The sequence below is a fragment of the Poecile atricapillus genome, chromosome 13 (genome assembly GCF_030490865.1).
Source record: "Poecile atricapillus isolate bPoeAtr1 chromosome 13, bPoeAtr1.hap1, whole genome shotgun sequence".
Taxonomy (NCBI): domain Eukaryota; kingdom Metazoa; phylum Chordata; class Aves; order Passeriformes; family Paridae; genus Poecile; species Poecile atricapillus.
The window spans coordinates 1,185,853-1,246,800 of record NC_081261.1 but is presented as its reverse complement, the minus strand read 5'-3'; the positions used below and the strand labels follow the sequence as shown (position 1 = coordinate 1,246,800).

General features: G+C 48.7%; 5 protein-coding genes across 7 annotated transcripts; 3 read left to right on the top strand and 2 right to left on the bottom strand.

Moving 5' to 3' along the window:
• Nucleotides 1-1,167: 1,167 nt before the first annotated feature.
• HSPA4 (heat shock protein family A (Hsp70) member 4) lies at nt 1,168-17,147 on the top strand. The gene is made up of 19 exons (XM_058849205.1): nt 1,168-1,354; nt 5,432-5,489; nt 7,114-7,254; nt 7,458-7,580; nt 8,024-8,123; nt 8,512-8,645; nt 9,928-10,172; nt 10,556-10,632; nt 10,906-11,057; nt 11,176-11,282; nt 11,632-11,765; nt 12,158-12,339; nt 12,685-12,771; nt 13,271-13,423; nt 13,893-14,018; nt 14,706-14,813; nt 15,098-15,217; nt 15,602-15,763; nt 15,968-17,147. The coding sequence occupies exons 1-19, from the start codon at nt 1,248-1,250 to the stop codon at nt 16,163-16,165; spliced, it is 2,514 nt and encodes an 837-aa protein (XP_058705188.1). The 5' UTR covers nt 1,168-1,247; the 3' UTR covers nt 16,166-17,147.
• Nucleotides 17,148-17,593: 446 nt separating this feature from the next.
• Nucleotides 17,594-23,797, top strand: RNF14 (ring finger protein 14). 3 transcript variants are annotated; one of them, XM_058849212.1, is made up of 8 exons: nt 17,594-18,132; nt 18,635-18,814; nt 19,320-19,471; nt 19,775-20,302; nt 20,971-21,199; nt 21,774-21,946; nt 22,444-22,574; nt 23,152-23,797. In XM_058849212.1, the coding sequence occupies exons 2-8, from the start codon at nt 18,661-18,663 to the stop codon at nt 23,210-23,212; spliced, it is 1,428 nt and encodes a 475-aa protein (XP_058705195.1). In that variant the 5' UTR covers nt 17,594-18,132; nt 18,635-18,660; the 3' UTR covers nt 23,213-23,797. The 3 variants fall into 3 exon arrangements, with proteins under 3 accessions (XP_058705195.1, XP_058705197.1, XP_058705196.1); XM_058849214.1 differs by having other exon boundaries at nt 17,978-18,132; nt 18,671-18,814; XM_058849213.1 differs by lacking the exon at nt 17,594-18,132 and having other exon boundaries at nt 18,675-18,814; nt 19,324-19,471.
• A 1,105-nt stretch (nt 23,798-24,902) lies between these two features.
• On the bottom strand, nt 24,903-29,564 carry GNPDA1 (glucosamine-6-phosphate deaminase 1). Its single transcript, XM_058849219.1, has 6 exons — nt 29,307-29,564; nt 29,129-29,230; nt 27,868-28,050; nt 27,117-27,301; nt 26,375-26,549; nt 24,903-26,104 (listed from the first exon to the last, which is right to left on the bottom strand). The coding sequence occupies exons 1-6, from the start codon at nt 29,428-29,430 to the stop codon at nt 26,007-26,009; spliced, it is 867 nt and encodes a 288-aa protein (XP_058705202.1). The 5' UTR covers nt 29,431-29,564; the 3' UTR covers nt 24,903-26,006.
• A 6,725-nt stretch (nt 29,565-36,289) lies between these two features.
• On the top strand, nt 36,290-51,932 carry NDFIP1 (Nedd4 family interacting protein 1). The gene is made up of 8 exons (XM_058849216.1): nt 36,290-36,448; nt 45,367-45,454; nt 46,177-46,307; nt 47,148-47,235; nt 47,403-47,527; nt 49,124-49,190; nt 49,744-49,849; nt 51,785-51,932. The coding sequence occupies exons 1-7, from the start codon at nt 36,404-36,406 to the stop codon at nt 49,845-49,847; spliced, it is 648 nt and encodes a 215-aa protein (XP_058705199.1). The 5' UTR covers nt 36,290-36,403; the 3' UTR covers nt 49,848-49,849; nt 51,785-51,932.
• Nucleotides 51,933-51,989: 57 nt separating this feature from the next.
• On the bottom strand, nt 51,990-53,655 carry LOC131584291 (uncharacterized). The gene is made up of 5 exons (XM_058849217.1): nt 52,976-53,655; nt 52,856-52,884; nt 52,644-52,750; nt 52,529-52,561; nt 51,990-52,463 (listed from the first exon to the last, which is right to left on the bottom strand). The coding sequence occupies exons 1-5, from the start codon at nt 53,242-53,244 to the stop codon at nt 51,990-51,992; spliced, it is 912 nt and encodes a 303-aa protein (XP_058705200.1). The 5' UTR covers nt 53,245-53,655.
• Between the last annotated feature and the right edge of the window lie 7,293 nt (nt 53,656-60,948).

Genomic DNA, 60,948 nt, shown 5'->3' with positions numbered 1-60,948 from the left:
GAGCAGCCGTGTAAACACAGCGCCGGGCCCTTGGTAACGCACTGTTTGTGACACACTGCACTGCCACAAGGGGTTTTCCTGCGTGTTTCGTCACGGAATTAAAATATTCCTAAACATTCAGTTTTATGAAACTCACGGATGTAAGTATCGGGATGAGGTTGGTGTTAGGATGAATCCACCAATCCCGTGTGCTTTCATCCCAAAATGTTTCCCTTGGCAGAACTTGTCGCACTGCCTCCTCACCATGGAATGTCCCAGGAACTTCTAGGGAATTTTTTTTAAAAAAATTTTGTTTAGTTCTTATGGGATTCCTGAGCCTTAAAAGGACTTTACTCCCACACACCCACAAAGCACTTGGTGGCCAAACACTTCCCTGGAAAACACAATATATCTGTACTCATCCAAACTGCAGCAAGAGGGCCCCAATGAGATATAATAATATTAAAATATTCTGTGATGATTACAGACCAAGTGTACTGTAAATCCTACTGGACATAAAGCAATCATATGCTGAATTTTATTCAGAGCACAGTTTGCATCAAATTATCTTTTAACATAATCTCAAATTATGACACCTTGGATTTTCAACCTGGGATCATCAAAACCAGCCCTGGACTTTCTGCTGTAATTCAGAAACAACCAGAATATCGAATTCCAGTATGTTTTGGGTTGAAAGGACCTTAAATATCATCTCACTCCACCCCTGCCATGTTCAGGGACACCTTCCACCATCCCAGCTGGCTCCAACCCTGTCCAACCTGGCCTTGGACATTTCCAGGGATGTCAGAATCGCAAAAGAAGAATTCTAAGGATGCGTTTAAGTCCTTTTTCTGCAAAAGCTGTGTTTCCAGAAACTGTGTCTTAATTATAAAATCTCGTGGTGTGAGGGCTGTTTCCATCCACCACATCTGTCACCCTCGCTACATCACGGGCAAGGAAAAAGTTTCACTAAACGGCTTTTCTGTGCCACCGACCGCCTCGGACTGAGGGCCCCAACTCACGACCTTTGCAGGGCTGCCAGGCTGTGACTTTATCGCCGTTTTTCTGCCATTCCTCGAAGCTTACGCAAGGAAATAACTTTGGCAAAAGGAAAAGGCGGGGAGCGCCCTCAGACCCCCCGCCCTCAGCCCCGCCGCGCGCCCCGCGCTCTCGCGAGATCTCGGCCGCCCTCAGCGCCGGCGCGGCCGCGGCCCGACGGGATCTTTCGAGAATTGCCGGTACCGCGCTCCCCCCTCAGCGCCGCCGCCATGTCCGTGGTGGGCATCGACCTGGGCTTCCAGAGCTGCTACGTGGCTGTGGCTCGCGCCGGCGGCATCGAGACTGTCGCCAACGAGTACAGCGATCGCAGCACGCCGTGAGTGAGCCCGGGAGCCGCGCTGAGGCGGGCGCAAGGCGCCCGCGGCGCCCGGCGTGGCGGGGCCGGGGAGGGAGGGAAGCGGCGGGGCCGAGAGGAGTGGAGGGATAAAGTGCTTAGAGAGAAGCGGTAAAGCGCGGCAGACACGGTGGGGGTTTCGGGACACATGCTCAGCTGCTTTTTGTAGAATTCCAGAATGATAAGATGTTAAGGGCTTGGAAGGGACCTTAAAGCTCATCCGGTTTTACCCTTCTGCCATGGGCAGAGACACCTTCTACTATCCCCGGTTGTTCCAAACCCCGTCCAGCCTGGCCTCGAACACTTCCAGGGATGGGGCAGCCACAGTTTCTGTGGGCAATCTGTGCCACTGCTTCCTCACCCTCACTGGGAAGAATTTCTACCCTGTCTCTAACTTAAATTTCCCTTCTTTCAGTCTGAAGTCGTTGCCCCTTGTGCTGTCAGTCCAGTTCTGATGCAGAGTCCCTCTCCGGCATCCGTGTAGCCCCTTCAGACGCTCGGAGGTGTCCGCACCACTTTTTCATTTCCAGGCTGAGCAGCCCCAGCTCTCGCAGCCTTTCGGTGCAGTACGGCCGGTTTGTCCCCCCCGAGGCGGGGCTGTGCTCTTGGGATTGCAAGGACGGGGGCTGTGAGTGTAGAGAAAAGCATCCCTGGCTGCTGGAAGTGCCAGACCTTAATTCCCTGTGTTCTGGTAGCACGGCTGTCATTCCCCTGCGGTTCCAGCACAGCAGGAGCGGGGAGGGCTGAGCTGGTCCCGGCCTTGGTGGCTTGTCCTTGCCTTAGAGTTTGGAAAGCTGCTCAGCAGTCTTCAGTGCCAGGACAAAGGGAATGGCTTCAGAACTGACAGAGAGGAGGTTTAGATTGGATATGGGCAAGAAATTCTTTCCTGTGAGGGTGGGGAGGCCTTGGCACAGGGTGCCCAGAGAAGCTGTGGCTGGCCCTGGATCCCTGGAAGTGTCCCAGGCCAGGTCTCATGAGGCTTGGAGCAGCCTGGGGCAGTGGAAGGTGTCCTTGCCCGTGGCAGGGGTCCCCTGGATGAGCTTTAAGGTTCCTCCCAACCCAAAACATTCCATGATTCCATGATACAGTGGGATCAGTATATTTTAGCCCTGCTCATGTAATTACCCCTCCTACCACATTCTCAACAGGAGTGTGCATTGCCTCCATTTATTAAGGAACTTCCTGAGAAGGAGAGAGAGAACTGGGATAAAACTATGAATGAGTTGTGAAATCAAAGTGGAAAAAGAATTTGCATCAAGAATTAGGCATCAGACCTGGACAGGAACTGTGGGGAAAGCTGTCCTAAAAGTGTTTCTGGGGTTTCCCCTCTGTTGCAGTATGGCTTTAATTAAGCAGATCCTGAAGTAGCTGTCTCAGTGAGACAATTGCATCAACTCCGATGTTTGGGGTATTTTAGATCCCTCGCATCACTTCAGAAAGCCCAGAGTGACCTTGCTTCTCAGTAGACAACACATCACTGTTTGCTTGCTCCTGTCTCTAAGCAATGAATAAATGGAGAAGGAAATTTTGAATTCAGCACATGTGCTGGAGTATCTGGAGATCTCTTAAGTGTTCTCAATAACGTGGAAGTTTAAAGGTTAGATGTACTGGGAAAATACTGAATATGGAGAGTATCAGAGCTGTGCTCTATTAGCTGTAGGTATTTGGCCCTCAGGGAGTCGAAATTCTGCTGATAAATATATCTGTGTATTTGAGATGTGAGCACAAATCTCCCTCGTTGAAGGAGATGGGCTAAATAAAATATCTGACACAGTGCATCTCTTGGGAAATTACTCAGTTGTGGGAGCCTGAAGTGAAATTGGAAGAAATGAACATAATGAAAATGAGAGGGTTTTAACAGAACTTAATCTCCAGGTACTGTTCTGACGGAATGCAGAAAACCATTCTGCAAGCAGACCCTTCTATTAAAAGAACTTCTGCATGGTTTTTAAGTGACTTGGAATCAGAAGCCTGGTTCAAAAAGTCCGTGCTGAGCAGTTGTTACGGTGGGGAAGTCATGCAAGGTGTTGTGACAGGTTCCCTCAGGCACTGGCTCATGGTCAGAGTTAAACACTGTGTTTTGTATGTGTTACCGTAATAATTTGTGTTATTAAAATAAACCCCACTGAGTGCATTGGACTGAGTTCAGTGGCACAGATGACACTCCCACAGAATCTGCTTTCAGCTCTGGTACTTGGATTCTTCTGGAGTGCTGTAAAATTTGAACTTGTACATCCCAAAGCTGTGCAAACTGTGTTTGTCTTTGGACATAGAAAAGTGGTAGAGAGAAAGGTAGTGGAAACTGAGAGATAAAAATAAGATAGTTGAATTATTTCTGCAGGGATGAAGGGCCTTGAGTGAAATGAAATCATTGTGATTGACCTTCTGGAGCTGGTGCTGATAAGCAGTGCAGAGGACATGAAGTGTCAGGGGACAGGGGATCTTCCCAGAAAGTGCCAGTGGGTGGGAGGGTGAGGAGGTGCCTCCAGGTACATGAAGCAGAGATTTTAACTTTCTAAAGTTGTTTCATAAGACCTCTGATGACCTTCACTGTGAGTGTTTCTACTTAAAATGCACTGGTTAGTTATTCAGCTTCCAGAAATTGTGTAATAGTGTAATTTGTATTTCATGAGTTTCTGGTTCTTGTGAACTGATTTGGGGGAATGAGACTGGTTGAAAATTCTTCCTTCTCTCTCCTTCTTCTTATTTTCACTCACCTCTGTCCTGGGTCCCTGCCAAGGCTCTCATCTAAATTAGTGCATTTGTGTTGGTGAGGGGATCTTGGGTTTTGAATTCAGCAGTGAAATAGCTGGATATTTTTTTTGTCCAAGAGAAGGGCAACAATTTATGTCTTAATTCCTTTCAGGAGACCAGAGTAAATTAATAACCAGCTCCCTGCTCTGGGCTTGTTAGATTTTTACCTCCTGTTCCATCAATGTGGGCCTGAGGATCTGCAGAGCACAAACTTAACTTTTTTTTTTTAACTAATCTCATTAATAGTTGTTTCAAACAACTGGAGATTTATTCAGAAATGTTAATTCTCTTGCAGCACATACTTTAGGGTAGGCCTTGTTGCATTTGTGAAGTTGTTAATAAGAAGATACAAACCCAATGCAATTCTATCACCCCAGCCTTCAGGTCTGGTTTTGACAGTTTCTGCTTGGAACATCCAATTCCAAACCCCAGGCTGAGCTGGAATGTTTCCTGTGGCAGATCTATGGCATCACCCTGCTGTAAAGCAGATTCTTGAGCTGCTGCATGGAGAGCAGCTTAATTAGCCTGTTGGCATGTTGTGTGAGCAGTAAAGATCTGCTTGCCTAATGGCAGGTTCCCCCCACCAAGTTTACCTCAGTGGTATGAACAACTTGGATTAGAGGGCTGGATTTTGTTTTGTTAGGGCTCCTACAGTTTCTTAAATACGTAAATCAAGAGGCTTAATCAACCTAGGAATTTCTCCTAAAAGGAAGATTTCTCTATTCAGAACTGCAGCTGGTCACAAAGCAGGGGGCAATAAAACATCATTTCTCTTTTTGTGCTCTGTGTTTTTTCAGTGGGTGCTCTGAAAGACCAATCTATCTGCAGGTAGTTTCTTCCTGACCTTCGAGGGTTTGCCTTAAAACTGGAAAGCTTTGTTAGCATTTGCTGCAGACATGTAGGAACGATTTCCTTAATATCTGATTTACCTCGTGTTTGTCTGCTGAACAGTCGAATGTTTCATGTTATTAGCAACCAGCTTATCTCTGAGTGCATCACATACACAGGCAATTACTGAGATGAGGCTGTCTGCCAGTCAGTGCTTAGATGGGAAGCTGGAAGGATGGATGAGTTTGGGGTTAGTGCTGTTCTGCAGGGAGGACCATTGTTGTTTTAAATTCAATTATAGTGCCTGTTTTTCCTAGAATCCACAGAACATTGCATGCACACATTGCAGCGAGTGACCAACTCTTGTAATGGACCAAATCATATTAACTACAGTGATCTTCTAGACAGTACTTTTTACCCAGAAGATGTGCAGTGCAGCTGTAGAGTCACTGACTGAACTCACTCTTTCCCTTGCAGAGCCTGTATCTCCTTTGGGCCCAAGAATCGCTCCATTGGTGCTGCAGCTAAAAGCCAGGTGAGCCTGGGCTTTGGGTAGGACGACTTCAGAGCAGCAGAGTGGGGTTTCTCACTGCAGGTAACAAATGTCCCTGAGCTGCTGCCATGGATCCTTAACAGCCCTCAGCTGTTCACCATGGGCTGCTGCTTTGTCATCTAGCAGGGAAATCCCAGGGTTGATCCTTGCACATCATGAATAGTATAAAATAAAGCTGTGCCTCTTAAGAAATTCTGATAGCTACTAATTTTTTTTTTTTTCAAGTTGCAAACATAAATTCTAAAGCTAAGCAGTGGTGCTAAACCCTGCCATAGCTTGTTCCAGTTCCTGTGCTTTATGATGGCTTTTTATTATGTGACTGTTCTACAGAATTCCGTTAAGTGCGTGATTTTGGCAGAAAGGGGCATATTTGAGTGTAAATAGATAGAGCTTTTTTTACCCTTTGTGGCTGAGTTATAATCTGAATATCTCTCTTGGGTGTTCTTGCCCATAGTATGAGTTTCTGTTGCTGTAGGCAGGTAAATGTGATTTAAGGACTGAGAAGAAGTTAAGCTGATTTGTCCTACTCATGGTATTTGGGTCTTGCTGTATCAGATTTTATGTTGCTGTGTAAGTAACCCCTATAAAAGATGATTTATTTTTTTCAAGTCTTCTACAGGAAGTGACTAGTCAAACTGGTTTTTCTTAGCATAAAAAGCTTAGAGATGTGTGAAGATTCTTTATCTAAAATGCAAAAATCCCTGGACACAGCCATGTTATTCAAGAACAGCACAACTGTACTAGAACCAAACACAGCTGTTTTTTCTGGAATTGAGTGTCTGCTTAGCTTAACGAAATCCATTGGTGCAGAGCCCTGTAGAGATGAGTATGTCCTGCACAGACTAAACTTAGAGAACATCCAGCCCAAGTTACTTGGGAAGTAGACACCTGCCTGAGCCCAGATCCCAGGTAATGCTCTGTGGAACAGTGCCTGTCTGCTCTCTCAGTGCCTGTGGTTTTCAGTGCGTGCCTCGCTCTGGTGTCAGTGACAGAATTCCCTTCACCTGTGCTACGTGAAGCGAGCTGGGATGGGCTTTCACTTCTCTGTGCTGATCTCTGCTGGGAATGAAAGTCAGTCTACCTTTTGTCAGTTAAAACAAGGTGACAGTATCATCTTAGGGGACCTCCTCACCTTTTAAAGCTTCATGAGCAGGTCCTTGAGCTGTTTTGTGAGAATATCTGTGTGTTGAGTGTCATGTGCATGTGATGAACCTGAGCTGGAGTTTACATCCATGTGCTTGTTATGTTTGGGCAATCACTCATTGTAGAAAGACAGGGGGTAGAGACCAGGTAAGTGGAAAAGAGGTTTTGCTAACAGTTCCAAAGAGTTTCCCACATGTACACTATGACATTTGAGTGCTGTTGTAATCAATATTTTATAGACTTGGCTCAGTTTTTAGCATTAAATTTTATTTTCCATCTCAAATTCCTGTAGGTTCCCTGAGCAACCAGGGGGAAGTTGCCTCCCAGCACCTGCCCAGATACTGTTAGCATACAAATGACAAAAATACTCTGGCAGGAGAAGCATGAGAACAAAACTCTTGTCTTCTGTTTGAAATTCAGATGTTCCCCTGCCACGTTGTATTAAAGATTTCTTTTCCTCTAGGTTATTTCAAATGCAAAGAATACAGTACAAAGTTTTAAAAGATTTCATGGTCGTGCATTCTCAGATCCCTTTGTTCAAGCTGAAAAAGCAAGCCTTGCCTATGAACTTGTCCAGCTGCCAACAGGCTCAACTGGCATCAAGGTAAGTCTGACATGTTTGAGAAAGAGCCAGAGGAGGAAACTGATAAAGTTTCCTTTTATTTCTCTGTTTTGAATCTGCTCGCTGTAGTTTGTATTCTCTTTTTAATGGAAAGCCTTAATAGGGAAGGGACTAAAAGGCTGATAATGGGGATGGTACATGAGTTCCACTGCAGTGTAATGAGTGTGCACAATTTTTATTTGAAGGCCATGTATATGGAAGAAGAAAGAAACTTTACAATTGAGCAGGTGACAGGAATGCTTCTGACCAAATTAAAGGAGACTGCTGAGAATGCGCTTAAGAAGCCTGTGGTTGACTGTGTTGTTTCTGTAAGTATGGAATCCTAAAAATACACAGAACTCAGTCACTGTCTGAACTGAAATGGCTGCAGCATTGAATTACATCTGATTAAATTGGCCAGTAAACTTGAATGTCCAGCTATCTTCTGTTTAAACTGAATCTTATGCCTATTGGAAACTAGACTTAAATCACTAATGGCCTTAATTTGCTGCTAATTAGCAGCATAAATAATATTTGATACCTGTTTTTGATTATGTGCTCCAAAAATGAGTGGCTTGTGGTATGGAATGGAAGAAGGAACTCTGTCTTTATATAAGGTTTTTTTTTTGCTTTTTCTTGTTTGCAACCTAAATGAGCACTGCATTGGAAGGAGGCCTCAGCTGTGCTCCACGAGCTCCCTGTCCAGCCCTGTAACTGTTGCCTGAAGGTGGCTCCTGTAAATGTTAATATTGGCTCTCTGACCTCCTTGCAGGTTCCTTGTTTCTACACAGATGCAGAGAGGAGATCTGTGATGGATGCTACCCAGATTGCTGGTCTCAACTGTCTGAGACTAATCAATGAAACGACTGCAGGTAATTCCTTCCTCTCCCTCACTCAGTGCTGCAGTTTTGCCACATCAAAGGGCTTTTATTCTGCCAGTGAGCCTTGCTTCCTGGAATTACAGCTGGTTTTATATGCTTGAAATAGATGAGTTGATCAGGATGTTTCTTAAATTCTGGTCTATTTTTTCATTGCTTTACAAAGGCATAAAGGTATTTGGTGAATATCTGTTTTAATGCAGCTCAGGGTGGGCCTGGTACTGTTTAATGTTCTTCCATGTTTCTTTAGCATTGGGAATTGTGTTTATTTGATGTGTGTAGCTTGAGAAGCACAATGAAATGCTAATGCTGATTCCTGATTACCACTTACTTATTGATAATTATGAACCTCTGTGTCCTAACTATACTTCTTTTTCTCTAGTTGCTCTTGCATATGGGATCTATAAGCAAGACCTGCCTGCCTTGGAAGAAAAGCCACGGAATGTTGTTTTTGTGGACATGGGGCATTCTGCATATCAAGTTTCTGTTTGTGCATTCAACAAAGGCAAACTGAAGGTAAACAAGCTGTTACACATCCATTTTAATTATCTGTAGAACATTCTTCAGCACATCCATGGACTGTGGCAGGCAAGCCTGCCTGGCTTCACAGAGGGGCATCCACACAGCTCAATTCATGTTCTTAAAATTGCACTTTGTCTAGAGAGCTTTTGAGCAGTGTGTGGAGGAAGCAAACATGCCTTAATCAGCAAACTCTGGCAAAGAATAAAAAACCTGGATTAAATGGTTTATTCAGAAATTAGCATATCTGACTGTGCTGCTTTCAAAAAAAATACTCCAGTTCAGTCATGAGATCTGGTGTTAAAGCAGGAATTCCTGCAGTAGTGTAAGTGACAGACATTGTTACTGAACCCTCACTGTGGTGCTCATGTACAAGAGGAGAAGCATTCCTGATTGCTTTAAGCTGCCAGTGGAAGCTCAGCAGATGACAGTGTACTTCTGAGTGTACACTGCCAAAGCATTGCTGTTCTCCAGAAAATACTAACATTTCTTACTGGCACTATTATTATTATTATGATTTATTATTATTATTATTATCTCACAGTTACAATACCTTTCTCATGATTGGCTGGAGAAACAGATGGAGAATTTAAAGCATGAGGTAGTGAAATGCAGAGGAGTGTTCTGAGAACATTAGTTTTCTCAGTTTTATTTAGTGAGGAAATGTAACCTTGGTGTTTCTCCTGGATGTGTTTTTTATCCTTGGAAGCCGTGGCAGTGTGGAAAGGATGCACTGGGGTCCAGAGTGCAGGGCTGTTAGACAGAGGCCAAAGCCATTTGAGGGGGTACTGAGGGTAATGTGATACTTCACTGATTTTTGTTCCTAAAAAAAATAAATTCCTGGTGTGTTTACAGAGCAGAATGAGCTGAGGTGGGTGGGCTGCAGGTGTTCTTTGCTGATAATTCCTTCCTCAAAAAGGGGCACCTGTTCTGAGAGTTAATATAATTTATTTTTTCTTTCTGTTTTATTTTTAGCTTGGTGTGAGCATGTTCCACCCTTAGGAGGCATCAAATATTAAACTGGGATATGACTCAAACTGACAGTGGCTAAGCAGAATTTGGAAACAGAGATCTGCTCCCAGCACAAGCTATGGAACAGATTGTGTTGCTAAGTCCTGCCCTGTCTCCCTAAATTCCTTTTAAAGCAGTTGTCACCTCATTCCAGGAAGGCAGATTTCCTTGACTTAGAGTTGAACTATATTTGAAACAAAGCACTGCTTTGATGTTTACTGCTGGTAATGCACGTGGTACCATTACTGAGGGGTTCCTTTCCTTTAAGGTTCTAGCTACAGCTTTTGATACTACCCTTGGAGGCAGGAAGTTTGATGAGGTGTTGGTGGAATACTTTTGTGAGGAGTTTGGGAAGAAATACAAACTTGACATCAAGTCCAAGATCCGAGCACTGCTGAGGCTGTACCAGGAGTGTGAGAGGCTGAAGAAGCTGATGAGTGCCAATGCCTCTGACCTGCCCATGAACATAGAGTGCTTCATGAATGATATAGATGTGTCTGGAACCATGAACAGGTAACCTTGGCTCCTCTGCAAGGGGAAACTACAAAGTACCCTTCAGGCAATTAAAAACTTGGTATGAAGTGTCAGCTCTTAGGACTGCAGGGAGGTGAGAAATCAAAGAACAACATGTGCAGGAATGCTGCTGGAAATGAAAATGTTTAGAGCCTGGTCAGTGGCCTTGAGTTAGGAGGGAGGGCTGGGAATGTTGCAAGGATGCCAGGGTTCCTAGAACCAGGTTTTCTCTGGAAGAATATAGTAAAGTACAAAGGTAGGACTGGAGGAGAGAAGACCCTGCAGTACACAGTGGAAAGCTGCATTTTTTCAATTTGGGCATTCTGTTAATTGCAATGTTGCTTATGGTGTGCTAGAGCTTTGTTTATGGCTTCTTCCAACAGAGGCAAATTTTTAGAGATGTGTGAAGGACTCCTGGCAAGAGTGGAGCCGCCCCTTCGCAGCGTGCTGGAGCAAGCCAGTAAGTGGGGGGTGTGGGGAGTGCTCTGTGTGCAGACAGGAGCCAGCCAAGAGTGCAGGCTTCCTTTGCTTGTGGACACAAGGGTTTACCACAAACAACAATTTCTTGCTTAGGAGTTACAGGATGAAAAATCTTTCTCACTCAAACTAAGAGCTGAAATTTTTACCGCTTAGAAACTTAGCCTAAAGTTGGTCTGTTAAAACTTCTGGTTTATGATGTTGGTGTATTTGTGTGAAAGAGAAGCATTTCATCTATTGTCTGACTCCTTTCTAGAGTTGAAGAAGGAGGATATTTATGCAGTAGAAATAGTTGGTGGTACCACAAGAATCCCTGCTGTAAAAGAGAAGATCAGTAAATTTTTTGGCAAAGAAGTCAGTACGACCCTGAATGCAGATGAGGCTGTGGCACGAGGCTGTGCACTGCAGGTAAAAAGTGCTGTTTTAGCTGTGAGAACATTTAGCAACATCAATAGCTACTTGCTGAATGAAATGCTTGTTCACCCAAAGTCTGAACATTTGTAATGTGGCTTTTGTGCTCTTGCAGTGTGCAATTTTGTCCCCGGCTTTCAAAGTGAGAGAGTTTTCTATCACAGATTTGATACCGTATCCCATCTCTTTGCGATGGAATTCGCCAGCAGAGGAAGGCCTGAGGTAAAACCAGTACAATCTTCTTGCATGTTACAGCTTAAAATTACTGGTGATGATTGGAGTAAATCACAAACATCAGTAAATACCCTTACAACAGGGTATTTCCAGGCTTAAATGCCCTGTTAGCACTTCCACTTTTGATACTTCTGAAACTAATTACAGTAGGAAACAAACCCAAAATTGAGTGGCAGTTTGGCACTTCCTGCATGGCTGTTTGTGTTACTTAACCTGAAATATCAGGGCAGTCTTGTCACTTCTTAATCAAGCTTTTCCCCTCAGAGTATCTAGAAATGTTTTGTTACCTTACCAGCTGTGTTGTCATACTGAGCACAGACTGTATTTTTTCTTGCAGTGACTGTGAGGTCTTCCCCAAGAACCACCCTGCTCCCTTTTCCAAGGTCCTCACTTTCTACAGGAAGGAGCCCTTCACTCTGGAGGCCTACTACAGTTCTCCTAAGGAGCTGCCTTACCCAGACCCTGCTATAGGTTAGCACCATTCTGTACTTTTAACTAAGAGCCTTTTCTGTCTGATTATGTAGTTTGGACATGCAGCCTGTTACAAATGCTCTCAGGACATTTCAAATGGTTTTTCAGTAAAATACGAAGGGGCACACTGAGAGTGGTGCAGTCTTTTGCTCTGATAAAAGTAACACCAGGTTTTACTGTTTTGTTTTGGTTTTTTTTTACTTTATTGGGAATAAAGAATTCCCAATAGCTGTGCCCCAGCATTGCTGAGTAAAAAAACTGACTTGTCCAACTTGAGTAGGTTTTAACATTCCCTGAGCACATTGCAGTGAGCTGTGTCAGCAGCAGTTGGGGTTTGCTTTGCATTCAGCACTTAGGTTAATCAAGTGTTTGGTTCTCATCTCTCTGTTTAGCTCACTTTTTGGTTCAGAAGGTCACTCCTCAAACAGATGGGTCCAGTTCCAAAGTGAAAGTCAAAGTCAGAGTAAATATCCATGGCATCTTCAGTGTTTCAAGTGCATCTCTGGTGGAGGTTCATAAATCCGATGAGAACGAAGAGCCAATGGAGACAGATCAGCACGCGAAGGAGGAAGAGGTAACAGACTCACTGCTCCCAGCTGCTCAGAATCCCCATGGAGCACAGCTGGGCAGGTCTCAGGCTTGTGTGAGGATTGACTAGGCATGCCCACAACTGAAATATGAGATTGAGTACTCACTGTACTGTGTTACACCAGACCTCTTGAAACCAGGACTTGAGGCATAGATCATATTCTTAGTGATGGAGCTGTGGCTTGCTGGAGCAAAGACTGGGAGCTCATAATTTATTCCTTCAGTTTTCATTCTGTTTCTTTTGCCTAAAGAGCTTTAGAGATCAGGCTAGGAACTGAAGCAGTGATCTGCGTTTGTTTAATGTGTGAAATTGGATCTCTCTGAATTTCAGAAGATGCAAGTAGACGAGGAGCAACAAAAGGCTGAAGAGCAACAGCAAACCCAGCCTGAAAATAAGGCAGAGTCTGAAGAAATGGAGGTAACAGGAGCATTTGAGATTTTATTTTCATGGGGTTCCTGAGAATATGAGAAGTGTGAGCACATCTGCTGCCTTTGTCATAGTTCTGGAAGCAGAACTTTTATTTCAGTGCACTGTGGTCTATTGTGATTAGAGCCCTTTAGAAGGGACACAAATGGCACTGATAACTGCAGACCTGTCAGGTGACCCAGTACTGATAAAATGGGGGAACTCTCCTGTTCAGGGAAGAAATAATCATCTAGTTTTCAATAACTTGAATACTATAACAGTGTTCTGCCATGAGCACCCTCCCCCATGAATGTAGACACAGTGCCCAGAAAAGGTCAGTGGCTGCATTCATTACCTCAGGCTTCAGCAGCTGGGGTGTTAGAATGGCAGGGAGTGCTTGGTTCCCCTGTGTTGCTAAGTCAGTTTTTCTGCTGTAAACCTTGCCTGCTCCCCTTGAACTGAGTGGTGGTGCTGTTTTTACTGTGAATGTATTTATGTATTTTTAATGCAGACTTGTCAGGCTGACTCAAAGGACAAGAAAGTGGATCAGCCACCTCAGGCCAAGAAGGCCAAAGTGAAGACGACCACAGTGGACCTTCCCATCGAGAACCAGCTGGTGTGGCAGATAGGGAAGGACATGCTCAACTTGTTCATTGAGAACGAGGTAAACTCTTCCTGCCCAAGCTAAAAATGTCACTTGTTGGTCCCCAGAAATGTTGTTTTCATGAAACATGGTTAAGGATGGTCAAGGAAAGGATTAAAAGGAACGAAACAAGCAGTTAGAAGTCTGAGGTGAACAACAGTGCCCCGTGGAGGCAGAATGCATTCATTGTTCCTGGTCAGGGGAGCTGTCACTCTCAAAGGGTTGTTCTGCAGGAAACCTCCAGAAACACCTTGCAGTACAAGGTGCAGGTGACCCTCAGGGTGGAGGTTCCTCAGCTGGAGGAGGATTGTCCTGTGCTGTATTGGACATCACACCAAAACTGAAATGAGTTTTCAGTCGAGTGCTGTTAGAACAGTTCTGTAAATCACAGTTTTGTAAAATCTTGGTCTGCTTTGAGCCTTTGCTAACAAGACGTCCTGGAAATAAATAATGAGCTTTTTAGCCAATTAATTTGACACTTTATTCACAGGGTAAGATGATAATGCAGGATAAGCTGGAGAAGGAGAGGAATGATGCCAAGAATGCAGTGGAGGAGTACGTGTATGAAATGAGAGATAAACTCTGTGGCGTTTACGAGAAGTTCGTCAGTGAGGATGTGAGTATTGCTGCTTGATTGTCCTGATACCTTGTGGTTGCAACAGCAACTTGACCTGCATCACATACTTCATTTACATCAATTACATATTCAGACTTGAAATTTGAAGAAATAATTGTAACCTTTCTGGCTCTGATGATAATCTACTAAATGTGGGCACCTGTGACTGAAATGGCTGCCTAAATAAATCTCTTGGCATTATTAATCAGCTTTCCCTGTTGTACTGAAGGAGCTTGGTGTCTAATGAATTTAACTCTGCTTTTAGGGATGAATCTCTGAACACCTGACTGCATCTCCATTGATTGCAATGGAGCTTTGCCAGCCAGGTGTCTGCAGAGCCCAAACTGGGACATAGCAGGTGACATTTATGGCACCTTTGCTAAAGAAAAGTTTCCCTCTGTTCTCAGGCTTGCTCACGTAGGGACAATGAAAGCTTGCAGGGGACAAAAAAGCCTTTTATGTGACAGTATTTGATCTGAACTGGGGCTGTCACACCGGTTCTTCCTTGGGCCTGGAATCCACCACAAAGCTGTACAGAAGAATATTTTATTTCTTATTTTTCACTAAAATATGATAAAGAGTCTCAGACAGAGTTCTTTATATTCTAAAAATGTAACCCTTGCAGAAAGGTTCCAGGTACCATTTGGTGCCATTTGTCACCTGCCTGTTTTGTGTGCATTGCTGCAGGATCGCAATAGCTTCACACTGAAGCTGGAAGATACAGAAATTTGGCTTTATGAAGATGGTGAAGATCAGCCCAAACAAATATACATCGATAAATTGGCAGAACTGAAGGTAAGTGGTTCTTATATGCCTGTGGGAATTTACTGGAGCTGGAGAATTTTATCTGGGATCTGCTGATTCTGAGGTAACAGCTTGGTTTGCATTGTAAGGGTGTGAGGAGTAGATCTCCAACAGACCCTGTAACAACAGAGCTGAGGGATGCTCAGTCTCCCCTGTAAATTGAGGGAAGAGTCAGAGTTCCAAGGAGTTCAGGAAAGCTGATGTATCCTGTCAAACCTTGGAAGATCCGTCAGTGATGCTCCATGAGTTTTGGTGTCTGTTGTGCTTTGTTTCAGACTCTGGGTCAGCCTATTCAGGCAAGATTCCAAGAATCAGAGGAAAGACCAAAAGCATTTGAGGACTTGGGGAAGCAAATCCAGCAGTACATGAAAGCTGTTCATGCATTCAAAGCAAAGGTATTTCCATACTTAATTTCTGGAAAATGCAAGGAAATGGTACAAATATTTTCTGAATTTTAGGTAATCTGCTTCAGACAAAAATGTGGTGCAACCTCCCAGTGAGCTTGAGTTCTTGATGTTAAATAGATTTTCAGGATTTTGGGCCTTGCACATCTTAGTCTCTTTTAATCAGGTGTTGATTTCCTCATGAAGGCAAAATGCCAGCAGCAGGAGAACTTCAGTCTCTGGTTACCAGGCTGTGGGTGGTCAGTTTGGTTGATTTGTTAACCACAATGGCTCTTGGCTAAACAGTCTTTAGGATTTTGAAATGAAGTTTTGAGGACATCAGGGTGCAGTTTGTGCTCAAACACTGACACAGCTGCTCCTGTCTGGCTGTTGCAGGATGAACTGTATGAGCATCTTGATGAAGGAGACGTGGCAAAGGTGGAGAAGAGCACCAATGAAGCCATGGAGTGGATGAACAACAACCTCAACCTTCAGAACAAGAGGAGTCTTACTTTGGACCCAGTTATAAAAGCAAAAGACATACAGGCTAAAGCAAAAGTAAGTTTTTATGCATAACTCACTGTATTTCCTTGAATTTTTGTGTTTATTGCTCTATCAGAAAACTCTGAGGTGAGAAATCTCAAAAGTCCCAGGGAACGTCAAACCTCAACTGGAGTATTCCCAACAGTGGTTTCAAAAGTTGAAGTTCAACTGTGGGAGATAAAACCATTTCTAAGGATGTGTTACTTCTGTGTTTTCTAGGAATTGGCAAGTATTTGTAATCCCATAGTGAACAAACCCAAACCCAAGGTGGAGCTGCCGAAGGAGGAGCAGAAGCCGACGGAACCCAACGGACCATTGGATGGGCAGGGAGACGCGGGGAGCGGGACCCAGCCCCCCGAGCAGGGCTCTGCCCCCACAGCCACCGAAAAGAAGCTTCCAGAAATGGACATTGACTGAATTTCAGCACTTGTTTATATTATTGCAAACTACAATAAAGCTTTAAGTTGTCAACTTTGTATGTTCTGAATACAAACTGAAGCAAGTGAATCCCACAGCACTCTTGGTAACTCTTGGAGAGGTTTGGGCAGGGCAGCAGGTCAGAACACGGAGGTGGCGAAGGACTCGCTCAGCTCAGCAGTGTTTGCCTTTATTGATTGTATTTAGAAGTTTTGGTAGTCTAACTAGACCTCTAGGAACAGCCATAAGCTGCTTCTTTATTTTTCATGTCCAGGCTGATTCAGTTCTCTCCTGAAGGAGGGAGACAGCAACATCTGAAGTCTGATGTGCACCCTGCTCTTCCCTTTCCCTGTGGATTGCAGCACTGGTACTACAGGGAGGGCAGGGGAGAGCCAAGGCAGAGTCTTCCATTGCTCTTGGTTTAGTGTTAATGCCTGCTCTGGACTCACTCTGATTTGCACTGGAACAGTTGATGGTTACGGGAGGTTTGCAGAGCAGGGGCTGGCTCATCAGCACCTTTATTCCTTAGCCCAGACTGCAGATCAGACTCAGAATGTGCTCCTGGACAGGGGAGTGGGTTTCTCACAAACTCCCCAGCTAATTAGGCCCTGTAAACTCCTTGTCTCTAGTTAAATTAGCTGCTTGTAGAAAGAGTGAATACTTGTATTTCAGCTGCCTATGCTGATAGTTGATTCTGACTTGTTCCTAACTTTTTCTGGCAGGGGTATGCTTGCTTCCATGAGGCCTTCATTTGGAATGCTTGGTTTTTTGTTTTGGTTTCTTTTTTTTCCAGGAAAACCAAGAACTGACGGATATGTTGATTTGTTTTGTTTTGTTTTTTTCTATGAGCTTTATACAATGATTTGCTTCTAGTACTGATTGTCATTAAACTTGCAAAAATGAATTTGTATGTGTTAAAATCCAAAGCTGAAAAACACCCATTCAGTTATTGCAAGAAATAAATGCACTGGATTCTACTGGATCACCTGAGTTGTTGATTCCGATGCAGAGCGGGGTGCCGGGGTGGAGGGAAGGGCTGTGTCCTTGATTTTTGGGGTGTTCAAGGAGCTCTGCCGGGCTGCTCCGGGGCTTTGCGGCTTCCCACGGGGTGGGTGGGTGTGAGTTCACACTGCCTGTAATGAATCGCAATCAGATTAGGAGGGACCCCCAGGGCTCAGTGAGCCCAAGCTCTCCCCCAGCGTTGCCCCTTCCCCGGGGAGCCCGTTCAGTGCCCGAGCACCGCTGCTGCCGGCGGCGCTCGGTGCCCGCTCGGTCCCTGCCGGGGCTGGGCCGGCCGGGCCCTCCCGGCCGCCGGGGGAGCTGCGGGGCCGGGCCGGCGCCTCCTCCGCCCGTCGGCGCTTCCCGTCCCTTCCCTTCCCGTCCCTTCCCTTCCCGTCCCTTCCCTTCCCGTCCTTTCCCTTCCCGTCCCTGCCCGTCCCTCCCCGCCGCCGCTCCGCGAGGGGCAGGGCCGGCCTCCCCTCGCTGTCCCCGGCCCGCTCGGCCCGGCCGCGGCTGCCCCGGTGAGGAGCGGGTGAGGAGCGGCTGAGGGGGCCGGGCTCTGTCCCCGGGGCCCGGGGCACAGCACTGGCAGCGGCCGGAGCCGCCATAGCGACGGCGGAGCCGGGCCTGGAGCCCGGGGCCGTTCGGAGCCATCGCCGCGGGGAAGGGCCCGGCCCGGCCCGGCCCGGCCGCAGCTCGGCCCCTGCTCCTGCGGCTGGAAATGAGCCCCGAGCCCTGAGCCCTGAGCCCTGAGCCCTGAGCCCTGAGCCCTGAGCCCTGAGCGATCGGGCACGGGAGCAGCGGGAGGACTTTAACCCCGAGCCGGTGGTGGTGGTGTCGTTGTGTGTCCGCAGCAGCCCCAGGCCGGGGCCAGCGCCGTGCCCTGAGGGAGGAGAGGGGTCCGGGCCTGGAGGGATGCTCAGGGAGCGGCTCCTCGGCTCTGCCTCTGCGCTGCCCTGACTCGAAAGGTAACTCATCAAACTGCCTTCATCTCCCGCAGTGTAGAGCTGAGATCCTCCACGAGTGCAGCTACAAGATGCCTGTGCAGAATTTGAACCTTTTTCTGATGTTTTCAATAATAGGACTGTTTGCGTTAGAACGCTGGACAAGAGCTACTGTTGCTAATCCATTTCTCATGTGTTTTTTAGGAGTTCTGTTTTTTTCCAAACATCAGTGAAATGTCCCTGTGTCACCTGTGCCATCTCCATATTTCATTATTTCCCCCCTTACAGCTGTCTTTACCTGCTAACACACAGTCAGCTTTCTGACCAGTATTCTGTTAGGTTTGGGGTTTTTTTTTAAATTTTATAAAGCTATCAATATTTTTTTTCCAACCTTTAAAATACTTTAATTATTTTCCACATTGTTTTAGATTGGTTACCTGGGTTTTTCTAAATCTTACTATGCTATAAAATAGATGCCTCAAGTTGGTAATTTGAACTGGATGCATTAACTTGGTTGATGTTGCAGAGTGGTGGTAACTACAGAAAAGTTAAATGTCTTCAGAGGACAAGGAGGCTCAGGAGGACGAGCTGCTGGCTCTGGCCAGCATCTACGATGAGGATGAATTTAAGAGAGCAGAGTCTGCCCAAGGAGGAGAAACAAGAATTTGTCTGGAGTTGCCTCAAGACTTCAAAATTTTTGTGAGGGGTGAGTTGAGATGTTTTGTGTTATCCCAAAGGAGGCTTTACCAAGCTGAGGTGGTTGTTGGGGTGTGTTCCTGAGGGAGCAGTGACTGGACAAAGCTGTGGCTCACCCTCTGCTGTGCTTGTTGGGGATTGTGTTTGAGCAGTTTAATCCTCAAACACAGAACATCTTCAGTAAGCTTTAAAATCACTGATGAGTAATAGCACTTCTTCAGAATAATTAAGTTCGTTTATTGGGTTTTTATTCCCCCAAGGATATGTGTTTCCAGGCTCCTGGTTTGTGCAGGATCTGACATTTCACGGTGCTGCTGTTTAACTGCTTTAATCACAGACCTCCAACCCTGTGACATTTTACTGCACTGAGAGTTTTGTTATTTAGGGTGGAACAAAGTTTTAACCCCAGAAATATATCAAACTAACAGACATGGGGTGCTGTCAGAAACAGCAACAGTTGGTTAGTTTTCATTTTTCTGTTATTTCTCCCACTGCCTCGGTGGGCCCTGGCTCAGGCAGTTCCACAGAGAGCCTCCAGAGCAGTGGGTTTGAATATTCCGTGTGCTTCCTGCCTCCCCTCGTGCTGAATTTCGAGCTCCCACCTGACTACCCATCGACCTCCCCGCCCGTGTTCACCCTCAGTGGGAAATGGCTCTCCCAGGCCCAGGTTTGCAGAGGATTTTTTACATTTTGACTGCTGAGTAAGTTAGTAATTAACAGTTAAGCAAAGTAAAAAAAACAAGTGACGTTGCTTGCTCAGTTGGCTCTTCTTTTGTCTCTTGCTGGTTTTCATTTTATTACTTTTCTGAGGAAGGAAAACTTGCATCTGTGAGAACTATTTTACATGTATTTTATGGATAAAAACTGCTGAATCTGAAATCAAAGTTTGCACTAAGGATTGTGTGAGGGGAGGAGCCCAGTGAAGAGTACTCAAACTTACTGAAATCAGGAATTCTTTGTTCTTTCCCAGCTCAGCGCTCTTTGCAAACACTTGGACAATGTGTGGGAAGAGAACCGAGGCTGTGTGGTCCTGTTTGCCTGGATGCAGTTTCTGAAGGAGGAAACATTGAATTACCTGAATATTTCATCTCCATACGAGCTGACAATGTGCCCTCAGGGCAAGGGGCAGAGCTGGACACCAGTGGGGCCCCTCGAGCCTGGGAAGGACTGTGGGGGTGCCACAGGCTCTGCCACAGCTGAGGAGGAAATCGTGGATGCCAGGGCTGTGCAGGATGTGGAATCCTTGTCCAGTCTGATCAGGGAGATCTTGGACTTCGACCAGGCCCAGAGGAGGAAGTGCTTTAACAGTAAGATGTACTCGTGCAGTATCTGCTTCTGTGAGAAGCTGGGCAGTGAGTGCATGCACTTCACCGAGTGCAGCCACGTGTACTGCAAAGCCTGCCTGAAGGACTACTTTGAAATCCAGATCAGGGATGGACAGGTGCACTGCCTCAACTGCCCCGAGCCCAAGTGTTCTTCTGTCGCCACTCCAGGCCAGGTAATTCCCGTGCACAGGGGCTGTGGAGCTCTGGAACCCAGCCCGAGTTCAGGGCCAGGCTGTGGCTCTGCATGGTGGACATTGGCAATCACACAGGCATTGAGGTCAGAAAAGACCTCCAGGATCACCAAGTTCAGCCTTTGACCCAGTCCCACCATGCCACTAAACCATATCATGAAGTGCCACATCCATCCAGGGATGGGCACTCCAAACCTCCCTGGGCAGCCCCTGCCAAGGCCTGGGCACCCTTTCCATGGGGAAATCCCTCCTGATATTCAACCTGAGCCTCCCCTGGCACAGCTTGAGGCAGTTTCCTCTTGTCTGTCCCTTGTTTCCTGGGAGCAGATCCTTGATTCTCTGTGACCTGAAGGAGACTCTAAAGTGGATTCATCCCAGCTGTTGGAACTTTTTCACTGACTTGCTGTTTGTTGCTGCAGCAGGCTCAGAATTACAGATACAAGGAATCAGAGTATCCCAGACTGGTTTGGGTGGGAAAGCCCATCCATTCCCACCCCTCCCACTGTCCCAGGCTGCTCCAAGCCCTGTCCAGCCTGGCCTGGGACACTGCCAGGGGTGCAGGGGCAGCCCCGGCTGCTCTGGGCAGCTGTGCCAGGGCCTCAGTGGGTGTGGGTGAGGGATTTCTTCCCTGCATCTGTTTGTGTTTGCAGGTGAAGGAGCTGGTTGGGGAGGAGCTGTTTGCCCGCTATGACCGCCTGCTGCTGCAGTCCAGCCTGGACCTGATGGCTGATGTGGTTTATTGCCCCCGGCCTGGCTGCCAGACCCCCGTGATGCAGGAGCCCGGCTGCACCATGGGCATCTGCTCCTGCTGCAACTACGCCTTCTGCACCCTCTGCAAGATGACTTACCATGGTGTGTCCCCCTGCAAGGTCACTGCAGGTGAGGCACCTCCTCCTGGGCTCCACAGGCACAGCTAAATCTTGGCTGGAAAAGTCCAAAGTTGAGCAAGGCAACTCCTCACCCTGAGCTTTCTGAAAGGCACATTCATTTGGAGGAGGGCTGTTGCTGGCAATTAAATATTCCTTTGGTGAGACTCCTCAGCTCAGGAGCTCCCTAAACTCTGCTGATTGTCAAATGCTGAGAGGCTGTAGCAGGACAGGAATTTCTTTATATTTCCACTACTTTGTATTGGCAGAGTTAATACTGGAATCAGGTGGAGGCTTCTCTGTCTGGCCTCAAAATCCTGTGACAGAATTTCATTAAATATATAGTCAGAAAAAATATTTCCATTTAGAGTTTTACATTGTTCTAATTCCATCAACAGATCTCTTTTATAATAAAACAGTGTAAAACTGCTGAATTTTGGTTTTAATATTACCATCTTATGTATTTTAATAGTTTTCTTGCTTTTTAATTCATGATGTTACTGTTCCTCGAGAATCTTTATGCTGCAATTAGCTGTACTTCTATATCTAATATCTTACAAAAGGTTTGGTTTGATTTTGCCCCCCAGAGAAATTAATGGATTTGAGGAATGAGTATTTAGAAGCAGATGAGACAAATAAAAGATTTTTGGAACAACGCTATGGCAAGAGAGTGATTCAGAAAGCCCTGGAGGAGATGGAGAGTAAGGAATGGCTGGAAAAGAACTCCAAGTCTTGTCCTTGCTGTGGGACCCACATCGAGGTGAGTGAGGAGGGAAAGGCTGGGGAATCATGGAACAGAAAATAACCCCCAAGGAGGCAGTTCTGGGGTGTTGGAGCCTCTAGGGACAAGAAATCTCTTGGAAATACTGAGAGAAGTTTCCATTTCTGTGTGACAAGGAGAAGGTGATGTTTGTGGATCCCAAGGACTGGAGTACAATTAGTGAAAGGTGGTCAGGCTCCCACACTAAACAGGTCCAGCTTGACTCTGGATCTGTATGAACCCTTTTGTTTGCCAGGTGTTTCAGGCTACCTCTGGTTCACACTAGAGACAGGAAATCTATCCAGCTTCAGAAAAAATACTAATTTCCAGTATTATTAGTATTATAACCAATTCCCAGTGCTGGATTCCAGCTCCCAGTGAAACCAGTGTGGGGAGGATGTGTTCACTGACTGCTGTGGTTCTGAGGGCTGGTGGAGGGACTGAAGCCTGCCACAGCAGGGTTCTGCTATCACCATTTCTTGTTTTTTTTCCCCCAGAAACTGGATGGCTGTAACAAGATGACCTGCACAGGGTGCATGCAGTATTTCTGCTGGCTCTGCATGGGCTCCCTGTCCCGGGCCAACCCCTACAGGCACTTCAACGACCCCTCCTCCCCCTGCTTCAACAGGTCTGTGCTTCAGGGACCTCCTGCTCTGCTGAAACACCTGTTTCCTACTTCTCCTTACAGTCTCTCCCAGATTCTTAACCTGAAATTTGTAACTACAGTTTAAGACACAGTTTCTCCTCTCAAATATTTGCACAAACAGTAAAAATCGGGAGTAATTCAGGATGTGGTTTTGCTTTTTAAGAACTTTGGTTTTAAAATTCTGTAGGAGTCTTCTGAGCCTATTCCTGATTTTTTTTGGTCAGGTCATGACCTCACCCCTCCTGTGCTGGCACAGCCTGCAGGGAAGTGTTTCCCTGCCAGTGCTCAGGAGCAGCTTGAGGATTTGGGGAAGAGCTGCTTTAAGGAGCTGCAGATTTGCCTCCCATTCCCTTGGGGAAGAGCCAAGGGACAGAGGTGCTGCTGTGGGACAGGTGACAGGCAGGTCCCAGGAGGGTGACAATGGCACCACCTCTCTTGCCCCTTCCACAGGGCATGGATGGTGGTTGGTGGTGGAAAAAATCAAATTTTTTCCATTTATGGTGATAGTTTTTATTTGACTTTCTTTATGCCCTGATATCACTGATTTTCTGTCTTGCAGATTGTTTCAAGCCATGCACATTGATGATGGGGAGTTCTGGGAAGTGGAAGATGATCAGTAGCCTCCTCCAGCACCAAAAGGTGAAGGAACCAGAGGCAGATGCTTTTTGTGTGTCCTTTGTTTGCTTTTCACTTCCATTGTGTGACAGAAGAGTGGTAACTGCCCTGCACTGCAGGACATTCACACCTCAGAGCCTGTTGCCAAAACCAAAGGAGACTTTTCCCCATCATGGGATCAGGATCATCGTGGAATGCCCAAACAAACACGTCCATTATTAAAGAAGCCAGAAATTGGAAAACCATTGGAAAAATATATACCAAGAGGTGCCCCTTTTTTAAAAGCCAACAGATAAAACTGAAGCCTCAAATCCTGGAAGTATTTTGGGGGTTTCCTTTAGGGAGACTGACCCCTGGAGACTCTTGGATCATGAATATTGTGGGGCTTGGGGTGGTTTGGTGGAGCTGTAGTGCTCTCTCTGGAGCTGCTTGGGCTGGGGGAGTTTCCTGATACAATACAGAGAATTTCTTCCGTATTCAGCAACAGTTTGTTGCTTTTATGAATTTCCTGATGTGCTTCTCTGAAAAGCAGTTCTGGCTCTGTCACTGGTACTTTCTGATGACATTAAAGCTGATTATCCCCAACCCTTCTCGCTGGCTGCATCCCTGAGAGCTTGGGCAGAAAATGACCAAGAGCCATTTCCAGGGATTTCTGAGAGGTTGGTGACTCCCAGTGTTGCTGTTGGATTCCCTCATGTTGCCTGTCCTTGTTTTGGCAGGGGTGAGTGCCAAGGCAGTGAGCTGAGGATGTGACCAGTGAGAGGGTGAAAAGTATCAGGAAGAGATGAACTTGAATTCCTCAAGATACTGACAATTACCTTGTGTTCTTAGTTGATTAAGTAATTTATTTTTTATTAACTCTTCATATAAGAAATTTGATTGTTGATACTTTTGCTTCTGGACTAGATCCTTTATTTCCACTGGTTTTGCACTTCAAATTATTTCAGAAACCAAATTGTTTCTCCTAAAATCTCAGCAAGTGGTTTTGAGAGTATGAAGGTGATTACTGGAGGCAAACACTGATTTTTTACAAGTTTTTCCAGTTGCAGAACAGTCTAAAAGTTTATTTGAAAACTAAAGTTGCATGTGCTGTGTTCAAGAGCAGTAGGGCCTGGATGGAAATCTCTGGAGCTGAGACTCCTCAGGAACTCAGGGTGATTACAGCTCACTCAGTTCTGACTGAGAGTTAATGAATTTGTCCTGGGATGTGTGGCCAAAACGAGTGGTGCTTCAGTTCCCTCTGCAGAGGAGGAGACTGCACTGTTGGAACTGGGACAGAGATTAAAAATATGAAAGGAAGAGCAAATCTCACCTCAGCTGGATCTCTAGGTCAGTGTGTAGGAAAAGTGTACGTTGTGTATGGTTTGAGTTGTATTTCCTGCACCTTTCACATGCACTAAATTCACTTTAAGATGGCAAACACAGTGTCCCTGTTTGTCTTCCTTCTGGCATGGATTTGGCAGCCCAGAGCTCCCACCTGCAGCTGGCAGAGGATGTGTTCTGCTCACGGGATTTCTGTGGATGCCCTCCCACCCTGAGGGCCCTGCTTTTCCCTCTGAGAAAAACCTGCCAGCAAACACTGGGCAGGAAGGGGGGAGCAGCAGGAGCCCTTCCCACCAAACTGCCTCCAGGACAGCTTTGGTACCATGAGCACACTGAGACCGAGCACCACATACAGGCAAATGTCAACATTTAAAAAATTTAAAGACATTTAGTGAAGGAACTTACATTACAGATCAACAACTTACAAAATTTCTATATAAAGAAAATAAATGTTTCCCAGTTTTCTTGCCCCTCGTGCGAGAGCACTGGATAGAAATCCCAGGAATCACATTTCAGAATTGGTGGGGTCTTGGCTGTGTGGGGTGTCTGTACTTAAACAGAGGCTGAAGCCAGCAGGAACAGAGTGTTTCCTTTGGGGCTGGTTTGGCATTTCCTCAGAGAAACAGAAAATTCTGGAGAAGAGAGAGCACCAGGCATAGCAAATCATACCTGGGCCTGAACATGAGCAAGGGCTTTGTGTGTGACAGCAGTGCCATGCTCAGGTGCCTGAGCTGCACTATGGACCCCGTGTGGGGGATGCTGCTGCAGCCTCTTCTGCTGAGGGTCTCAAGTCCAGCATGTGGCTCAAAGCAGGGCTCAGCCAGGGCTTTATCCAGTCAGGTCCTGGCAACCTCCTAAGGAGCCTGCACAGCCGTGGGGATCCTGCCCCACTGCTTGGCTGCTCCCACTGTGGGGTTTATCCTCTCCAGCGTGAGCATCGTGTCTCCACTCAGGCCCCACTGTCCCTTCCCATCTTCTCCCTGGTTCCATCTTCTTCCTGCCTTCTCGTGGCTCTGGGTGCTGCTCTGAGCTTTCCTTTCTCCAGCTGGACAATCCTCTTTCCCAGGATTCTAATGTGAGTGTCTCATGGAGGAGGAAGGAGTAACACGAGATACTTGTCCTAATTGCAAGGAATACACCCCAAAGTGATCACCCACTTGTTTCTGTTGTACTTTCATTTATCCTCACTTTTCAGTTCTGCAGCCTTCAGTCCACGATTACAGTCAGTTCACAGATAAAACAACTCATTCTTCATTTCCTTCAGAGAGTGAGTTGGTGGCAGAAATTTGTGGAAAACAGAACACTGGATCCCATCCTCCTTTGGGTAATTAAGGCAGGTGTTTGGCATCTGTCTCTTTAAAGGAGAGAAGGAACCATACAATCATTCTGCTAATTTAAAAACAAATATGAGATCAGTTTCTGCAGCAATTCCCTTCCAGCTGTTTTCAGCAGCTGGCTCAGCATTGCCCCAGCACATTAATCACTGTATGGCTTCTTGGACTGGCTCCTCTCTGCTCCCATCTCCTTCATGCTGTACAAGGGCTCCACGAGCTTGTTGTGAACCAGCATTAAACCTGATGGAGAGAGGCAAAAGACAATTTAAGTAGACATAATAAAGGAAAGTTCTCCTTCATTGGATGCTAATAGAATTAGACATTGCTGTTGTCCTTGTGCCTTTGCTCCACACCAAGCATTAAGCATTTACCTTCACACTTGTACTACTGCAGTATATTTAAGGAATATACTCCTTTGGGAGTTACTTATACAGCAACATCTCTGCAAAGCATGGCTCGTGGCTCCTAAAAATGTAACAAAACAGCTGCCTGGCCTGGTCAAACATTCACCTTTGAAATATTTCACTGTTTTGACTCTGAGCTCCAGCGTGGCGTCCTCGTCGCACACGAACACGGTGTTGGGGTGCTGCTGGAAGGCCGACACCGTCCACATGTGGTTGACACCGTCCTCGATGGCTTTGTACAAAGCAAAGGCTTTGTGGGCTCCCGTGATCAGGATCATCACCTGCACCCCCAGACACAGAGAGGGGCAGTCAGGGCCTGGCACGAGGGGTCAGGGAGAGCCCAAGCCTGCCAAGCTGAGAATGGGGACATCCCTGTCACCCACAGCCACTTCTCTGTGCTGCTGCTCGGGTGCTTCAGCCCTCAATGAAACCACAGCCTGGTGGGTCACTGGAGTGATCCTCTGGGCATCTGTACACTGAGATTTAACAAGTGTAGATCAAGGAACAGACTCCAGTAAATACGCTCCCACACAGTTTTCATGACCAGCTGGTGTGACATCAACTCAAACTGATTTCTGCAGTTACTCTCCAGGTGAGATCCCTAAACAAAATCACCCTCCCAAACCTTCCTGGCTCTTGGGGGGAACAGCAGATGCAGGGTGACACAAACACAGGTGCCAGCAGAGACGGAGCAAGAGGCTCCAGGTGTTGCAGGATGCCAGAGGACAGGAGGATCAGGCATTCTGTGGCAGGAATACCCTACTCCAGAGGACATGTGGCTGCTCCATAACAGGATAACCTTTGGCTGCTCCAGAGGGACTGCAGGAAGACACTTCTTATTTCCTCACCTCTCTGGCATCCATGACAGTGCCTACTCCAACTGTCAAAGCCATGGTGGGCACTTTGGAGAGGTCACCATCAAAGAACCTGGCATTGGCCAGTATGGTGTCCATGGCCAAGGTCTTCACTCGTGTCCTGGACACCAGGCTGGATCCCGGCTCGTTGAAGGCAATGTGACCGTCGGGGCCGATACCTGGGACAGGGACAGCGTGAGCAGAGGGTCAGCTGTGGGAGCAGAGCCAGCAGCTCTCCCAGGACAAGGACAGGCAGTGCTCCTGGGAACACAGAGCTGAGAAAAACCCCTGCAATTCCTCTGCTCCACCTCAGATTCGTGTCTGGTAGAACAACAGCAAGAGCCCCCTCAGAAGCCACCAGACAATTCCATGATTGCTCTGGGACAACAGCAAAGCAAAGTAGGTGGCAGAACCTTATGGGAAGAGCTTGTGTGGGAAAAGCTACTCCCAGCAGTTTCCTGTTGCCTCTGACAATTGATGAACACTTTGTATTTGTACAATTCTAGCCCTTCCCATTTCTCCTGCTAACATTTCCTGAACAATTCACCGACTGCACTGAGAGACCTAAAGCTGGGAGTGCTACGTGGGGAGACAAGGCTGCTGGACACAGCAGTGCCCAGGGACTGTGGGCTGGATTTCACTGCAAATGCACTGAAAATGAACAACCCTGGCAATAAATGAGAGCTGGGGAGGACAGGCCCACCTTTGGGACAGGGTTTAGAGGCTGCTGCTCTCGGGTTCTCACCTCCAACAAAGAGCTCGATGCCTCCAGCTGCTTTGATTTTCTCCTCAAATGCATCACACTCTGCCTGGAGATCAGGGGCATTTCCATCCAAGATGTGGACGTTTTCTGGTGAGATGTCAATGTGCTTGAAGAAGTTATTCCACATGAAGGAATGGTAACTTTCTGGGTGATCCCTTGGAAGACCTGGTAACAGAGCACACAGGACTGAAGGCAGCTGGAGCAGTATCACACAACAAAGCATTTCCATACCCTTGCAGTGGCTTTGGTGACACAGCACTGCTCTCTCTGTCCCTTGTCATGCCCTCAGCTTTCAGAGTTGTTTTTATTTCCCTAAATACCAGAATTAAAATCAGCTCCTGTAAGACACATGCCCATATTAACATACAACAGATGTTCAAAAAGCAGGTGTGTGCTGTGCCTCATCTGTCAGTACCTTTTTCCCATTTCATATTAGTAAGAATTACTAAAAAACTGTGCAGAAGCCTGGAAAATAAAAATTATAATTATTGCATATTTACCCTGCCTTGAATGCTGTAAACCCACACTGGACTGCTTATTCCCTAATGCTGCTTGATTTTGACTATTCACAGAAAAAAAACCCAACAAACTCCTGACCAGGACAAAATTAGCATTAGCAAATATTTAGCTTGTATTTTTTTTCACCTTTGGATCTATTTCTTCTGAGGAGACTATTTCATCACGACTTCAGAAATGACAGTCCTTTGCTATCTCAGCAGGAGATACCAGAGGGCACTCAGGGAACACAGTGGTCCTTGTAAGGGACCTTTACAATGCCAGAGCAAAGGTGGAAGTTAATGCTGCACACTGCAGTGATAAGCTGTTCCTTACCTGGTCAGTACCTGAGTGCAGCAAACATACAGCAGTGTCTGTAATAGTGTGTGCAATACTGGGCAACACCCAGTGTCCAGTTTTGTCCATATGTTTTCAAACCTATGGAAAAATATCATATTTCTTCCACAGGTTTTCAAACTGTCCCCCTTTGCCAATTCCCTGGAGGTGTTTAAGGAAAGACAGAGGTGGCACTCAGTGCCATGGTTTAGCTGACACAGCGGTGTGGGGTCACAGGCTGGCCTCGATGATCTCAGAGGTCTTTTCCATCCTAACCGATGCTGTAACTCTGTGCAATGTTGTCCATCTTACCTGGACAGGTGGATTTCGTGCACCACCAGGCTCTGCCGGGCTAAGGGCCCGGCAGCTCCCGGGCAGGGACAGAGGCGACGGGACAGGCTGCGGCACTCACCCACGTACTCGTCCATGTTGAAGGTCTTCACGTACTTGAAGGAGAGGTCCCCGTTGCGGTAATACTCCACCAGTTTGCTGTAGCAGCCCAGGGGGGTGCTGCCTGCGGGGAGCGGCCGCCTCAGCCGGGGCAGGGCCCGCGCTCGGCCCCGGCCCCGCGCCCGTCCCCCGGCACCCACCTGTGGGCAGCCCCAGCGTGAAGAAGCGCCCGGGCCCGGGCCCGAACTGCACGATGCGGTTGCGGATGTACTTGGCCGCCCACTCGCTGGCCTGAGAGTAATTCTCCAGGATGATGAGCTTCATGGTGGAGCCGCCCGGGATCGCCGCCTCCTCCCGGGATCGCCTCTGCCCGCGCTCGCCGCCTCCTCTGCGGATCACCTCTGCCCGGAGCCTCCGCTTCCTCCCGGCTCGCCCTGCCCGGGATCACTTCCGCGGGCCGGGAGGCGCCGCCCGGGCCGCCCCCGTGGCTGGGCGGAGAGCGCCGGGCCCGGCCCCGCGGGAGGGAGCGCGGCTGGGCCGGAGCGGGGCTGGAGCGGGGCAGGAACGGGACAGGAACGGGACAGGAGCGGGGCAGGAACGGGGCCGGAGCGGGACAGGAGCGGGGCAGGAACGGGGCCGAGCGGGGCCGGAGCGGGACAGGAGCGGGGCCGGAGCGGGACAGGAGCGGGACAGGAACGGGGCCGAGCGGGAGCGGAGCGAGGCCGGAGCGGGGCAGGAACGGGACAGGAGCGGGGCCGGAGCGGGGCCGGAGCGGGGACAGGAGCGGGGACAGGAGCGGGGCCGGAGCGGGGCCGGAGCGGGGACAGGAGCGGGGCCGAGCGGGGCCGGAGCGGGACAGGAACGGGGCCGGAGCGGGACAGGAACGGGGCCGGAGCGGGGCTGAACGGGACCGGAGCGGGGATGGCGTTGGCACGGCTGAAGGCAGCCGGAGTGATGCGCTGCGGCTGTCAAGCGCCCGCTCGGGTCGGTCACCTCGCTGCAAGGATTCCTGTTGGCCGGGGAAAGCTGTGGGAATAAATGTTTCTTCCAAATCCATTAAAATGGCCAGAAATATCTCGATGTGGTTCTGCTGGAGCGTCACCGTCACAGCAGGGCTCCACCCGACTCTGTCCTTCAGCTTTTCAGCCCCAAAGGGAAGCTCCCAGCCTTGTCCCACCAAAACGAGCTGCTCACACTCGAACTGTTCTGTAGGGACTCACTTTGGGGCATGTTGGGGTCGTTCTGGGGGATGGAGGGACCATGATCTCTGTGTGACCTTGCTGCTCCTGGCACAGTGGTATCCCCAAAACACCTTCCTGCTGTTGCTCCAGCTGCCTTCAAGCTCTCATGAAAATGTGCCCGACCTCTCCTTGCACAGGCTTGGTTCATTGTTGGCATGCAAAGCTCTTCAAAGTTAGATGAATTTTTCAATTTCATCGGAAGGAAGAATGAGCTACAAATTGCTTTGCTGGGATCCGGCCCATGCAGCTCCTTCTCATTTTAATAATTGAAATGCCCTGGCTAGGAGCAGTGTTCCCGGGATTGTGTCGTGTTGGAGAGCCCTTGGTTTGTGTCGGGACGGGAATGCCGGGTGTGGCGGGCTGTAGCCGGACGCCTGTGGGCAGACACGGGAAGAGTTTTAGGCCACAGAGATTAAATAAATGGCATGGCCATGTCTCCATGAGCAGTGTCAGCCCACGGGCGGGTCTCTCGGTGGCTGGTGTTGGGTGAGGAGCTGACAGCAGCGGCATTCCCGGCTCTCCCGCAGGGCAGGGCAGCCTGGGCTCTGGCTCTGTGGGACCCGGCTCTTCGCTTGTGCCATCGGGGCCATTTCGGTGCCACAGACCCACGGGTTCCACGGACACAGGCAGAAATCAAGCACCGGAGGGCTCAGAGGCACCGGAGCGTGGTGCTGGGCTAACCGGGGGCTGTGCCCCGCTGGCATGGACAGGATGGGGACCCGGCTGAGGTCTGCACCCTTCCCATCCTGGAGCTGCTTCAGTCCTTTCTCCAGGATGCTGCCGGCACAAACGACACCTGGTGAGCGCCGGTGACCTGCACACACACCGTTCCCACATCACCCCTGTTGTGCCACAGCTGCAGCTTCTGGTGTGCAAAGCCGAAACTGCAGCGGGGCTCGGCAGGGAGAGCACCGGCACCGCCGCTCCGCAGAGCCCTCAGCATCCCTCGGCGTTACCGTGGAAACGCGCCCAGCGCTCGGAAATTTCGGAAAAGCAAATGCTGGAGGCACAGCCCGCGTAGGAATTGATTGCAGGAGACACCACGGACTTCCCTCGGCGGTGAGCTCTAGGGTAACAACCGGGGTGACTTGCGGGCTTTGTCTGCCCCCCGAGCGGGCAGTGTCACCTCATCCCCTGCTCCCCACCTCACCTGCCCTGGCTCTCCTGGCACGTCTGGAGAGCTGCTGCCTTTGACATCGGCCTTGCAGCCCCCCAGCTGCTCACCCAGCGCCCTTGTGGGGATGGCATGGGTGAGATCCAAGTGTCGGATGGCTCTGACTGCACAGGCTCTGGCTTTCATCTCCCCTGCCAGTGGCTCGGGCAGCTGCGGCGCACAAAGATGCGGGAGGAGCCGACAGCTCCGTTCAAAAGCAAGACGTGTTTTGGTGAAAACAAGAAGTGCAGCAGAGGCAGGCAGGTGCCCCCGCGCTGCCCACACCCAGCACATCCCGCGGATCCACTCGCTCCATCCACCCCGGGCTCCTCCGAGCTGCTCCGGGCTGGGTTATGCGTGTGACTCGCATGCAGGGTATTTTTAGGTATGATAATTTCTACCCGTTATTGTTCCTGCAGTTACAGCGAGCTGTTCCCATGCTGAAGAACTTCCTGGTGTCTGAACAGGCTGATTTTCCTTCCTTGCAAAAGCAGCAGATGGAAGGAAACAAACACTTCTCTTCAGGAGAAGCTGAAATTTAAGGGGGGGAGCTCTAATAAACACAGGATTTTCTTTTGCCCCATCTTGAAGGGATCAGAGTCAGCAGTGCTCAGAGACCAGGCCTTTTGCTATTGGGAACTGCTTGGGAGCACTGGGATTCTTTTCCTGAAACAGCAACAATTAAAAAATTATCTCCATGAAGAATCCTCTCTCTAAATCCTGTAATTAAAGAGTCTTTTTAATTATATCCAGCATCAGTCACCTCTTCCTGCTCCAGCATGTTCCATTTACCTTCTGACCCCAATTTATAAGAAAAGGAGAAATAATCTGGAGGGGAGCTGCTCTTTCCTGCAAGCTGCACTCACATCTAACCTCTCCCAGCAGCACCCAAATCCTAGTTAGGATATTTTTGGGGTCACACCAGGCTGATGTGGAGGGCAATGCAGGAACAGGCAGCCCTGGGGAGCACCCATGCCAGTCCCTTCCCATTTTACAGACGAGGTTCCCATGACAAAGCTGTCAGGACTTCACTCCTCACCAGGTTCAAAACTGCCAGCCTAAGCAGTAAGGGATTTACTCTGGACAGCAAAGTTAAATTAACCATTGGTTAATTGTGATTTCTCCAGCAGGCTGAAGAAATAACGGAGCAACAAAGGACATTGGTGAGATGAGTGAGTGGGGGCCCCTAAAGTCAGGCTGCTCTGAGCTGGCTGTGCTCTGTGGAGCCAATCTGGAGCTCAGCTCTGCCTTGCCCCGTGCACCATCCAGCACAACTCACTGCATCGCTCCATATCTGCCCCTCGCTTCTGCTGCTGGTTTCAGAGGAAGGGAACTCCCATTGGGAAAGTCTTCCAATTCAATGCTACCTTTGTTTTCATTCCTCTTCCTCACAATACTCATGGCTTATTGGAGCATAATTTTCCACACCAGTGAGCAAGGCAGTGCTTCCACCCGGCTCTGCATGGCTGTGGGACGTGTGGCTGCGCTCGCTGGGGCTCTCCTCCTTCCAGCAGACCTGATGTGACCGAGTGGCTTTTGTTGTTGCAACAAACACTGAAATTGCAGCTGCCTGCATGTCCAAAACCCCGTACAGAGCCCACACCTGCAGAACCTGCTGCTTCTGAGGCAGTGGGGCAGCTTCCTTGGGCATGGGCTGTCGCAGAGTCACAGGATGGTTCAAGATCATCCAGTTTCACCCCTGCCATGAGCGTTCCACCATCCCAGGTGGCTCCAAGCCCGATCCAACCTGGCCTTAGACACCTCCAGGGATGGGCCAGCCACAGTTTGGCTTTTTTGAGCAAAAAGATCAAAGATGATTCAAACACAAGATGGTCCCAAGCAGAAAAAGTCTTTGTGGCCAAGTGATGTTTTGGGGAGTAGCATCTGTTAGACAGCATTTATTAATCCTTAACAAACCTCTCCAGCTTAATTATACAACTCTAATTCAGGATGTTATTCCACAGTGGGAAATGAGATCTATGTATATTCAAACCCTGTGAATGCAATTCTTGCACATGGAGTGTGTCTGCCTCCAGGGACACAGAAGTACTTTTGAATTGATGATGAGAAAGTTTTTGTCATGTGAACATTTTAAGCTTTTTTTAATTGGGTAATTTAGCACTAAGAGGTTAGAAGAAAGATCTAGTTTTAATGTCTTGTTCAATTATTACTAGTTTAGCTTACACACCCTGCTTTTGAGGTTTATTATCTAGCTTTTAGTGTTGAATATTTATTACTATGTACAGATTAAAAGTGTTCCCTTTATTGCTCATTTGTACACAATAATTAAAGGAACACATGTACAACTCCAAGATTTCAGAGGATTCACTCCACTGCACTTCTGTCATACTTTCAATTGCTTTCAAACACTTTCACAGCACATCCCATACGGAAGTCACTAAAATCAATGACTTCAAGCTTCAAGTGTCTCTTGGGAGAAAAGACATTTTGTACTGGAGAAAAAGTCAAAAAACACAGAGGCATGAAGTGATTTGCCTCAAACTGCTTGGGAAATGAAAGCAGAACCAGTCATGTGCTGAAACCACAGCATATTCTTTCTACTGAGCTTCCCCATCTAAGAAAATAAAAATAAATACAGGGAGAGCAGCTGGAAGAAATTGCTCTTACCCTTCTGGAGTCAGTCATGCTCAGACTAGATGGACTAATTAGGCTGTGATTTGCCTCCACTGGCCCCAAAATGGCTTTGACACAAATGGTTTCGCCATTTCTCCAGGATACGTTCCAGCATCTTCTCTGAGGACATGCACAGGTTCCATCTTATTTCAGTCTCTGTGTTGTCCAAGTCAATCACTGTGCAGCTAATTACCACTGCTGCTACAGCCTTACTTAGGGATGTAATCCCACCTTGGCAGTGAGTAAATCCATGCATGTCATCAGGACAGCTCCTCACTGCAGGGAAATTCTCAGTGCAAATTCTGACTCTTGTGGAAAGGTGAAACCAGAGTCTGTCAGTGCCTGCAGCTCTTGTTCCAGCTCCTTCAAAGGCACCTGTGTTGCAAGAACCCTGCCTTGTCCTTGTGTCTCCAGCATTTCTCAGGCGTCACTCTTTGAGGTTATTCATGGCTAAAACCCTTCACGGTTCCTGCCTCTCCTTCAGCATGAGAACGGGGATGTTCATTCATCTCACCAAGACATCGGTGAACTCCCTGCCCCTCAAAGGCAAAATACAGGGAGGAAAGAATCCAGGCTGATTATGGTACGGAATAATGAGCATTGAGGCCTGTATATTTATGACTGAGAGTGCAGTTCAAAACCATGTCCTCAGGCTTCAGTGCTTGCAACTCTCTGAATTTGCAGTTTGGAATCCCAGTGGGGCTGATTCAGCCTTCCTCATCCTAAAGCCGATATATTTAAATCTCATCCACCTTGGGGATTGATGTGGGTAACTTTATGCGAGCCTGACTAGAGCTGAGCCGCACATGTAGAAAACAAATGTTACACAAGCTGAGAAGTCTTTTGGCCAATGTGACACTGAAGAACTCAGAATAAACCAACTTCTCTCACTGCGTGGTTTCCTACACGTGCTCCTTTTGGAAGGAAGGAGCTCAACACCATCTGCTCGCTGTGGGTATGGAAGAGCTGACGGCCAGGACCTCGTGTTTGGTGCAGCAGTCGCTGGCTGTTCCCTGCCTGCCTGGTGTGACAGGGACGAGTGGGGCCATGTGTGACCCAACCTTGGTCAGCGTGCCTCAGACAGGGCTGGTTTCTCTGGTGTGTCCCTGCTGAGGCAGCATTGTTTGTCAGCAGGGCTTTACATCAATGTCCTGACTCCATAGGTTTCACTAACACATCCTGTGGCAGTTTCACTCTGAAAATTATACTTGAGTTCCACAATGTACATGATACGTAGTGCACAGAGCTGGTGGGGTCACTCCTGCAGCTCCGGCGGTGCCAGGGCCGTGCTGCTGGCTCTCGGCATTCCCACACCGGCTCCCCTCACACAGCCGGGCTGGTCCTGCTCACCCTCCAGCCCCAGAGGAGCTGCCCTGGCTGGAAACCAGCCCAGCAGAGACGGACCTGGGGGTGCTGGTTGATAACACACGAGCCTGGCTGTGGGCAGGGGGTGAGGCCAGTGGCACCGGGCCTGTGGCAGCAATGGGGCGGCAGCAGGAGCAGGGCAGGGCCTGTCCCCTGTGCTGGCACTGCCGGGGTCACACCTCGAGTGCTGTGTCCAGATCTGGGCCCCTCACGGTGGGACAGACATGGAGGGGCTGGAGCCAGGGAACGGAGCTGGGAAGGGGCTGGAGCAGCTGAGGGAGCTGAAAAGGGGCTGGAGAATTCCTGAGGGAGCTGGGAAGGGGCTGGAGCAGCTGAGGGAGCTGGAAAGGGTCTGGAGAATTCCTGAGGGAGTTGGAAAGGGGCTCAGCCTGGAGAAAAGGAGCTCAGGGGGCCCTTGTGGCTCTGCACAAGTCCCTGGCAGGAGGGGACAGCCGGGGGGGTCGGGCTCTGCTCCCAGGAACAGGGACAGGAGGAGAGGGAACGGCCTCAGGCTGGGCCAGGGGAGGCTCAGGGGGGACAGCAGCAGGAATTTCCCCATGGAAAGGGAGCTCAGGCACTGGAAGTGCCCAGGGAGGGTTGGATCCCATCCCTGGAGGAGTCCAAGGAGGGGCTGGAGGTGGCACTCAGAGCTCTGGGCTGGGGACAAGGTGGGCATCGGGCACAGCCTGGACTCGATGGTGTGGCAGGTCTGTCCCAGCCGGGGTGGTTCAGCGATTCTGCGGCCCCTCCAGGAACGCTGCCCACGGCGGCTCCGGCGGCGGGCGGGGCGGGAGGCGGCGCGGCCGAGCGTGACGGGGAGGGCGGGAGCGAGCGGAGCCCGCAGCGAGCAGCGCCCGGGCCGCCGCCGCCGCCTCCGCAGCGCCCGCACCGACCCCGCAGCGCCATGGCGGCCGCGGCCGCCGAGCCCAGCACCGGCCGCTACCAGCAGGTGAGGGGCGCCGGCGCCGGGATCGGGCGGCTCCCGGGGCGGCGGGGCCGGGAGCGGGGCCTGTGCTGGCGGCAGCGCCCGGGGCGGAGGCCGCGGGTCCCCGGGGGGTCGGGCCGGGCTCGGCCGCGGGGCCGCTCCCCGCCGGCTCGGGGCCGGCTGTGCCCCGGGCCGCTGTTTGTCCGGTCCCGCGGCCGGTGTTTAGTCTGTCCTGGGGCCGGGTGTTTGCCCGCTCCCGGGGCCGGGTGTGTCCGGGGCCGGTGTTTACCCAGTCCCGGGGCGACCTTGGCGCAGGGCGCTGACCCCGCCGGTCATTTCCCCCCCAGGGCCGGGGAACGGTCTCGCCCCGAGGTTACCGTTAGTTTTCTTCCATCTTCTACGTGTGGGCTCTTCTGAAGTCCTCCTAGGCCAGGGGCTGGCCTGAAAGAGCTCTCTCGGGAATTCGGGTCATTCTTCTCTTCCTGCCTCCCGTTTGTCTGCAGTACCGGCCCCACGGCAAGGGCCGGGTGTCGGCTGGGCCCCCGGTGTGACCCAGTTCTGGCAGGCGCCTTTCTCACATCAGACATGGAGAATTCTTTACTTAGAGTAATGGAGAAATCCCTCAAAACAGCAGACAGCTCGCTCCTGCTGAACCGAGGCTCTCCCAAGAAATCGCTGTGTTGTGACTTTTCCTGGGTAGCATTCCCGGCGTGGGTAGGCTCTCTCTCGGCAGAGTTCGAGATACACCCTCCCATGGGATGGAATACTTGTCTCATCTGACAGCTGCAGGTCTCTGTGGTTTTACATACTGGAAATGTGGAAGTTAAGTAAAACTTAGGCTTTTTTTTCTTTTTTCTTTTTCTTTTTTTCTTTTTTTTTCCAACGCAAAACAGATGTGCTCACTTCCAATGACAAATCTCTTTGTGTTGTTCTGGGACCTGCTAGGGACAGATAACCAGGGCTCTGCGCTAATCGCCTTTCCTGGCAGAGTCCTGCTGCTGGTGTTGACCCCAACAAGTGTCTTTACAAATGCCTTTTCCCAAGGGATCTGCAGCGTGTCCCATTGCCCGGAGCCGTGGGGATGTTCAGAATCGCTGAAGGAGCCCACTGCCTGGTGTTATCTGGCTGATGGACACACTCCTGCTTTCCTGCGAGAGGAGTGTGTAAAGCTGTTGTTTGCCAGCTCGGTGTTGTTTCTGCTCACACCTCGGGCAGAGCCAGGGCAGACTCATCTGCGGAGCCCTGTGGAGATTAGGGAGCCAGGGCTGTGCCAGAGGATTTGCACTGCTAAAGACAAGCACATAATGGAGGCCTGTGGAGCCACTGGTTTAACTGGAGTGAGAGGCAGATTCTCACATGTAAATGTATTTACTTTTGTGCAGCTAATTAGAAATTGCTTCTCTTCCTTTGCCCTCTGCCAGAACCCAAGTATTCCTGTTGTGAAGTGTGTTATCACTGAACTGGCCCCTAATGCTTGTGTTGCTTCAAAAACCCTGCAATCTGTGGAGATGCAGTTGGGATTTAGATAAAGAGAAGATGAGAGAATGGGAGAGTCTCTGTAGCATTGAAAGTGTCTGGTTTTTCCCCATATTTTGAAACTTACTGTGTGTGAAATGTACAATAATGAATGTACCATGTGCCAAGGAAGAGAGACTGATAGTGAAGCAATAACTGCAAGGGCTACAGGTGACTACAGGACCCAGTGGAGGTAGCTGGAGAAATTCACAAGCAGCTCATTTCATACTTTAAATTTTTGGATTATAAGTCAGTGGAGGAATTTTTAAAGCTTGATCTTTTTGGGTGATGGAGTAATGCATTAATGGAGTTGGTTATGTAGGTAAGTGGTTCCTGTACTGGTAGATGTGATTTTGACTGTCCAAGCATGCCAGGGATGTATAACTCTCACTCTGGTATGGGTATCCATGTGTGTGTGTAAGCAGCACTGAGGTGTGGGCACTATGGACCTGTACAATATTTGTAGGATTCCTCAAGTGCCTGTATTTTCAGGAAAAAAAAAGGTGAGAGTTAGTGACCATGAACTGAGCACAACAGAACCCGATACCCGAGTTTGAGACCTGTGTGTTTCCTCTCCCACCCCTTCCTCAGCCTTGCAGGTGGGATGTGGGAAGGTGGGAATGTGGGCTGTGCTCCATCAGCAGCCTCTTTCTTCCCTGCAGACTCCCAGCCCGTGTCCATTCACATCATGGGCAGTGTGCAAGGGGTGTGCACTGATTGATTTTTCCAAAGCCAACTTCCTAGCCCTGGCTTTGTTCAGGCATTAGATAATCTGCTAAAAAGTGGCCTGCAGTGATGGCTTTGGGTGATGTGAGTCTCAGCTCAGCGCTGAGGAACTGCAGCTCCATGTAAAATAAAACGAAAACTCTGGAGAAGGGATTTCAGCCTCCCTGATCCCTTCCATGGGGAGCAGGGCTGGGACAGGGTCAGACTCTGGATCTGGATCCTCCTCTGCAGGCCACGTGCAGGGGCTGCGCTTGTGGAGGTGGCAATGGAGAGGTTTGGGAAGAAGGAGAGCTGCAGCCCGCCCTGGTGCTGTTATTCCAGGCACTGCTGTGTCCCCAGAAAGGGCCACTGAGAGGCTGCTGTCATTTCAGTCTGCCTTTGGGAAAGTTAGACAGGGATGTTGTTGGGATTAGGGGGTTTAAAGCCTTTCCAGCATAACCCTGGATTGAGGGTTCAGTTGGCAGAACTGTATTTCATCCTTGGAATAGAAATGACCCTCCATTCTGGAAAAAAATAGCCCAACTTTAACAGGTTTATTTACACTCTGTGTTTTCCAGGCATGCTTTGCACTTGGAGCATTCGAAAATATATGTGAGGTGTATGAGTAATGTAAACCCACCTAGGAAATGGTGGGAGTGTTAAATAATGAGGACGTATTCCTTTTTAAGTGCTGTGTCTTCCTGTTCCACTTGTTGAAGGTTTACATGGATCATGAATCATTCCACAAAGGGAGGTGTCAATGGGAAAAATAAGGAAGAAAGATTTTTCCATTTGTTTGTTTTTTGTTCTGTGAAAACTGTAGAAGAAATACAGTGCTGGAGATAGAATGGGAGTAGAATTTAAATCCATGAAGAAGCACAATGCTTCTTTAATATCTGAGGAGGCTGGAAGGGAACAGGGAGGCAGATATCAGTTGCTGCCTTGTGTGTACCTTGTGTTTAATTTTTCAGCTGGAATGGGCACACAGCTTGAAACTAAAAAACGAGAACATCCCAAATATTTTCCTGTCAGCAATTAGAATCAGAAATGTCAGTGAATGTTTCCTCAGTGAGATCCTTGCAGTGTGCAAGATGTGCTGGCTAAAGATAAGAATGGTAAAAAAGTTGCAGGATAGGTTGTTTGCGTATTTATTTATATATTTTATTTTATTTGTAAGCAGAATAGGAGATGCCATTGACATAAACCCAGTAAAATTAGAAAAATTGCAGGGTAAAATTGTTTATGCAGCCTCTGCTCTGAGGTTGTCCTGAAGCTGCCCCATGTTCAGCCTTGGTTGTGCTCAGGTGACTAAAATCTGATTATTTTCCTTTGAAACATCCACCTCTGTAGGCAACAGTACCTGTCAGGTAAGTTTGTAAGGGTTTAGTGATTCTCTGTGGAAAAGTTATTGTAGAATTTAAATATATTCTGTCCCTAAAACTCAAAGGATGTGGGAAAGGCAGGGAAACAGCAGCAGTGTCATCTCACAGCTTGTGTAGCAGGAGAAAATAGCTTTGCATGCCAACTTTTAAATACAGTATTATCTCTGGCATCAGGATGGTGTTGAGCTCTTGAGCTGGGCTTTTTTAGTAACTTTTCTCTCATCACTGAAATTCAGTGGGGCTCAGTAACCCCATTAGGAAGCAGCTATAGGAACAATCCCTGGGGGCTTTGGATTGTTAAATGCTCCCAGGAAATGAGGAACCTTTTTCTGTGGGTTTGGCATCATAACCATACAGAAAGCAAGGAGCAGAAGTTGTGTGTGTGTGAATTCTGATCCTTTGTCATTGGGACGAGTGAGCAAAATTCAGTAATGAGGGGTATCCAATCATTCTGCCCCTGCCTGTTGTGAAATATCCAGATTTGATCTATGGGGGCACAATGGGATTTTTTTTTCATTGAAGATACTTAACCTTCTTCATATGGCCATTTAAGAAATGCGCTATTTTATAATGTTTAGAAGTCTTACTGTAATGCCCTAAAGTCCAGAAAAACATTAATCTGATTCTAAATATTATGAGAAGGCCTTATGCTTTAAGTGTGGGAAATTTATTTACAGCTATCCATGGTTAAAATCTACTTTTTCCATATTAAGACCTTGCTCTCTCAAGACTAAGGCCAATGTGTGGGCACAGGTTTGTGCTGGCCCAAGTTCTTGTTTCCAGTGTGTCCAGCCCAGCCTAACTCCCTGTTTGAACAGAAACGAGGGGATTAGACCAGCTTGTTTCCCAGGACTGAGGAGCATTTCTGTGGTGTCAGGCCCTTGGTTGCAGTGAGTCACAGGACAACACCCTCAGGAGCACAGGTTGTATTTTATGGACCTAAAATAGGTTTTGATTTGTGGTTTTGCCTTTTGGTGGCTCATGGGGTTGTTGCCATCAGCTGGATGCTGCTGCTGGTTCCTGTTGGTGCTCACTGGGTGCCAGGGAGCTGCTCCAGCTGGGGAAGAACAGGTTGGTTTGGGGAGTGGAGGCACAATTCTCAGTCCTTTATTAAAAGGGAGGAGTTTCTCAGAATCTCAAAGTCACTCAGGTTGGAAAAGCCCTCCCAGCCCATCGAGTCCAGGCTGTGCCCCATCCCCACCCTGTCCCCAGCCCAGAGCACCGAGTGCCACCTCCAGAAATTCCTTGGGCACCTCCAGGGATGGGCACCCCAAACCTCCCTGGGCAGTTCCAGTGCCCGAGCCCCTTTCCATGGAGGAATTCTGGGGCTGGCACATGCAGGGCTCTCCCTCCCAGGGCTGGGCTCTGCTCAGGGCTGGCTCCCCAGCACGAGGCTCGGCCAGGAGCATCTCCCCAGGGAGGGTTGGCTCGGCACAGGTGCCAGATGTGTCACCTGAGAGGTGCTCAACACACCTGTGCCAGTGCAGGAGACACTCGGGACTGTCACTGCTCCAGGGAAATGGGCTGGAAGAGCCTATGGGAGAAAACAGTTATTTGCTTGTCAGGGAGAGGGCTGAAGGGTGTGGGTTGGCTTGTCTGGTAGCTTATCATTATTCCTGCTGATTAATAAGGTGATGTTAAGTTACAGGAATTTGCAACAACTTCGGGCAAAAGTCAGGATTTTAAATCAGGGTGTGTTTAATTAAGTAAAGCAAAAGTCAGTAAAAATAACTCTCCTTTTCAGAGTTGGCAGTGACTTTAATTTACTTCCAAAAGGCTGAAGATATGTAATGATATGTGATCTATTGCTAAGGCCAAGCCTGTAGTAATGCTGATTTAGTGTAGTAATGCTGATTTAGTGTAAAGAATATTTACGTGCATTCTCAGAACTTGGCAAAGGGGAGTTAAAAAATAAAGATTCAAAACTATGTCAGCAGCCCATATGCTGAGTTTAGGAAATTTGGAAGAATTAACCAATATATTTATTGGAAATGCTTTCTTCAAAGTTTGCATGGAAATATTTCCAAACAGCTTGGAAGATTTCAGCTTTTATGCTGCTGTACTGTGTATTTTCATGGGACAGGTCTTGGTCAGGACAAGTAGCAACCAGAGGTGATGTCTGCTCAGTGCCAGGCTTCTGATGCTGGGGTTTCTTTTGAAAATAAATATCCCTGGGTGTTCTATCAGTCAACTTTCTGTTGGTTTAGCAGTCTGGTGAAAAAATCCCAGCCAAACTGTTGTTTTAATAACTACATGCATGGCTGTAAAGACTGTCTTATTTTTTAATGCCACAAATAGCAGAACCTTGCCTGAAAAGCTAAAATCCATCAGTGAATCTAGGAAAGAATTATCCCACAGCCTCAGCAGAAGAAACTGAAGTCAGATGCTGCTTTTAACCAGGTTCCCTGGGTGCTGAAGCCTCGGGGGAATTCTCTGGGAGCCGAGTCCGTACCTGGAGCTGTGCAGGGCAGGTGGGAGCCAGGCTGGGCCAGGGCAGCAGCGTGGCCCTGCGAGGCCTGATGAATCATTCTTCCTGTCACATGAACCTCCCTGCTCTGCTAATAGGCACTTAGTTGAATTTTAGATGCCTGGAATCATTAAAAAGGCTGGAAGGCATTTGTGTACCTTGTCCATTAGAAGAAAAATATGTTTTCTATAACTGTAACCTCCTACAGCCTCGAGCTCAACTTCAGAAAGTAGCTGCATTTTTTGTGTCATTATCCATTACCTGAATTGGGATGTTTGAAGGCAGCAGTGAATTCAGCTGCTTTCTCCCACATGACATTAGTGGAAGAACATGTATTCCTTTTTACTATTGAAAGAAGAACCAGTGGTAGGAGTTAATATTCCACTCAATATCTGTGTCCTCTTTTGTTTCATTTCTTCCAGTGTTGTCACATGTGGTGCTTTCCTCCCCCCTTCCTGGTGACTGTGCTCTCAGGCTCTACCTGCCTTCTTTCTTACAGGCATGAGGGGTTGAATTTCTGCCTCCCCCTCACCTGGAGGGCAGGTAACAAAAGGCAGGTGGAATCCAGAGTGTCCCAGCTGTGACAGAGCCTTTCCTCCTGTTAATAGACCAGGTCCTGCACAGGCAGAGGGAGAAAAGAAGTACTGAATTTTCATGGATAGACTGACAATACACATGATGGAGCATTTTCTGAGAATTCATAAACTACAAAGCCGGGGGAATCATGGAATCACAGAATGCTTTGGGTTATGACCTTAAAGATCATCTTTTTCTACCCCTGCCATGTCCAGGCATCCAGGGGCAGCTTCTCTGGGCAGAGATTGACTCAAGCAGTTTGATTCTGTGTTTTCCTGTCCCTTCCATTGTGCCTCATGCTCTGTGCAGCATGGTTTGGGATTTCTGGAGTAATGCTGTTTTTCTAAAACAAAATTAAAGCATGTTCTAATAGGCAATTACTTCTCAAGTTAGTTTGCACTTCTAATGCCGAGCTCCATGGGGTTTATAAAATGAGGCATTTTTGTTTCTTGGAAAGGCTTTGAGAAGATGAAGATGCCTTGCTGTGGTGGGAGCTGCTGCAGCTTCTCCTGTCCCTGCCCAGTGCCCTGGGGCTCTGTAAAGCTGCAGGTGAGGCAGGTCCTGCCACCTCCACCCCCAGGGCCTCACACCCCAGCATTGCTTGCTGCACTTCACATCTGGCCAGGGAGCGGCTCTGGGGATGTGTGCTGCTGACAGCTGGGCTGGGAGCTGCTCCTGCCAGAACACGGATTAAATTTTCATCCGGATCACCGATTTCTCCTTCTTCAAGGAAATGGCTCAGTGTTGTCATGTGAGGACTTCTGAGCCACAAAGCTCGGGGCTGACCAGCACGCTTTTCTTTTTTCTTTTTTGTTCCTGGGGAGCAGAGTGGGCTTCAGCTGCCGTGGAACTGGAGTGCAGGACTGTGGTGCTCTGCTGTTTCACCACACCTGGACTGGCAGACAGTGCTCCTGGTTTTGTTCTGGTGCTTCCCAGTGTTGTTTCCTCCCTTTTCCCCCTCTCAGCTGACCCATTGGACCTGCCAGCAGAACCACTCACTGTCATCTGCTAAGCCCAGTTAAGACTTTCACAGAGGATGTGGATATAGTGTGATGTGGAGCAGACTATAGATTATAGACCTTCACTGGCACAGAGCAGCTGTGGCTGCCCCTGGATCCCTGGAAGTGTCCAAGGCCAGGCTGGACAGGGCTTGGAGCAATCTGGGACAGGAGAAGGTGTCCCTGCCTATGGCAGGGGCTGGAAGGGGATGGCCTTTAAGGTCCCTTCCAGCCCAAACCATTCTGTAATCTTTGATGTTAAGCAGCAAAAGGAGTAAAACTCCAAACCACAGAACACTTGGATAGCCCAGATCTGCATTTAGAAGAGTGAGCTGATTTATTTTCCCTTGATAAGATGTACAAATAAGAACATCCCCCTACGCCCTACACCCCCTGTGTTAAATGCTCAAGGAGATTGGCAACATGTCTCTCCAAAGGAAAAAAAGCAAAATATCCTGGATTGCTTCAGGAGCAACTGTGTGGGATTGCAGGAGGGAAGGCTGGAGGAGACATTGTTTAGTGGTGATTTCAAAGGAGGGCATTGCCTCCAGCTCAGCCCAGTGCTTTGGTCCCGAGGTGCTTCTTTGAGGTGAGCTGTTCTGCAGAACACCTCAGAGCTTTTGCTGCTGAGGTGGTGGAAAATGGAAGGAAGGGAAACATGAGATGGCAGCTTTAACCTCCTTTCTGGCCTGGTCCTGCTGCCTCCCTGATCAAAGCTGCCATGGCACACCTGCCTCGTGTGAGTGGTGCTGGATCTGTGATAGCTCCTGGTTATTTATACAGAGCCTGTGGGAAGCACAGTGCACAAAATAAACCGGCTCCTTTTCAGTCATGCAGTGTGAAAGGTTGAAGGGAAATGGCAACATTTATACTTCTGTGCATCATTATGTAATGTATCCATGGAAAAAACCTTCCTTAGCAAAGGCACAGGCAGCAATGGAGCCTTTTGTTGGGTATCTCACAGCATTGCTTGGACTAAAACAGATGCAACTGCAGCTCCTAAGCAATGTGAGCTGAGGAAGTGCCAGGGAAATGGAAAGGTACTGGGGAGATGTGTGCTGTGCTTTGCTGGAGTCCAGGTGTGTGAGGAGAGGATTTAAAAACAACATTAAAACAGAGATGGAAGATTGATAATTTCAAGTGGGAATGCTTCAGAGGGAGGCTGAGCAGCTGCTCTGTGTCCCATGGTGCTGCAGAGCAGTCTCCTTCCAGAAGAGTCTGTTGTGTGCAATTAAAGCTGTGGGGGTGATGTCAGAGCTGTGAGAACCGCCCCTAACCCTGATGTGTGGTTCTGTTCAGCTGCAGAACGAAGAGGAGCCGGGCGAGGCCGTGCCGGTGGTGAGCGATGCCCCTCCGCCCTACAGCAGCATTTCTGCAGAGAACACAGGTACTCACACCGGGCAGAGGGCTGGGCTTGTCTGCTCTCCTCATCCACAGCTGGCACTGCAGCACCTTCCCAAGCTGTGGGGATCAGGATTGATCCACACAGCCTGTTTGTTGGTACTTGTGGTTTAGGAGATGCAATTTGGCTGCGTTCATCTGATGTCATCCCATCTAGGGGTGTTCAAGTTACAGTTCGCAGTGTTCTCAGTAAATTGAAGACAGTTCAAAATCAAAGTGCTGTGAGGGTTTGTGGTTCCCCTCTCATTATCTGGCATTTGGATGATGATGTGCCCCTTCCTTAAAGGATTGGTTACTTAAAAGGGTTTAAAGAATTCACTTTTCCTGTACTTTCCAAAAAGTACTTCCTAAGCACTTGGTCATAAGGATGGGACTTTGAATCATCCTCCTCTCCTGTCACTAATAACTTTAATAACCACTTGGATCTGGAAACGTGACTGTGTGTGAGTATCCAAGTTAGCAGAGGCACAGCATGTGGTGTTGTTTTAAGCAGAAATGCAGCCAGACATGTTCAGGGAGTGTTCTGTGGGTTGCTGGCTATCAGAGAAGGTGCTCCTGTGCTTTTCACTTTCTGCTTTGGGATGGCTGGGATGGATGGAAGGGTGGGGAATGGGGCTCATTGGAGGTCACCTGGAGCACTGCTCGTTCCCAGCACGGTGTTCTTGAGCAAGTGCTGAGTTCCCTCCTGTGTAACTGTTTTTTGTGCAGCTTATTTTGACTACAAGGATGAGTCAGGGTTCCCGAAGCCGCCGTCCTACAACGTGGCCACCACTCTGCCCAGCTACGACGAGGCCGAGAGGACCAAGGCTGAGGCCACCATTCCCTTGGTGCCTGGCAGGGTGAGTGTCCCTGGCTGTCCCTGCACTGCTGGCTCCAATTTCAGCTTGAACTCCTGCCCATCATCTCTCATGACTTTTAAAGTTTGTGTTGGGCTTTTTGAGTTTTTGAAGCTTTCTGGAGTGGTGATGTTCCACACTCCTGAGAGTCCTGTGGCTTTTTTCTTTTTAATTTTCCTCTGAGCACTGTGATGATGTCAGACATCTCAGCAATGCCAGCATGTGCTAGCCAGATTAGCTTGGCAAGCTGACAGAGGGGCTGTACTGTATCCCTGTGCTCTGACACTGGGGTGTTTGTTGGGGTTTTTTTTTCATTTTTCAAAAAGATTTAGGATTAATTCTTCAGCTGTCTGGCATATCTACCCTTGATGCTCCTGCTGCTTACTTAGTTGGCTTTTTTGGAGGTCAGTGTAGCTGATACAAGCACGATAAAACCATTCTGTCAGAATTATTTCTTTTTGTCTTTTCAGCATTGTCTCTTGTTCAGCCATTCCCTCCACCCCTGCTAGCATTAGAAGTCCACTTCTCATTACATTTCTTCACAGAAGCCAAATTCCTTGCTGAGATGATAATTTTTTGATGAGTTGAAGAATTCTTCACAGTGAGAACAAGAACATGCTTGACTATGTTAAAAATAAAGATACATTTCCTATTCTATAGATAACATTCCATGCCCTGCACCATTTCAGGATGAGAAATGGGAATTTTCTCGTGCTTGCATTTGTAGCCTTTTGAGATTTAGGATTCCAGCCCTTTTTTTGAAGAGTCACACCATGAAGTGGGGTTGCTGCATGGCCTGGGCTGACCTCAGTCCCCCATGTGCTGCCTCCCTGTGCTTTGCAGGATGATGACTTTGTGACACGGGATGACTTTGATGACACTGACCAGCTGAGGATAGGAAACGATGGCATCTTCATGTTGACTTTCTTCAGTAAGTACCTGATGGAATGAACTTTTTTCCAAGCAGTGACCCAAAATACTTAGGGTCCCATTTATGTTTATGTAGCACCAGGAAAAACCTGTGTGCCAAGGGGTTTATGGTATTTTTCCTTGGAATGTAAAGGTGTCTCCACCTGCTGCTTTTCTCCTGTTTTTCAGTGGCATTCCTCTTCAACTGGATTGGATTTTTCCTGTCTTTCTGTCTGACTACTTCAGCTGCAGGACGATATGGGGCCATTTCTGGATTTGGTCTGTCTCTTATTAAGTGGATCCTTATTGTCAGGGTGAGTTGTGTGGTGCAAAAGCACATCCACAGACACTGATACTCTTTTTCCCTAGCAGGTTTTTATGTCATACTGAAGTTAGTGATGAATCTAGTTTTTTTTTTTTTAATAATGAAATATTTTTTGAGCTACTTATTCACTAAGAAAAGAGTTTTTTCATAATTACATGCTGTTTATATACTGGAATTACAATTGTAGTAAAAGAAAGGAAAGATTGTACACCCAGATATGCTTTGGTGATGCTCCATCCCTGGAATTGTCCAAGTCTAAGCTGGACAGGGATTCCTGGGATAGTGGAAGGTGTCCCTGTCTGTGCCAAAAGAGAGGAGCTGTAGGATCCTTTCCAGCCCAACCCAGTCTGGGATTCTGGGATTCATTCTGAGTGTGTCTGACAGTGTGACCTAGATCAGAGTGTGGATTTGTGCTGAGCAGCAGCAATGGAAAATCCTGGGAAAACATTAACCCAGGCAAAGCCAGCCCTGCTTTGGCTCTGCAGCCTGCTGTGCCTTTGGCTGTGCTCTGGAAATAAGGAAATTCTCTAAAACGCAGGATAGCTGGTGAGGAGAGGGAAACAGGGACATGGGGAGGAGCAAGGGCTGGAGCAGCAGTGGGAGAAGGCCGTGGGTGCCCTCTGGTGCAGCCTCCCTGCGGCACAGGAGCAGGGACCCGGAGCAAGCTGCCATCCTGCTCTTAAGTTTTTTGGCTCTTATATTTCTTGGAGGGATTGGGAGAAAATATTTCCATCAGGAAATCTTTATATGGAGCCTGTGAAATGATGGTGCACAGACATTCCTGGCTGAAAGATGAATTTCAAGCAAAGCAGCTCTTTGGCTGTAAGTAGAAGTAGAGAGCATTAATGTCAGAACTGTCCTTTGGGGCTGGGAATTCTAATTTGTAAATGCAGCATCTCTTCACTTTTCTGTTGACAGTTTTTTGGTCATCTTGGTACAGAGGTGTTAAGAACTATTTGCTGGATTAAGAGAGGTGGCAAAAAGAGGTGACATTATTTCTGGGTTTGATTTACAGTAATAGGTTTATCTTTTATTAGGTTTTAAACTTGAATAGAGCAAACCCAGAGGAATGATACTGTATTTATACTGAAACTGTGAACTTCAGTGCTCTCACAGTGTTGGTACCCTTCATTTAATAGCAGTAATTTTCCCAATTGGGAATCTTGTCAATGGGTTCCACAGATGTGGGATTTCTTTCTCAACTGTTACACCATCCAACCTGAATGTGTAATGAATGTGCTGCAAGCCTGCTCTGCCCTTTCAGAAACTGCAGCTGTGCTTTGTAAGCATCCAGGACACAATTTAAACCAGGAATATTTGCCAGTAGTGTCCTTGTGCCCCACTGATTGCCAGAGTTGATAGCTGGGTGTTGAGTCTGTCCCATTCCCCTTGTTTGAGCTGGTGCAGGAAAACTGTCAGTGACAGTTTGTGGAGGAAACTCATTCCTGCAGCTGGTGAAATGCAGCATTCCATGAGATCTCTTGTGTGCAGCCCTGATCTGGTTACTGCTAAAATTGCTGGGAATAGATTTTAGTTCACAAATTTCCATGTGCTCTAAGCTGTATTTTTTTTTTCTGTTTTCCAGTTCTCCACCTATTTTCCTGGCTACTTTGATGGCCAGTACTGGCTTTGGTGGGTCTTCCTTGTACTAGGTGAGTGTCTGTGGGGGGGAAAGATGCTTAAAAACTCTGTAAAGTCAGAATTTTGTGAACATTCCTGGCTGTTAAATAAGTGTGTGTAGATGTAAAGATGAAATGTGACCCTCATGGTCCTCTGACTGAACACATTCAGGTTTTAAAGGCACATGTAAACACTGTCTTTCTGTTGCCAGTTCTTGGTGGCAGCATCCAGAAGTTAAGAAGAGAATAATGCTTGCAACTGATGTTGTGTCTGCTCTTGCATCCTAAATGGAAGAGTGGATTGTTGCCTTCCTCATTTTATTTTCTTTTTCCTTCTTTGGGAGTGACAGGATCTTGTTTGGAGTCAAAAGTTTTGTGATTGCCCAAGGAAAGTTTGTTTTTGAAGTTACCTGAAGTGGAAAGATGAGGTGTTATTGCTACCAGAAATAATTACTGTGTGTGATCAGCTGCTGTGGATCCGTGCAGGGACGAGGTCCCTCTGTAGTGGTGGCAGGAGTTCAGCTGCTCCCTCTCCTCCAAGAAGCAACACCTGAGTTAACTGGACAAATGTGTCTCTCCCCTGCAGGTTTTCTGCTGTTTCTCAGAGGATTTATTAATTATGCAAAGGTTAGGAAGATGCCAGACACGTTTTCCACTCTTCCCAGAACCAGAGTTCTCTTTATTTACTAAAGGTAAGTTTTCTGCTTTCCTGAATTTGTTCTGCTTTGATTTTAACTCTATTTAGTGACTTTTCTAGGCTACACTTTCCATTGCTTGAATATTTTTAGAACTCAGGGGAGCAGGGAACAGTTGTTTCTTGGTATCCCCTACCCAACCCCTGAGTCTGCAGAGCCCAGACTGACCTGATGGGAGGCAGAGGAACACTGGACATTTCTCCCTGAGTTTCTGCTGTGAGGAATTGGATATTCTTTTGATTCCATGCCTAGATACTGAGAGAACAAAACCTGTGCCCCTCGGCACTGCAGTGTATTTGGCAAATGTGTCTTTGAGAATAAATCACATGCCTGAAACACGTGGTGTGTCCCAAACCCGAGGAGAGGTCACAAAATGCTGTTAGAGGGGCAGTGCCTTTGGCTTGTGTCCCAGAACAAGCAATTTGTCTGAATTGTGCTGTTTGAAATTGCTGCCAGGTTCCTGAAGAAGTGACACCCTTGCACACCTTTGCTCTCCTCAGACCTCTTCCACACACCTGAGCTGAAAATCTTGCAAAAACCTGAGTGCCTGGGAGTCTTTTGCTTCAGTGCTGAGCCTCAGCCTGCCTGCCCTAATGGGGCTTTAAAAAGGAGGAGGCTTAAGTAGCTGAAGGCTTGTAGCATAATTTCCTGCTCACAGCAGATAATGGCCTGGCATTAACTGTCCCTCCCCGAGGGGAAGGAAATCCTGGAATAGGTTGCTTCCCAGCTGGGGAATGCAACATGATTCTCCCTTTAGAAATATCATAATAACACTCCATTTCCCCAGACAGAGGCAATTGCAGCTGGGACAGTCAAAGAAACCAAACCAACCCCAGCTTTAAATTGGGGGTCATTAAATTGTTGAGATTTGAAAACCGAGCCTTGGGTTTCCAAATGCGCTTCCCTTTTATTAGAAACTGCAAATTGCCCACGATTCTACTTCATTTCCAGTCTGTGAGGAGAACCTGCAGCACAGAACAGCCTTTGTGCAGTGTTTTCCTCTGGTGATAGTGTGTAAAAATAGTTCAGCCAATTTCTTTACGTGTTTCAGTTCTGTTTAACAAAGTTCTGGTTTGTGACATCCTTCAGGATCTGTAATATCCTCTCAGATTCCTGCTGAGTCACCAGAGGGTTGATTTCCCCCAGTTTCTGGTTACAGAATGTGAGCATTTAAAGTCAGCTTTATCTCTGTATTTTCTCTGACTGAACAATTTTTTTAAAATTTTGCCCTTTTACCAAGACTTCATTTTTTTATTTCCTAAAGGAACTCTGTGGTTTCTTTTTGCACAGACTTTTCCTATGTTTGAAATTTGAAATTACAGTTTTAGAGACCTGGCTTCACTCCTTGCTTGTGGAGGTGTAGAGTGTTTGAATTCTTACTTATGTCTCATTTCAGAGCATTTTCAAAAAGCACTTTTTCTTTTAGATATGCTGAGATAAATGTCCAGAATAATTCATAAACATTACAACTTCAATACTTCCTCTGAAAATAAATCTTCAATCCTGAATTCTGAGTGAGGAAACCACAAAAAACTCAGATTTTTAGTGTATTATTGTTCTTAGATGAGATTTCCTCTTGAGGGTGTGATGCAAAGGGCACAGTGAGGGGTTATTTTTATTACAGAGCGAGGACAGTTTTTAGAAAATTAGGAGGGGAGTAATGAGTGCAAACCAGAAAATACAGCCTGGTGAAATGACTCCTGTGGAAAGCTGGAGTTTACTATTCCAGCTGTGTGTGCAGTAACAGACACAATCCTGGTGTGATCCTGTAAAATACACACAGATTGCTGAGCATTTTGCTGGAGTCACATCATTGTGTGCTCAGACACTTCATAAGCCCTCAGACATCCTGTGCTGTGTGAACGACATCCTCCTGTTATCCAAAATAACCCTCTGACTGCAGTTTCAGTGTTCAATATCCTTCTTCAACAGATGTTTTCTGGCAAATGTCTTCCTGCATTAGTGAAATCCCCCCCAAGAAGCAGCAGGACACCTGCAGGAAGTGAATCAAGGCTCTGGAGCAGAAGAAAAAATAATCACCTGCTTTAAAATAAATAAATAAAAGTACTGTTGGAAAAAGAAAAAAAAAAAAAAAAAGGAGAAGCATTTCTTTCTATTTGTTTTTAGGTGTAAAATTTTAATAATTAACGCAGAATTCTGTAATTGTTGACTCATTAGTGGCTAATGTTTGAAGCAGCTCTTGCAGTGAGTCTGTGGCGTGCTGATGAAGGCGTTCAGCCCGAGTTTGTGGTGCTTGGGCAGCGGGAGCCGAGCCGGGGCCAGCAGGGGCCAGGCTTGCTTTAGTTCCTCCTCCAGCCTGGGAGCTGTGCCTGTGCTGAGCAGGGTGTGACACTGTCCTGTGCTGTGTGACACTGTCCTGTGCAGGGTGACATTGTCCTGTGCAGAGTGTGACACTGTCCTGTGCAGGGTGACACTGTCCTGTGCAGGGTGTGACACTGTCCTGTGCAGGGTGACACTGTCCTGTGCAGAGTGTGACACTGTCCTGTGCAGGGTGTGACACTGTCCTGTGCTGTGACACTGTCCTGTGCAGGGTGTGACACTGTCCTGTGCAGGGTGTGACACTGTCCTGTGCTGTGACACTGTCCTGTGCAGGATGTGACACTGTCCTGTGCAGTGTGACTCTGTCCTGTGCAGAGTGTGACACCCTGTGCTGTGTGTGACACTGTCCTGTGCAGGGTGTGACACTGTCCTGTGCTGTGACACTGTCCTGTGCAGTGTGACACTGTCCTGTGCAGAGTGACACTGTGTCCTGTGTAGGCTGTGACACTGTGTCCTGTGCAGTGTCACCCTGTCCTGGACAGTCTGTGTGTGCTCTGTGTCCTGTACAGCCCATGTATCTCCATGTGCTCTGTGTCCTCTCCTGTCCATCCCTGTCCCTCCCTGTCCATCCCTGTCCATCTCTGTGTGTCCCTGTCCCCCGCATCCATCCCTGTGTGTCTCTGTCCCCCGTGTCCATCCCTGTCCCGTATCCATCCCTGTCCCCTGTGTCCATCCCTGTGTGTCCCTGTCCCTGTCCCCCGTGTCCATCCCTGTCCATCCCTGTCCATCCCTGTGTGTCTCTGTCCCCCGTGTCCATCCCTGTCCCGTGTCCATCCCTGTCCCCTGTGTCCATCTCTGTCCATCCCTGTCCATCTCTGTGTGTCCCTGTCCCCCGTGTCCATCCCTGTCCCGTGTCCATCCCTGTCCCCTGTGTCCATCTCTGTCCATCCCTGTCCCCCGTGTCCGTCCCTGTGTGTCCCTGTCCCCCGTGTCCTGTCGGGGGTGGCTCTGGAGCTGGGGTGGCAGTGCAGGGTGGCCGTGCTCCTGCAATCCCAGCACTGGGGGCCTGTGGAGGAACAGAGCTCGCTGCAGTCCAGACTCGGAGGTGGCATTGGGAATTTAGAGGTGGCACAAGTATTAACTTTTAACAGTCTTTATTCTCGGTGTTGTAGTATCCTTTCCTTTCGCACCACCAACTGTTTGGGCTCTCCAGGGGTTTTCACAGAACGAGTCTGTAGTGTAAAACTGAAAGATCATGTTGCAACTTTGTATAAAAACCATCTTGCAAAACAAAGGCCTTTCTTTTTTCTTTGGCTTGGGACTTTTGAGACAATTCCTAACATACCTGTAATTCTTGCTTTTATAATTTGTGTTAGCAGAGACTCTGATGCGTTGGAAATGTAGATTTAATGTGCACTCCTGTGCTTTCTGCCAAGTGGTCATTCACTTTGGAGTTTTACTATGTTCAACCTGTAAATACAGCAGAACGTCAATAAATGTCACTTCTGTAGCGATTGTTGCTGTGGGACAATGTTTGTTTGACTTTTCATGTGTTATTGCACCTGGTTACCAATGACAAACCTGGATTATCCAGAGGCATTCCATCACTTTCCATGGAAGGAGTAACACAAATCTCCAAGGTGTCCATCTTTTTTGTAATCAAGCTTGTCAGAAAATGGTGATTCCGTTTTGGGGGATTTGTTGGATTTTTTGGTAGTTTCATGACTTAACCTGATCCATGAGACTAGTTTTGGTTCACAGCTGAACTTCTCAAATGTCCATTCCCCACAAACAGGCAGCTGGGGCTGACAGAGATGGATAGAGGTTCCACAGATTCTTCTTTAAACAGGAATAAGTGAACACAGAATTAGGAATTTTATCCTACAAGGCAAAATCTGCAGCATTGGGGAACTCTGAATCACATTTGCCCAAACTTGGTCGATCAGCCTCGTGTTTGCTCTCATGACAACTGGGCCTTATTTGGGTTTGAATATCCAGAGAACTGGAATATTTGGCATTCCTGTTCCTCCTGCTGTGGTGGCAGCAGACACCTCCAGCTCCGTGTTCCTGCACACAGAGGCTCGGGGAGGGACGGGTGGGTGACGGTGGCTGTGTTCACTGTGGGTTCACACCAGGCTCCAATACTTGTTTTGGGGCTGTGACAGCTCAGCCACTTCACACCACGTCAGTGGCAGGGCTGTGGTCACCTGCAGTGACCAAATAAACACCTCTGGCCCTCCTTGGCAGCCAGGCTGGGGATGGAGGCTCTGGGTGCTTTGCAGAGCTGCTGTGCCCTGCTGGGAGGAGAGCTCAGGACCACTGCCATGGGCACGGAGGGACAGGACAAGGGGAATGGCTCCCAGTGCCAGAGGGCAGGGCTGGATGGGATTTTGGGCAGGAATTGTTCCTGGCAGGGTGGGCAGGGCTGGGTGGGATTTTGGGCAGGAATTGTTCCTGGCAGGGTGGGCAGGGCTGGGTGGGATTTTGGGCAGGAATTGTTCCTGGCAGGGTGGGCAGGGCTGGGTGGGATTTTGGGCAGGAATTGTTCCTGGCAGGGTGGGCAGGGCTGGGTGGGATTTTGGGAAGGAATTGTCCCTGGCAGGGTGGGCAGGGCTGGGTGGGATTTTGGGCAGGAATTGTTCCCTGGCAGGGTGGGCAGGCCCTGGCACAGGTGCCCAGAGCAGCTGTGGCTGTCCCTGGATCCCTGGCAGTGCCCAAGGCCAGGCTGGACTGGGCTGGGAGCAGCTTCCATGAGAGTGAAAAAGAAACCAAAGTGTTTGAAAAGACGCACAATACTCCAAACATGGTGGCAGCTGGATTAAGGAACGTATTTAAAGCCTCCTTGAACCTGGAACATTTACAAGGTCTGTTTTAGTGCTGATATCTGTAACCCATCACATAAAACACTTCACATGTGGTACTGGGGGGGTCGTTGTGTTCCCCCCAGGTCCTGGGAGTGCCCAAATCTATTCACTGCTCACTGTCACCCCATCCCACTTCTGCTCAGGCCTGGGTGCTGCTTACAAGGAGAATTTCCCCTTGGCTTTTTTTTTTTCTCTGAGATTTTTGGGTAAAGTGGACAAAAGCCAGGCAGGGAAAGAAATTATCAGAGCACAAGGATTAAGTCACTGTTTAAAGTAAAAAATCAATCACAAGATGCATCCTAGAAAGTAATTTTAAGTCATAGGACTTACACGGACACAAACTCTTATTTTGCTAAGCTTAAGAGATGTTAATAAAGCCTTATATCAATGACTATAACAATAAAGCAAAAGGCAGGGATCTGTGCCAGGCTCTGGAGCATCAGGAACACGGTGCCAGGGGATGAAACATGGTCCATGTCCCAGGGCCAAGTGGAGAGAAGAACAAGAGCGCTCTGCACTTGCTTTTAAAAAAAACTCTTAATAGAAGCCCTGCCAAGAAAGGAATCGGTGTTTCCAAAATATCCATCACCCCTCAGTGAGCTCTAGCGGGCCCTGAGCTGTAACCTGGGGTGTTCTGCCCTGGAGCCACCTGGGCACGAGGGGATCCCCCCTGGAGCATCCTTGGGGTGCGAGGGGGCTGAGGCTGGGTGTCCCCTGCCCGTGGAGGTCACCTGCAGCGGTGTCACCTTGGCTCTGCAGGCAGCATGAGGGGCTTGGTGGGCCACAATGCCCCGTGCCACAGTCACACAGCACAGGGACAGAGTAGGTGGCAGCTCAGAGGAGCCATGGGAAGAAAAGCCCATCTTTGACCAGAGTCTGTGTTTGTTTTTGTTGTTGCTTTAACCAAAGTGGCCGGAGCGCGGTAATTAAAGGCTCAGTGGCTCTAATTGGAGTAGGTTTAAACTCGAGGTCAAAATCCCTTCTGGCACTTCCTCTGCCTAATAACCATCAACAGAAATCAAACAAATCCCAGCGGCTCCAGCCCCCAATCTCAGCGGTGAAGGCGGTGGTGGTGATAAGGGAGCTCAGAGAGCCCCTCTGTGCTGGGGGACAGCGGGGCTGGATGGGATGGATGGGATGGGATGGGATGGGATGGGATGGGATGGGATGGGATGGGATGGGATGGGATGGATGGGGATGGATGGGATGGGATGGGATGGGATGGGATGGGATGGGATGGGATGGGATGGGATGGGATGGGATGGGATGGGATGGGATGGGGATGGATGGGATGGGATGGGATGGATGGGATGGGATGGGATGGGATGGGATGGGGATGGATGGGATGGGATGGGATGGGATGGGATGGGATGGGATGGGATGGGATGGGATGGATGGGGATGGATGGGATGGGATGGGATGGATGGGATGGGATGGGATGGGATGGGATGGGATGGGATGGGATGGGATGGGATGGGATGGGATGGGATGGGATGGGATGGGAACTAGGATGGGATGGGATGGATGGGGATGGATGGGATGGGGATGGATGGATGGGATGGATGGGATGGATGGGATGGATGGGGATGGATGGATGGGATGGATGGGGATGGATGGGGCTGTCCCTGGGGCTGTCAGCCCTTGGCCGGGGCTGTTGGGTTGTCCCTGGGTTGTCCCTGGGTTGTCCCCGGGCCGTCCCTGGGCTGTCCCCGGGCTGTCCCCGGGGCTGTGACACAGAGCCAGGATGGGGCACCGTGTGCAGGAGCGAGCGCTGCCGGCGCAGCCCCGGGACAGGAGCAGAATTTCACCGCAATTCCCATTGCTCTGTGCAGATGAGGGCAGCGGGGCTGTGCTGGGATGGAGGAGGAGGTTTCACAAGCCGGTGCCGGTTCCTGGGAGCCCGGCGGGGGTTGTGCCCCCCCGGCCACCCACGGCTGCCGCTTCCTGCCACCGCCGAAGGTCACTGCCCTCGCCACTTTAACTGCTTTGCTAATTATGCCCTAAGCTGGACCTTTAAAGTGAGCTGGGAGGAGTAAAAAAAAAAAAAAAACCAACAAAAAGCCAACAGAAAGAAAAGCAAAGGGGTTGCAGATGTGCAAAGGCCGGGCTCGGCAGGGCCGGGATGCAGCGGGGGGAGCGTGGGGCCATCCCCCCCTGCCCATCCTCACCGCGACACCGCCCGCAGACTGTGTCCTTGTGTTCGGGATCCTCCCTGTGCCAGCCCCGCACACCGCTGCAGCAGCTGGATTAAAGGGATCTGAGCTCTTTACCGTGCCCTGTTTTCCATCTGGGGGGTTTGTTCCCATGCCCGATGGAAGTCGCGGCTGCCGCAGCCAAACTCTCCCGCATGGGATGGAGACGCAGCTCCTGGGCTGGGAGCGAGGAGGGGACACGGAGCCGCTCCTGTGCCCTGTCCTGTCCCCAGCCAGCCCATCCTGCCACGGCCCCAAGGGGCTGAGGCACCTCCTGCTGCTCCTTGATGGAGGCTCCGGGCTCTGCTGGGGCTCTTGGGCACACGGGGCTCCTTCCAACAGGAGCACGGAGCAGCCAAAAAAGCCATCGAATCCCACAGTGATTTGGATTGCGAGGGACCTTAATGCTCGTTTCATTCCATGCCCTGCCACAGGTCACCTTCCACCGTCCCAGGCTGCTCCAAGCCCCGGTCCAGCCTGGCCCTGGGCACTGCCAGGGATGGGGATGAAGGAGGAGCTGCAGCCACCCCAGCTGAGCCCGTGCTGCTCCCAGGGCAGTTGTGATGGGTTTGTGGTCACTTCCCACTCCTTCCCACAGCTGGGAGAGGGTGGTGATGCCCAAAAGCCCCAGCTCTGGGTGGGTGTTTCTTGTTCTGGGGCTCCTGTGCCTGCAGCAGGTCATGGGAGCTTTCTCTGATGGAAAACCTATCTCCCCTGCACCCCGACCCTGCTCTGGCACCCCAAATAAGCTGAAACCTGTGCCAGCACCATCCTTTGCCATGGAATGCACTCCTGGTTTGTGCTGGGGCTTGTCTGAGCTCCTGCTTGATTTCCCAGCTCACTGAGGTAAGTGAGAGCAGCACGAAATCCTCCTGCTGGTATGGAGCACTGGGACATGGAGGTTTGGGTGGAGAAGCTCTTGATGGAGCTGGACAGGTCCCATCTCAGACTGACCCTTGGGCTCAGCCCCACCTGGGCTCCCACAGAGGGACCACAGAGCCTGGAAGGGTAAATTCTCTTCCAGTTCCCGAGGAGAGAGAGAAGGGGTTGGATCTTGCACTGATTGAGTAAAGGTGGGATTGGGAAGCAAAGATCCTTGTGCTGTTTCCTGGTGCCAGGGTGGTTTGGTGGGTACCCCCAGTCCCAGAGGGGGTTACCTGGCCCCACAGGGGCAGCTGCTCAGCCTGGGCAGGTGTTTCAGTGTTAAATGGCTCCTAGGGAGTGGTTTCTTGAGGCATAGGATGCAGAATTCTGTGCTGGGACTTCTGAATGAGTCCCTTGTGCTTGATTCCTGCATTGTGTGGGTGGTTGTGTCAGTGTCTTCTGTTGGTTTTACTCTGTTTGGAGCAAAATAGCTCCTAAATCCTTGGAGGAATTTTACAGCCCTCCCAATCTATCTCAAAGGACATAAAGTGGCCCCAAAACACTCGGGATAAACCTGGGGCTGGCATGTGGGGACTGGTGTGGGGGGTGCCAGAGCCCCTTGTCCTTGGCACTGCTGGTTTGCAGCAGGCTTTGATCAGAGCTGGATCTATCACCCCAAACCTCCCAGCTGGAAATAGAGAGGAAGAAGCACTTTATAGGCCTGAACTTCCTGAAGCTGCTGGGAATGACTCATCCCTACGCTGGCAGAGGCTGAGGCAGCTGCCAGCAGGAGAGAGCAGGCAGGAGGAGGAGGAGGCAGGGAAAGGCTCTTCTGCTGCTTTTCCCCTCAGCCACCTCCTCTTTGGTCCAGTGTGTGCCCTCTGCACTGGGACAGGGCTCAAATACCAGCAGGACACTTGAAAAGAAAGGACTGAGGGGTTCTTTCACCCCACCTCACCTAAAGCAGACTCTGGAAGCTCCAAAGTGCCAAGGGATGCAATTAAGGGAGCTGCTTTTTTTTTTTGGAGATGCAATGCTTCTATTAAGCAACTGCTCCAGTTATGTCCCTGCTTAATTGAAGCAAATTGCTTTCTGCCATCAAATTGGGAAGTTCCCCTTCCGATCCTAATGTGAGTTTAGAACATGATTTCCAGTCTTTATTCTGCTTTTAGTGCTCTCCCTTTAATTAGTTCCCTGGATCCAGCTGATTCCTGCCAGCCTGCAGAGGTGGCATTTGGAGGGCTCTGCTTCCTTTCAGAACCAAAGGGAGCAGGAGGGATTTCTTTGCTGTGTGTTGCTTTTCCTCACCCCCAGCCCGTGTTCCTGGTGCACGGCTGAGGCAGAGCTCGGATAATTTTGAGGCTGGATTCATCCAGGCCCTGGCCAGTGCTCCCAGTGTGGGCTGCTGCATCCCCACGGCCACAGGCTCAGCAGGAGGTGAAATATATTTAATCTGGTCCTGCAGTAAATGGCTATTCTAGATTAGAAATGAAGACCATGAAGTGGGCATGAGTCACTCTGTTTGCTGCGGTCACAGTTTTTCCTCTCGTTAATCTTGTCCTGTTCTCACTCCGTGCTCTGCATGGGAGGGAAGATGGAGAATGGGAATGTCGAGGCTGTCCGTGGCTCCTTGGACCCTGCACAACTGCTGGGATTTCTTATTTTAATTCTTTCCATTCTGTGGAGTATCTCAGTGTTGTCCCAAGAGTTTTGCAATATCTGCCTTGAAAACCAAGGCTGTATTTGCAAGCAAGCATTGACCACTTTAATTTAACCAGTGCAAAGCCATGTTTTGTATTATGTAGAATCCCAGCCTGGTTTGGGCTGGAAGAGACCTTAGACCTCATCCCATCCCACCCCTGCCATGGCAGGGACACCTCCCACTGTGCCAGGCTGCTCCAAACCCCGTCCAGCCTGGCCTTGGGCACTGCCAGGGATCCAGGGACAGCCACAGCTGCTCTGATTCTCAGCTTGAGACCATTCCCCTTTCTCCTGTCATTATTAAAACTGATTTCTTTTGGTTAAGCTTAAATTGATTTCTAGCTGGCATAAAACTTAAGGGGAAAAAAGCACAACAAAAGCACAGGGGAAATAACAGCTCAAATAATGCTTTGGGAGGCAAGTGAGCTCTTGGTCCACGTTAGGAGCGGGTGGTGTGAGTTGAGGAGTTTGACTTGGTTCTGTTTTGAAGTCTAAAGCCAAATCCATCCTGGGACAAGCCCACTGCAGGCATTGGTGCAGGTCAGGCTCATCCCAGGTTTTCATTTTTGCTTGTGGGATGGTTTGGGTCACTTGTGGTGGCTTGAGTTCCTGTTCCTGCCAAGAGTCAGGAGAGAGGAGCCAGTTGTGCTCTGGACTGCAGCTCTGTGCTGTGATGACATGATCAAAACATTAAGGATCCTGCTTCTCGGGGAAATGCAGGAATCCAAACCATCTGGGCAGTTTGTTTGTGTGTGTGTTGCCTTCCTTCATGCCTTTGTTCATCCTTTCCAATTACTGCTGCTAAGTATAAACTTAAAACAGAGACGAGGCTGAGCTTGTGGGGAACATATGGACAAATGGAAAATAAACAGCATGAGGAATTCCTGGCTAATGAGCTCTTGGATGATAAGACACTACAGGAAAAAAAAAAAAAAAGAAGAGCAAAAGAGGTCTGAGCTTTGCTTCTGTTGTAGCATGAGAAGAAAATTTCCCTAATGATGCCCAGCATCACTTTGATGCTGCACTGCAGCATCCCCTTTAAGGGGACAGGATGGTCTGTGTCTGCTCTGGATCTGCTCTTGGGGGTTCATTTCTGCACTGGGCTCACAGATGGCTTTGGGCCATGTCCATGGTCTGCAGCCACCAGCTCTGAGGGGGGATGGAGTCACTGCCTCTCCCCCAGCTGGCTCCACGC

Excerpts from the sequence above, each read along its gene's own strand:
- HSPA4 (XM_058849205.1), top strand. The coding sequence starts at position 1,248 with ATGTCCGTGGTGGGCATCGACCTGGGCTTCCAGAGCTGCTACGTGGCT. Across the intron at positions 5,490-7,113 it reads GTGCTGCAGCTAAAAGCCAG|GTTATTTCAAATGCAAAGAA; the intron begins GTGAGCCTGGGC and ends CTTTTCCTCTAG. Across the intron at positions 14,019-14,705 it reads AGAAGTTCGTCAGTGAGGAT|GATCGCAATAGCTTCACACT; the intron begins GTGAGTATTGCT and ends GCATTGCTGCAG.
- RNF14 (XM_058849212.1), top strand. The coding sequence starts at position 18,661 with ATGTCTTCAGAGGACAAGGAGGCTCAGGAGGACGAGCTGCTGGCTCTG. Across the intron at positions 18,815-19,319 it reads CTTCAAAATTTTTGTGAGGG|GCAGTTCCACAGAGAGCCTC; the intron begins GTGAGTTGAGAT and ends GCCCTGGCTCAG. Across the intron at positions 21,947-22,443 it reads GCTGTGGGACCCACATCGAG|AAACTGGATGGCTGTAACAA; the intron begins GTGAGTGAGGAG and ends TTTTTCCCCCAG.
- GNPDA1 (XM_058849219.1), bottom strand. The coding sequence starts at position 29,430 with ATGAAGCTCATCATCCTGGAGAATTACTCTCAGGCCAGCGAGTGGGCG. Across the intron at positions 27,302-27,867 it reads CATCGAGCTCTTTGTTGGAG|GTATCGGCCCCGACGGTCAC; the intron begins GTGAGAACCCGA and ends TCCCTGTCCCAG. Across the intron at positions 26,105-26,374 it reads AACAGTGAAATATTTCAAAG|GTTTAATGCTGGTTCACAAC; the intron begins GTGAATGTTTGA and ends TCTCTCCATCAG.
- NDFIP1 (XM_058849216.1), top strand. The coding sequence starts at position 36,404 with ATGGCGGCCGCGGCCGCCGAGCCCAGCACCGGCCGCTACCAGCAG. Across the intron at positions 36,449-45,366 it reads GCACCGGCCGCTACCAGCAG|CTGCAGAACGAAGAGGAGCC; the intron begins GTGAGGGGCGCC and ends GGTTCTGTTCAG. Across the intron at positions 49,191-49,743 it reads GTGGGTCTTCCTTGTACTAG|GTTTTCTGCTGTTTCTCAGA; the intron begins GTGAGTGTCTGT and ends TCTCCCCTGCAG.
- LOC131584291 (XM_058849217.1), bottom strand. The coding sequence starts at position 53,244 with ATGCCACCTCCGAGTCTGGACTGCAGCGAGCTCTGTTCCTCCACAGGC. Across the intron at positions 52,751-52,855 it reads ACACACAGGGATGGACACAG|GGGACAGGGATGGACAGGAG; the intron begins GGGACAGGGATG and ends GATGGACAGGGA. Across the intron at positions 52,562-52,643 it reads AGGGTGACACTGCACAGGAC|ACAGTGTCACACCCTGCACA; the intron begins ACAGTGTCACAG and ends TCACAGCACAGG.